The sequence below is a fragment of the Oncorhynchus masou genome, chromosome 9 (genome assembly GCF_036934945.1).
Source record: "Oncorhynchus masou masou isolate Uvic2021 chromosome 9, UVic_Omas_1.1, whole genome shotgun sequence".
NCBI classification, from domain to species: Eukaryota; Metazoa; Chordata; class Actinopteri; order Salmoniformes; family Salmonidae; genus Oncorhynchus; species Oncorhynchus masou.
Window position 1 is genome coordinate 17051266 of NC_088220.1, and position 72089 is coordinate 17123354.

The 72089-nt window shown below is 43.1% G+C and overlaps 4 protein-coding genes across 8 annotated transcripts in view; 2 read left to right on the top strand and 2 right to left on the bottom strand.

Annotated features, from left to right (window-relative positions):
• Positions 1-3149: 3149 nt before the first annotated feature.
• ctsf (cathepsin F) lies at positions 3150-22206 on the top strand. Of its 4 annotated transcripts, none has more exons than XM_064973317.1 (13): positions 3150-3559; positions 6500-6610; positions 7393-7474; positions 7597-7685; positions 7772-7853; positions 7966-8079; positions 8835-8983; positions 10838-10934; positions 11044-11244; positions 12095-12159; positions 12291-12381; positions 12484-12542; positions 20760-22206. In XM_064973317.1, the coding sequence occupies exons 1-13, from the start codon at positions 3326-3328 to the stop codon at positions 20832-20834; spliced, it is 1449 nt and encodes a 482-aa protein (XP_064829389.1). In that variant the 5' UTR covers positions 3150-3325; the 3' UTR covers positions 20835-22206. The 4 variants fall into 4 exon arrangements, with proteins under 4 accessions (XP_064829389.1, XP_064829390.1, XP_064829392.1 ...); XM_064973318.1 differs by having other exon boundaries at positions 7775-7853; XM_064973320.1 differs by having other exon boundaries at positions 7597-7661; positions 7775-7853.
• Positions 22207-22567: 361 nt separating this feature from the next.
• LOC135544965 (uncharacterized) lies at positions 22568-27027 on the top strand. The gene is made up of 4 exons (XM_064972649.1): positions 22568-22576; positions 25024-26165; positions 26271-26594; positions 26646-27027. The coding sequence occupies exons 1-4, from the start codon at positions 22568-22570 to the stop codon at positions 27025-27027; spliced, it is 1857 nt and encodes a 618-aa protein (XP_064828721.1).
• Positions 27028-36588: 9561 nt separating this feature from the next.
• On the bottom strand, positions 36589-44581 carry LOC135545170 (N-acetyllactosaminide beta-1,3-N-acetylglucosaminyltransferase 2-like). The gene is made up of 3 exons (XM_064972802.1): positions 44362-44581; positions 38964-39040; positions 36589-38150 (listed from the first exon to the last, which is right to left on the bottom strand). Exon 3 carries the CDS (start codon positions 38144-38146, stop codon positions 36656-36658), a length of 1491 nt encoding a protein of 496 aa, XP_064828874.1. The 5' UTR covers positions 38147-38150; positions 38964-39040; positions 44362-44581; the 3' UTR covers positions 36589-36655.
• A 22143-nt stretch (positions 44582-66724) lies between these two features.
• nrg2b (neuregulin 2b) overlaps positions 66725-72089 on the bottom strand; it is a 49590-nt gene continuing 44225 nt past the window's right edge. For both annotated transcript variants that reach the window (XM_064973322.1, XM_064973321.1), the window contains 3 exons: positions 71843-72061; positions 71505-71688; positions 66725-69907 (listed from right to left, as the gene is read on the bottom strand). In XM_064973322.1, the coding sequence (XP_064829394.1) occupies positions 69434-69907; positions 71505-71688; positions 71843-72061 (877 nt within the window). In that variant the 3' untranslated portion in view covers positions 66725-69433. The remainder of the gene's footprint in view (positions 69908-71504; positions 71689-71842; positions 72062-72089) is intronic.

Below are 72089 nucleotides of genomic sequence, written 5' to 3' on the forward strand. Positions count from 1 at the left end.
AGGTGTGCTTACTCACAGGCCTTAACCAACAGTGTGATTTTTAAGTAAAAATAGGTATTAGGTGAACAATAGATAAGTTAAGAAATAGATACAACAGTAAAAAGACATTGAAAAATAACAGTAGTGAGGCTATATATGGTAGTGAGGCTATATACAGTAGAGAGGCTATATATGGTAGTGAGGCTATATATGGTAGCGAGACTATATACAGTAGAGAGGCTATATATGGTAGCGAGGCTATATACAGTAGAGAGGCTATATATGGTAGTGAGGCTATATACAGTAGAAAGGCTATATATGGTAGCGAGGCTATATACAGTAGAGAGGCGATATACAGTAGAGAGGCTATATACAGTAGAGAGGCTATATATGGTAGCGAGGCTATATACAGTAGAGAGGCTATATATGGTAGCGAGGCTATATACAGTAGAGAGGCTATATATGGTAGCGAGGCTATATACAGTAGAGAGGCTATATATGGTAACGAGGCTATATACAGTAGAGAGGCTATATATGGTAGCGAGGCTATATACAGTAGAGAGGCTATATACAGTAGAGAGGCTATATACGGTAGAGAGGCTATATACGGTAGCGAGGCTATATACGGTAGAGAGGCTATATACGGTAGCGAGACTATATACAGTAGAGAGGCTATATACAGTAGAGAGGCTATATACAGTAGAGAGGCTATATATGGTAGCGAGGCTAAATACAGTAGAGAGGCTATATACGGTAGCGAGGCTATATACAGGCACTGGTTAGTCGGGCTAATTGAGGTAGTATGTACATATGGTTAAAGTGACTATGCATATATGATGAACAGAGAGTAGCAGTAGCATAAAAGAGGGGTTGGCGGGTGGTGGGACACAATGCAGATAGTCCGGGTAGCCAATGTGCATGGTGGAAATGCCATTTCATATAAAACAACTGATGAAAAATACCATTAAACATTTTAATGGTGGCCGTTGTACGTTTAATCACATTTAAGATCGAGAACACAACATTCAAAACCTCAAGAAAGAATGATACATGCCTCAAGAACTTAAAGCACCTTTTAGAACAATTTTGGGATTCAAAGCATTAGGCAGAAAGGTTGGAAACACTGCTTGACATTAAACAAATGATTGTTCACTGGCTGTAGCCTATTGATTCAGACTCATGAGACAGGTGTATACTCACTCAAGATTAGGTTTTGCCCTTAATAATGCTCTATATTGCATAATGAGAGAGCAAATTTCCTCCCAGACTGCGCCATCAAGCATCATATGCCGTTTTGTCACTGGATGAGGCTCAGGGACAAGCCCAAGCACATTTTCTGGTTGGTACCATACAATGTCCTTTGTCATTGGCCATTTTTGATTGGCTCCCATACTACTCATCGTCTTGACTAGAGCACAGCTTTCTGCATCTTGTATAATACCAGGGTAAGGGTCTTCCTCATATTTCACAACACACCACTTTCCAATCAGTCCCTCATGTACGTCTGCAATGGGCTGTATTGTGCAAGGAGATGGCTGTGGTGCTGTGCAGGTTGAAGTGTAAGGTTGTGCTTTGTCTGCCTCTGTCTGTTGAATTATCATGGTATGTGGGCCAAAACAATCACATATCATTCTGTAGCTGGAAGACTTTAGGTGAGTGTGGTGGTGTGTTCCTTGACAGGTATCACTTCATAACCACTATTGTCTGGATAGTTGATCTTCCGTTTCTTTGGTTTATTTTCCATTGCCTCCTTTTTATTCTTTTGGGAAAGTTGTGAGATGGGTTTCAGTTCACCACTTTCTTTTCACTTATTTGCTGAATAAGACCATTACATGTTGTATAATGTTAGGATGACTGGGTGATTTTGATGTCTATTCATGTGATTTACTATGGTTGTTGCTGACTTTAATGATTTATTTTCATTTTCTATAAGACGCCCCCTGAATAAACCAAAGGAGAGGACAAGGACATACAGTGGGGCAAAAAAGTTCTCCCACTTAAAAAGATGAGAGAGGCCTGTAATTTTCATCATAGGTACACTTCAACTATGACAGACAAAATTAGAAGAAAAAAAATCCAGAAAATCACATTGTAGGATTTTTAATGAAGTTATTTGCATATGTAAAAAATAAAAATTAAAGCATATGTATATATATATAAACATCTTTACTTAAATGGATGTGAAATTTAAAAGAAATCTAAATTAATATTTTATCTTCAAAATCTAAGGCCTGTATTTGCAAAATAACCCATAATTAAACAAGAATAAACAAGAATACAGGCAGTTAACTGGCAAAACAGAACAGTAAACTGATATCAGTATCACCCATACCAGCACAAGTTATTTCTCCTTTATCTGCATAAGGAATAGTTCATCACAGACTTCAGAGGTGTTGAGTAATATTTTGGATGTTGAAATATTTCAAAATTTGGCACCAAGTCTGAGCCAGTCTCTTCACAATAGGATATTACACCATTTCTTGTCTCTGGAATGGATATTATTATTAAAATATTATATGTATTAATATCTTATTATTATTTTTCTTTTTTTAACCCTTAGTTTACCAGGTAAGTTGACTGAGAACACGTTCTCATTTACAGCAACGACCTGGGGAATAGTTACAGGGGAGAGGGGGGGGATGAATGAGCCAATTGCAAACTGGGGATGATTAGGTGGCCGTGATGGTTTGAGGGCCAGCATGAGAATTTAGCCAGGACACCAGGGTTAACAGGCCTACTCTTACAATAAATGCCATGGAATATTTAGTGACCCCAGAGAGTCAGGACACCCGTTTAACGTCCCATCCGAAAGACTGCAATCTGCACTGCCCTGGGGCACTGGGATTTTTTTTTAGACCAGAGGAAAGGGTGCTTCCTCCTGGCTCTCCACCACTACTTCCAGCAGCATCTGGTCTCCCATCCAGGGACTATTTAGCTTCCTATTTAGCTTCAGAAGGAAGGCAGCAGTAGGATGCATAGGGTGGTATATGCATATTTCCAGTCCCTGTAACTCCGCGCACCATTGTTCCGTCGTTGTTTCAGACAACAATGGCCGTGTTTCAGAGCATCAAAACGATTGCAGGCTACTGCCGACTGACTGATCTACAAATCACCCGTCAATGACTACTAACTATTGTAGATCGGTGAGTCAGTCAGAATTTACCCATGATACATTGCGGGGTTGATCCTCTCGAACACGGCCATTGTAACCATTGTGTAACCATTTCTATTTGGGGCGATCTTCTGATTTGTTGTGGCTTTGATAGATAACTAGGAAAACAAAAATCCCATTTTATAATCTCACCCTCCGTTGGAGTTTTACTGCTCTACAAACAGACGGGTCAACATGGACGTCGGATTTCGCCACCCTGTTCTTCTTTGCCTAATCCTAGCGGTTTTGGGCTCGGTTCTGGCCGATTTGGATGGCCCTTTGATGGGGGCACCAGGGTCTGCCGTCCGTTTGTCGGAAAATGACCCAGGTCTAAAGAAGGCACTGAAGTTTGCAGAAGAGCGCTATAACATGGGGTCCAATGCGATGCACGTTCGCAGAGTTAGCAAGATCCTCTCTGCCAGTAAACAGGTAGACTACAGTCTTGTGAAAATGAATATTTGTTTATTGTAATCTCATAACTTGTGCTATGTAAATAATTACATGTTATTAGCCTACAATTAAGTTTATGTCCATTGTGATTGTAGGCCATAATATGTGGCGAATAGGCATTCACAGATTTCAGTTCGTTAGATAATACCGCCGCCTACGTCAGAGCGCACCAACCTGTGCTAGTGCATCTGAACTGCATGACATGTAACTCAGCTTAATTTGTTCTACTGCAGCCCAACCAAGCACTCTTAATATTTAACAATGCTTTCAGTGAAGTTTTCCACATGGTTAGCTAAGCCTATTCATACTGCCTAATGACCAGTGGCGACCCGTCATTCATGGCAGGTGGGGCCGAGCCCCACATTTTTTTGTGGCTTTGTTGGCATGCATTCCACCCACCCACCAATATTTACATGCTAAAATCACCACTGCTACTGACTATAGCCTGTAAGGCCTCTCTATATCCACATGACATTTTATGTCCACAGGAATAATGCCAGTGTCCTATGACTCCTATCCACTGGCAATTTTAGCATGTAAATCTTGGCATGGCAAAAATAAATAAATGTGGGATGCATGCCAGCAAAGCCACAACACTAAACAATACATTCATTGTACTATAATGGTGACAAACAGTGCCCACAAACAGGCTCTCAGCTCAGTCTTGTCTGGCAGCGAAACAATTCATTCAGCCTCTTTTACTGACTTAAAAAAAACATGGTTGACTTGCTTAAACAAATGTGCTTTCTACAGATAATTGAGATGTACAAACTATGGCATAAGGGGATAACAAGCAGATAAGAGGCAATTCGTAATTTCAATTAAGTCATTAATGAGCGAGCTAGTACGGACGTAGTCAATATAAATATTTGATCAGCACTTTTGAAATGTACAGCAACAGAATTCAGAACATGGGCCGTTCTTAGTGTTCTCCCTGTACACCAAGTCAGAACCGTAGGATAAATAAAGGGGGCATATAAGCAGACAATAAAAGGTCTTACAATATTCGATGATTACATTTCTCTAAAACAGGTTATAGGCTACATGTGCACCACCAAGTCAGAACAGTACATGGAATTAAGAGGAAAAAATAGACCAAATTATTAGGGTGAGGCACATGGGCTACTAGCAGCTTAATACACAACATACACTTAGTATTACTTTCTTAGCTACAGTATACATATCTCTCTGGCATATTACATAATTTATGCAGCAGCATACAAGACATTTTTGGACTCCCCTAGTGGCGTGTTGGTCCTTTTGTGGGCAAATTTAGTCTGGCATTCTCTGCATTCTCTGGGGGGGTTGATTCATGATGATGTCAGTGATCTTCAGGTCCTAGCTCTAGAAAGAGGCCAGAGTTCCCGATTTTACAATTCAGAGTTGGATGAAAGTTCAAAACGTATTTTCCCAGTCGTACTCGTTTTTCCCAATTCCCAGTTGTCTTGAACTCACTAAAGTCAGATTTTGCAGTTCCGAGTTAAGTTGTTTTGAGCTCGGCATGGTTCATTGACAGCATGGCCAATGTCGAATGTTTATCATTTTAAACTAAGAAAAGACACCCTTAATCTTAGACTTGGGACAACACAGCTACTCCACTGAACAGCAGGCTAATGATTGCTTTGCAATGCTTGCAGTTAGCCAGTGATTCCTTCCAAACCACTCATTGTTGATTTCAAACTTGTTGTGTAATATTTATGGCCGATGAGCACCGATACGTTTTATCTATAATTTCTCTTTATTATTTATCTTCATATGACAAGGATTAAAAAGGATTTGCCAGTAGATTGTCGACTTGATCCATGATGATGACTGCTAGCTAAGATTTTGAAAGCATGATGTTGACATGATCAGTCCAATCAAAGCTACTGTAGCTATAACGTGATTTTATTTTATCTGTGACCAATGACCTTGAGCCTTCTTGGATGGGCACTTCTAATGTATGACAGCATCCAAGGTGCTTGAATTTCCGACCTCTACCCTTAGACTTGGCGGTGACGTAGAGTCCCCATGAGTGACTGAACACTGAGCCAATCACGGCGCAACGTTCCGTATTTTCTGCTGGCTTGCGCCACCGCCACAGAAAGCACAGAGCTAGGCTGAAACACCTGTATTTTGGAGCTCCATTACTCAAGAAAACAAAAAAGATTCCATATTTGTATGCGGCTTTATTAACTCAATTATATATTTTTTTACATTGTTTGCAAAATGATATGTGACACGTATTAATGCCAAAAAGCATTTTTATTTTATTTATTTTTTAAACGTGGGGCTCAACTAATCAAACTACATTTTGCAGTAGTCTGGTGGTAGTTAAGGTAGTGCTTTCAAGTAGTTAACTACTTTTTTGCAATGTAGCTAACTACTTGAACTACACACTACTCTTTTTGCAAAAATAAAATATGGGTGAAGTAGGCAAGAATTTTCTTGCTTTTTCAGCATCCGATCTGCCAAATGATCACTTGAAACAGTTTGTGTTTAATAGGCTGTTACACATTCTGTTAACATGTGATCTGTTCTTGCAATTTGCAGATTTACATATGATAATTTATCACAAAGTCCTTTTCCAGGGTAATTTTAGTTCAGTAAACTATGTTTCTTTAGGGTACCTTTTTAGTTTAGCTTAACGTCTTTCAGTGTGAAGTAATTGGTAGCGTGATAAACTATCTTTTCAGAGTAACTTCCCCAACACTGGTTTCAACAAAAATATTGTCTCAGCCAGACAAGCTAACTAAGATACCTGTAATTTCCAGCATAATCAGCCCGTTTAGCTAGGCCTATAAATGCCATAATTACTGGATTAGGTCTTGAAAGTGACGTCAGAGCTAAATGGTATGCTAGATGGCAAAACAAAAACCGCAGAGTTGATGTTTCTTTTTTCAAAGAGGCCACCTTCACTGTGTATTTCCTGCCTTGTAGCAGGTGAAGGGTATCCGATACAGCATCACGGTGGAACTAAGTAACACCCAGTGTAAGAAGGCTGCCAGACTGAGGATCTGTGACTTCTACCCAGAGGAACACAACCTGAAGGTGAGGCCAGTATGTGTGTCTGTTTGTTTTTCTGTTTCAGGATGATAACGGTGTGGGTTGTTGGAGAGAGAGACAGTTCCAGGGAAAGTACAGCTAAACTAATATCAGAGGCCTCCTCATCAACTCAAATAAAACCCCAATGTTTTGCAATAGTGAACATTGGCAATACCTAAACCACTCATTCAAAATAAACTGGCAACACTGAAGAGTGCCCAGTATCAAGGCCATTGTGTGTGTATCAGGGTCTATTGTAGGTTATTATAAACGTCTGTTCAGCTCTCCCTTCCACTAGTCATGTGACCAAGATAAATAACTTCTCATGACTTGGAATTGACACAGTGTTACTGCAGCTATGTGCACAAGCAGACCACTACCGTTCCCTCTTTGTTCCGCCTGCTGTATTTGTTTTCATGACTTAGCAGAAACTTAATCAGAAATGTCTCCAAGGTCAAGGGAACGAAGTGTTTGTGTTGTTCACTCCTGTGCTTCACTTCTGTATAGGTTCAGAAAGGGACTGTTGTTGACAGAGGAAATTAGTTATTATTAACATTACACTACATATCCTTTGTATGTGGCCTATGTGCTGTACCATTCCCCTGTTTTTAAACATCTCATTTCATTTGACGTGAATAATTTACACAGGCATTTCCCTAAAGTGCACATAACAATACATTAGGTTTTAATATACGGTCTATAAAGAAGTCATGAACACAGTAGCCCAATAAAATAAACACAGGTTATCTCACTAACCATGTTCTCTCCGCTGATGTGTTCTCTGTCAGACAGAGGTATGTGTGTTTGAGGTCTGGGACATTCCCTGGGAGAGCAAGTCCACCCTTCTCAAACAGAAGTGCCAGCCAGCAGGTTAGTGTCATTGGTTCAACTGTGGAACTAAAGTTACCTTTGTGCATTTATTTGTTTCGGGATTGTTTGTATAAATACTCATAGCTACATCCTAATTGTTTTTCATGATCATTGGTTTCCAGTTGATCCCAAACCAGTTGAGACCAACAAAGTTGAATTTCTGCCCCTCTCCACCAAACTAGTTGAGGTAATAGAAAACATAGCGTTTATGGTATGTGTGTTTTTGAGTTTCTCTTTTATTCTGTATGCGTATATATTTAATTTACTTGTGAATAATCAACTTGTCTTTTGTGACAGGAGTCAGTGGATTCTGTGGAGCTTCTGGGTCAGTTCAAAGACTTCATGGTCAGATACAATAGGACTTACAGCAGCCAAGAGGGTGAGGGATAAATGTCAATCCATCATTTTACACAATAACATCCATCCACCTCCACAGATGAGACGGTAAAACATCTAAACATAACATTTTTGTCTGACCTTTGCTGCTACAGAGGCTGACCGGCGGCTGCGTGTCTTCCATGAGAACTTGAAGACTGCCGAGAAGCTCCAGTCTCTGGACCAGGGCACAGCCGAGTACGGGGTCACCAAGTTCAGTGACCTCACAGGTGTGTGTGCACGCGCATGTGTGAGAATGCAGATTAACAAGCCTGAAGCAATACCAGAACAACCACTGAGTGTGCTGGAGAGCTCACCGTCTGCCCTCTGGTGCAACAGCACTTCCTGTGTGTAATTCTGTGACAGTTTAAAACATGTTCCCTTGCAAAGAGAGCTAATCTGTTGAGTAATTTCTCTTCTACGTAGTTGAGTTAGAGCCCTGCATAGGAATGGATTTGAATCCCGAGCCCTACCCATGCCTGTGAGGCTCAGGCCCCACCCTACCAATGGCCCGATTACTTCTGACAAATTTAAGCCCCGGCTCAAAACCCCAAATCAGAAATAACCTCCTCCGTTAGCTGCTCCTCTCTGTCTGTCACTCACTCCCTGCATGCAGCTTGTTCTGAATGCACTCTGAGTGTCTCCTGACTTGTATTTGACGAGGTTGAAACACCTCTGACACCATGTTTGATCTTAGTCGGATATGACTACTGCAGCAGAGCATGAGCAAATGGCTCAGCTTCAAAATGTTAGTGATCAATTTAATGACGCCCGAGTCCTGACCGTACCCTAGTTATTGATGAAAAAACAGACCCTACCTGGCCCTAACCCAATGTATAATGTCGGGGCCCATCGGGCTCTGGTCGGGTAGCAGAGCTCTAAGCTAGTTCCACAAAGCTACAGTACAACTCCTCAGCTGTACACTGTGAATAATACTTATCTCTTCTTCCTCTCCTCCCTCTACCCTCTTTTTCTCTCCCTCCAGAGGAGGAGTTTAGGACTCTGTACCTGAACCCCCTACTGAGCCAGCAGAACCTTCAGCAGTCCATGAAGCCTGCAGTAATGCCCCGCGGCCCCGCCCCGCCCAACTGGGACTGGAGAGAGCATGGAGCGGTCAGCCCCGTCAAGAACCAGGTAGGACCGGGTTTAGAGATGGTCTTACAGACTGGAGATGACTACAGGTACGACTGTAAATGTTTACAGTGGGGCAAAAAAGTATTTAGTCAGCCACCAATTGTGCAAGTTCACCCACTTAAAAAGATGAGGCATGTAATTTTCATCATAGGTACACTTCAACTATGGACAGACAAAATGAGAAAAAAAAATCCAGAAAATCACATTGTAGGATTTTTAATGAATTTATTTGCAAATTATGGTGGAAAATAAGTATTTGGTCAATAACAAAAGTTGATCTCAATACTTTGTTATATACCCTTTGTTGGCAATGACAGAGGTCAAACGTTTTCTGTAAGTCTTCACAAGGTTTTCACACACTGTTGCTGGTATTTTGGCCCATTCCTCCATGCAGATCTCCTCTGGAGCAGTGATGTTTTGGGGCAGTTGCTGGGCAACACAGACTTTCAACTCCCTCCAAAGATTTTCTATGGGGTTGAGATCTGGAGACTGGCTAGGCCACTCCAGGACCTTGAAATGCTTCTTACGAAGCCACTCCTTCGTTGCCCGGGCGGTGTGTTTGGGATCATTGTCCTGCTGAAAGACCCAGCCACGTTTCATCTTCAATGTCCTTGCTGTTGGAAGGAGGTTTTCACTCAAAATCTCACAATACATGGCCCCATTCATTCTTTCCTTTACACGGATCAGTCGTCCTGGTCCCTTTGCAGAAAAACAGCCCCAAAGCATGATGTTTCCACCCCCATGCTTCACAGTAGGTATGGTGTTCTTTGGATGTAACTCAGCATTCTTTGTCCTCCAAACACGACGAGTTGAGTTTTTACCAAAAAGTTCTATTTTGGTTTCATCTGACCATATGACATTCTCCCAATCTTCTTCTGGATCATCCAAATGCTCTCTAGCAAACTTCAGACGGGTCTGGACATGTACTGGCTTAAGCAGGGGGACACGTTTGGAACTGCAGGATATGAGTCCCTGGCGGCGTAGTGTGTTACTGATGGTAGGCTTTGTTACTTTGGTCCCAGCTCTCTGCAGGTTATTCACTAGGTCCCCCCGTGTGGTTCTGGGATTTTTGCTCACCGTTCTTGTGATCATTTTGACCCCACGGGGTGAGATCTTGCGTGGAGCCCCAGATCGAGGGAGATTATCAGTGGTCTTGTATGTCTTCCATTTTCTAATAATTGCTCCCACAGTTGATTTCTTCAAACCAAACTGTTTACCTATTGCAGATTCAGTCTTCCCAGCCTGCTGCAGGTCTACAATTTTGTTTCTGGTGTCCTTTGACAGCTCTTTGGTCTTGGCCATAGTGAAGTTTGGAGTGTGACTGTTTGAGGTTGTGGACAGGTGTCTTTTATACTGATAACAAGTTCAAACAGGTGCCATTAATACAAGTAACGAGTGGAGGACAGAGAAGCCTCTTAAAGAAGAAGTTACAGGTCTGTGATAATTCAGAAATCTTGCTTGTTGTAGGTGACCAAATACTTATTTTCCACCATAATTTGCAAATAAATTAATGTTTAAAAAAATTCTAATTTTGTCTGTCATAGTTGAAGTGTACCTATGATGAAAATTACAGGCCTCTCATCTTTTTAAATGGGAGAACTTGCACAATTGGTGGCTGACTAAGTACTTTTTTGCCCCACTGTATGTATGATTTGTATTTCTGATCGGGCAAATAACTTAAGGCTTTATATAGCATTCATAAAGTATTCATGATTCTGCTTTGATGTTCACTAAACAGTTATAGGTACGCAAAAGTCATACTTTCATTCATACTGTAGATATGACACAATTCATGGAAAATGTGGAGGTAGGTAAGGCCTGTGTGTATGACTGATTGTGTGGTTTGGATTGCAGGGCATGTGTGGTTCTTGCTGGGCATTCTCGGTGACAGGCAACATTGAGGGCCAGTGGTTTGTGAAAACTGGCAAACTAGTGTCTCTCTCTGAGCAAGGTAAGCACAAGCATTTGTAGGTATCATACACTTACCTGTACAACAGTACTGTTTCCCCTTTCTCCATAAGAGCCTTGAATTGATTGGTTCAATGTCCTGTCACCCACAGAGCTGGTGGACTGTGATACTGTGGACCAGGCCTGTGGGGGTGGGCTTCCATCAAATGCATATGAAGCTATCGAGAAGCTGGGTGGTCTGGAGACAGAGACTGACTACAGCTACACCGGCAAGAAGCAGAGCTGTGACTTCACCACAGACAAAGTCACTGCCTACATCAACAGCTCCGTGGAGCTGTCCAAGGACGAGAGCGGTGAGTGGGAGGACAACAACACTTTGAAAAAGGTAGCGTGAGAGAGAGCCGAGTGGGTAGGGTACACAGAGAGAAAGACACAGATGATAGGTGGAAGGTTTGGATGAAGACTGAACACTGTGGTACAGATGATAAGTTGAAGGTTTGGATGAAGATTGAACAATGTGGTACAGATGATAGGTTGAAGGTTTGGATGAAGACTGAACAATGTGGTACAGATGATAGGTTGAAGGTTTGGATGAAGACTGAACAATGTGGTACAGATGATAGGTTGAACAATGTGGTACAGATGATAGGTTGAACAATGTGGTACAGATGATAGGTTGAAGGTTTGGATGAAGACTGAACAATGTGGTACAGACGATAGATTGAACAATGTGGTACAGACGATAGGTTGAACAATGTGGTACAGACGATAGGTTGAACAATGTGGTACAGACGATAGGTTGAACAATGTGGTACAGATGATAGGTTGAACAATGTGGTATAGATGATAGGTTGAAGGTTTGGATGAAGATTGAACAATGTGGTACAGATGATAGGTTGAACAATGTGGTACAGATGATAGGTTGAAGGTTTGGATGAAGACTGAACAATGTGGTACAGATGATAGGTTGAAGGTTTGGATGAAGACTGAACAATGTGGTACAGACGATAGGTTGAAGGTTTAGATGAAGATTGAACAATGTGGTACAGATGATAGGTTGAACAATGTGGTACAGATGATAGGTTGAAGGTTTGGATGAAGACTGAACAATGTGGTACAGATGATAGGTTGAACAATGTGGTACAGATGGAGGAGGGTTGCCTTCATGTGTTAATCTTGGTTTCCTTCCCTTTTTATGTTTAGAAATCGCTGCTTGGCTGGCTGAGAACGGACCAGTATCTGTGGCCCTGAACGCATTCGCAATGCAGGTAACAGGCCTCACTGCTGTATGCTCCTTATTGATACTTAAATTAGCATCACTAAAACACAACTGAACAATGAAGTGACTAGTATCTATCTATCTAATCCCACCTGCTTTTCTCTCCTTGTTTCTCCTCAGTTCTACAGGAAGGGCGTGTCCCACCCTCTGAAGATCTTCTGCAACCCCTGGATGATTGACCATGCAGTGCTGCTCGTGGGCTACGGAGAACGTGAGACTGACTACTTATTTACCGTACATTAGCCTAGCGTAATAACAACACTGATGAGTCAGAATGTGTGAGTCATGTGTGTCTGCTTGTTTCTGTGTACAGGTCAAGGCAAGCCTTTCTGGGCCATCAAGAACAGCTGGGGAGAGGACTATGGAGAACAGGTAAGAGGAAGCTGTCACAGTGAATCTCTATGACAAGGAGTTATGTGGGGATTTGCAAACAGTGTATTTGTTTACAATGCATGCATAAAACCTACTCTTAGAAAAAGGTTCTATCAAGAACCAAAAAGGGTTCTTCGGCTGTCCCCATAGGAGAACCCATTGGTTCTAGGTAAACCCCCTTTTGTTTCCAGGTAGAATCCTTTTGGTTCCAAATAGAACCATTTTGGGTTCCATTTCAAATCAAATGTTATTTGTCACATGCGCCGAAAACAACAGGCAGTGAAATGCCTACTGTAATTGTTGGACTATTAAGTGCACCTGAATATAAACCGCACACACTGAATTATTTAAAAATATGTATTTTGTACATAAATAAGCCGCACATGTCTATAAGTCGCAGGTGCCTACCGGTACATTGAAACAAATTAACTTTACACAGCCTTTAAATGATACACGGCTTTTAACAAAAATAAATAGGCTTTAAAGAAACATGGATTGTAACAAAAATAAATAGGCTTTAACGAAACACGGCTTGTAACAAAAATTAAACAGTTGCCTACCAAGAAAGTCATTGGTCACTATCTTCCTCCTCCTGTGCACTGAAACCACTGAAGTCATCTCCTTCGGTGTCGGAGTTGAATAGCCTCAGAATTGCTTCATCTGATGTTGGATCGCTGCCCTCTTCAACACGCAGCAGTCCAGCCTTTCGAAACCCGTTGATGATAGTGGATTTTTTGACAATGCTCCACGCTGTCAGCAGCTCTATTTCCTTTTCCAACAGCCAGATCGATCGCCTTCAACTTGAAAGCTGCATCATATTCATTTCTCCGTGTCCTTGCCATGATGAGTGTGACAAAATGACTACCGTAATCAGAATGATGGGACGTTTGAGCGCACTCGATTTACGTCACATTATGTGACGGTGCTCAGTTTTTTGGCGGCATGAATCTTGTGAAAGCGGGAAAAATCCATAAATTAGCCGCGTCATTGTATAAACTGCGAGGTTCAAAGCGTGGGAATAAAGTAGCGGCTTATAGTCCGGAAATTACGGTACTCACAAGCCCTTAACCAACATTGCAGTTAAGAAAAATAAGTGTAACAAATAATTAAAGAGCAGCAGTAAAATAACAATACAGGTGGTACCGGTACAGAGTCAATGTGCTGGGGCACCGGTGAGTTGAGGTAATATGTACATGTAGGTAGAGTTAAAGTGACTATGCAAAGATAATAAACAGAGAGTAGCAGCAGCGTAAAAGGGGGGGGCAATACAAATAGTCTGGGTAGCCATTTGAAAAGCTGTTTAGGAGTCTTATGGCTTGGGGGTAGAAGATGTCTTTTGGACCTAGACTTGGCGCTCAGGTACCGCTTGCCGTGCGGTAGCAAAGAGAACAATCTATGACTAGGGTGGCTGAAGTCTTTTTGACAATTTGTAGGGCTTCTGACACCGCCTGGTATAGAGGTCCTGGATGGCAGCATGGCTCAAGTGATGTACTGGACCATATACACTACCCTCTGTAGTGCCTTGCGGTCGGAGACTGAGCAGTTTCCATACCAGGGATTGATGCAACAAGTCAGGATGCTTCGATGGTGCAGCTGTAGAACTTTTTGAGGATCTCAGGACCCATACCAAATCTTTTCAGTATCCTGAGGAGGAATAGGCTTTGTCGTGGTGCCCTCTTTACAACACTCTTGGTGTGTTTGGACTAGAGGTTTACCGATTATGATTTTAATGCCGATACCGATTATTGGAGGACCAAAAAGCCGGTACCGATTAATCTGCCGATTTTAGATTTTAAAAAAACAATTTAAAACAAATATTTGTAATAATGACAATTACAACAATGCTGAAAAAAACCCCACTTATTTTAACTTAATATAATACATCAATAAAATCAATTTAGCCTCAAGTTGATAATGAAACGTGTCCAATTTGGTTTAAATAATGCAAAAACAATGTTGGAGAAGAAAGTAAAAGTGCAATATGTGCTAACGTTTCAGTTCCTTGCTCAGAACATGAGAACATATGAAAGCTGGTGGTTCCTTTTAACATGAGTCTTCAATATTCCCAGGTAAGAAGTTTTAGGTTGTAGTTATTATAGGACTCTTTCCCTCTATACCATTTGTATTTCATTAACCTTTGACTATTGGATGTTCTTATAGGCACTTTAATATTGCCAGTGTAACAGTATAGCTTCCGTCCCTCTCCTCGCTCCTCCCTGGGCTAGAACCAGCAACACAACAACCACAGCCACCACATCGAAGCAGCGTTACCCATGCAGAGCAAGGGAAACAACCAACCCAAGGCTCAGAGCGAGTGAAGTTTGAAACGCTATTAGCGCGCGCTAACGAGCCAGCCTCATCTCGGGAGTTGATAGGTTTGAAGTCATAAACAGCGCAATGCTTGACGCACAACGAAGAGCTGCTGACAAAACGCACTAAAGTGTTGTTTGAATGAATGTTTACGCGCCTGCTTCTGCCTACCTCCGCTCAGTCAGATACTTAGATACTTGTATGCTTGTATGCTCAGTCAGATTATATGCAAAACAGGACACGCTAGATAATATCTAGTAATATCATCAACCATGTGTAGTTAACTAGTGATTATGATTGATTGATTTTTTATAAGATAAGTTTAATGCTAGCTAGCAACTTACCTTGGCTTACTGCATTTGCGTAACAGGCAGTCTCCTTGTGGAGTGCAACGAGAGAGAAGCAGGTCGTTATTGCGTTGGACTAGTTAACTGTTTGTCACAGGTTGCAAAATTGGATCCCCCGAGCTGACAAGGTGAACATCTGTCTTTCTGCCCCTGAACGAGGCAGTTAACCCAACGTTCCTATGCCGTCATTGAAAATAAGAATGTGTTCTTAACTGACTTGCCTAGTTAAATAAAGGATAAATAAAGGTGTAAAAAAAAATTGCCGCCCAAAAATACCGATTTACGATTGTTATGAAAACTTGAAATCAGCCCTAAATAATCGTCCATTCCGATTAATCGGTCGACCTCTAGTTTGGACCATGTTAGTTTGCTGATGTGTACACCAAGGAATTTGAAGCTCTCAACCTGCTTCACTACAGCCCTGTCAATGAAAATGGGGGCATGCTCGGTCCTCCTCTTTCTGTAGTCCACAATCATCTCCTTTGTCTTGATCACATTGAGGGAGAGGTTGTTGTCCTGGAACCACACGGCCAGGTCTCTGATCTCCTCCCTATAGGCTCTCTCATCATTGGCGGTGATCAGGCCTACCATTGTTGTCTTTGGCAAACTTAATGATGGTGTTGGAGTCATGCTTGGCCATGCAGTCCTGAGTGAAAAGGGAGTACAGGAGGGGACTACAGGAGGTGGCCCGTCAGGAAGTCCAGGATCCAGTTGCAGAGGGGGGTGTTTAGTCCCAGGTTCCTTAGCTTAGTGATGAGCTTTGAGGGCACTATGGTGTTAAACGCTGAGCTGTAGTCAATGAATAGCATAACATAGGTGCTCCTTTTGTCCAGGTGGGAAAGGGCAATTTGAGTTTTTTTTCTCTTGCTCACAGCTTAAACTGAAGAAATGCAAAATTTACATTACTAATAACTGCAAAAAAACTATTTTAAAATGCATAACGCATAATACATGACATGATGGAAATTTTAAATATTAAAATGGTTTTAAAAATATACTTTTTGGGAGAACCATTTATTATACAGTCTGATAGCAGTGGGTAGAGTGGTGGTTCGTACAGGCAGTAATACAGGACAGTTCTTGGCTGTTTCTCAGGAGCCTGGTGGTGCAGTTACCTATTTTTGGATGGAGCAGGTCATTCAGTGGATGGTCGAGTGTGCATGTCCTTCACCAGATGTACTGCAGCCTGCTCTGCAATATCGCAATAGAGATTGCATCATCTGTTGATCTGTTGGGGCGGTATGCAAATTGGAGTGGGTCTAGGGTTTCTGGGATAATGGTATTGATGTGAGCCATGACCAGCCTTTCAAAGCTACAGACATGACGTCTATGGGTTGGTAGTCATTTAGGCAGGTTACCTTAGTGTTCTTGGGCACAGTGACTATGGTGGTCTGCTTGAAACATGTTGGTATTAAAGACTCCGTCAGGGATAGGTTGAAAATGTCAGTGAAGACACTTGCCAGTTGGTCAGCGTATGCTCTGAGTACACGTCCTGGTAATCCGTCTGGCCCTGCGACCTTGTGAATGTTGACCCGTTTAAAGATCTTACTTACATCGGCTACGGAGAGCGTGATCACACAGTTGTCCGGAACAACTGATGCTCTCATGCATGTTTCAGTGTTACTTGCCTCAAAGTGAGCATAGAAGTAATTTAGCTTGTCTGGTAGGCTTGTTTCACTGGGCAGCTCGTGGCTGTGCTTCTCTTTGTAGTCTGTAGTAGTTTGCAAGCCCTGCCACATCCGACGAGCGTCGGCGCCAGTGTAGTACGACTCAATCTTAGTCCTGTATTGGGACTTTGCCTGTTTGATGGTTCGTCGGAGGGTATAGCTGAATTTCTTATAAGCTTCCATGTTAGAGTCCCGCTCCTTGAAAGCAGCTCAGTGGGGATGTTGCCTCTAATCCTTGGCTCCTGGCTGGGGTATGTACGTACAGTCACTGTGGGGACGACGTCATAGATGCACTTAATGATGAAACCAGTGACTGATGTGGTGTCCTCCTGAATGCCATCGGAAGAATCCTGGAACCTATTCCAGTCGGTGCTAGCAAAACAGTCCTGTAGTTTAGCATCTGCTTCATCTGTCCACTTTATTTATTTATTTACTGAGTTATTGGTGCTTCCTGCTTTAGTTTTTGCTTGTAAGCAGGAATCGGGAGGATGGAATTATGGTCTGATTTGCCAAATGGAGGGTGAGGGAGAGCTTTGTGTGTGTGTGTATGTGTGTGTGTGGAGTAAAGGTGGTCTAGAGTTTTAGAAATTGCTTGTAGAAATTGCTTGTAGAAATGAGGTAAAACAGATTTAAGTTTCCCTGCATTAAAGTCCCCGGCCACTAGGTGCGCCGCCTCTGGATGAGCGTTTTCCTGTTTGTTTATTGCCATATACAGCTCATTGAGTGCGGTCTTAGTGCCAGCATCGGTTTGTGGTGGTAAATAGACAGATACGAAGAATATAGATGAAAACTCTCTTGGTAAATGATGTAGTCTATAGCTTATCATGACATACTCTGCCTCAGGTGAGCAGAACCTTGAGACTTCCTTAGATTTCGTGCACCAGTTGTTGTTCACAAATATACATAGACCGCCACCCCTTGTCTTACCAGAGGCTGCTGTTCTATCCTGCCGAAGAAGCGTTAAACCTGCCAGCGGTATGTTATTATTGGCCAAGACCAAAGAGCTCTCCAAGGATGTCAGGGACAAGATTTTAGACCTACACAAGGCTGGAATGGGCTACAAGACCATCGCCAAGCAGCTTGGTGAGAAGGTGACAACAGTTGGTGCGATTATTCGCAAATGGAAGAAACACAAAAGAACTGTCAATCTCCCTCGGCCTGGGTCTCCATGTAAGATCTCAGCTCGTGGAGTTGCAATGATCATGAGAATGGTGAGGAATCAGCCCAGAACTACACAGGAGGATCTTGTCAATGATCTAAAGGCAGCTGGGACCATAGTCACCAAGAAAACAATTGGTAACACACTACGCCGTGAAAGGACTGAAATCCTGCAGCGCACGCAAGGTCCCCCTGCTCAAGAAAGCACATATACATGCCCGTCTGAAGTTTGCCAATGAACATCTGAATGATTCAGAGGACAACTGGGTGAGTGTTGTGATCAGATGAGACCAAAATGGAGCTATTTGGCATCAACCCAACTCGCCGTGTTTGGAGGAGGAGGAATGCTGCCTATGACCCCAAGAACACCATCCCTACCGTCAAACATGGAGGTGGAAATATTATGTTTTGAGGGTGTTTTTCTGCTAAGGGGACAGGACAACTTCACCGCATCAAAGGGACGAAGGACGGGGCCATGTACCGTCAAATCTTGGGTGATAACCTCCTTCCCTCAGCCAGGGCATTGAAAATGGGTCATGGATGGGTATTCCAGCATGACAATGACCCAAAACACACAGCCAAGGCAACAAAGGAGTGGCTCAAGAAGAAGCACATTAAGGTCCTGGAGTGGCCTAGCCAGTCTCCAGACCTTAATCCCATAGAAAATCTGTGGAGGGAGCTGAAGGTTCAAGTTGCCAAACGTCAGCCTCGAAACCTTAATGACTTGGAGAAGATCTGCAAAGAGGAGTGGGACAAAATCCCTCCTGAGATGTGGGCAAACCTGGTGACCAACTGCAAGAAACGTCTGACCTCGGTGATTGCCAACAAGGGTTTTTCCACCAAGTACTAAGTCATGTTTTGCAGAGGAGTCAAATACTTATTTTCCTCATTAAAATGCAAATCAATTTATACAATTTTTGACATGCGTTTTTGTAGATTTTTTTGTTGTTATTCTGTCTCTCACTGTTCAAATAAACCTACCATTAAAATTATAGACGGATCATTTCTTTGTCAGTGGGCATACGTACAACTCAGCAGGGGATCAAATACTTTTTTCCCTCACTGTACATGCTTGTAGCGCATCTATTTTGTTATCCAATGATTTTATGTTGGCTAATAAGACTGATGTTAGGGGCAAAATACGCACTCGTCGTCGGTTCCTTACAAGGCGCCCAGACCTACGTCCCTGATATCTCCGTCTCCTTTTCATGCCAATGACAGGGATTAGGGCCTTGTCTGAAGTAAATCCTTTGCGTCTGACTCGTACCTCTTGATACTCCCCATCCCGGATCCGGGATCGTGAATAAAGCCTCAGGCTCATTAGCATAACGCAACGTTAACGATTTCTGAAAATCTCAAATAAAATGAAAATAATGTGCCTGCTCTCAAGCTTAGCCTTTTCTTAACAACACTGTCATCTCAGATTTTCAAAATATTTTCCACCAAGGCACCTGCAAGTTCCCGCAACATTTTCACAAAAAACAGATAACCAAATAAATAAAATAATTTACCTTTGAAGAGCTTCGGATGTTTTCAATGAGGAGACTCAGTTACATAGCAAATGTTCAGTTTTTCCTGAAAGAATCTTTGTGTAGGAGAAATCGCTCCGTTTTGTACATCACATTTGGCTACCGAAACGAACCGAAAATTCAGTCACCAAAACGTCAAACTTTTTCCGAATTAACTCCGTAATATCGACCGAAACATGGCAAATGTTGTTTAGAATCAATCCTCAAGGTGTTTTTTCACATATCTCTTTGTTGATATGCAGTTCGTGGAAGCCTGCTTTCCCCTCAGAATCGCATGGAAAAATACCAGCAGCTGAAAATGACGCACCAATTTCGACGGAGGACACCGGGCGGACACCTGGAAAATGTAGTCTCTTATGGTCAATCTTCCAATGATATGCCTACAAATACGTCACAATGCTGCAGACACCTTGGGGAAACAACAGAAAGGGCAGGCTCATTCCTCTCGCATTCACAGCCATATAAGGAGACAATGGAAAACGGAGCCTCCTGCTGATTTCCTGGTTGCCGTTTCATCTTGGTTTTGCCTGTAGCTCCCGTTCTAGGGCACCCACAGAGAATATCTTTGCAGTTCTGGAAAATTCAGAGTGTTTTCTTTCCAAAGCTGTCAATTATATGCATAGTCGAGCATCTTTTTGTGACAAAATATCTTGTTTAAAACGGGAACGTTTTTCATCCAAAAATGAAATTGCGCCCCCAGAGTTTCAAGAGGTTAAAGCAAAAATCTTCTTGTACGGGGTGAGTCATCACTGTCCTGATAATATCCAGAAGCTCTTTTCGGTCATAGGAGACGGTGGCAGAAACATTATGTACAAAATAAGTTACAAATAACGCGAAAAAACAGACAATAGCACAATTGGTTAGGGGACTATAAAACGGCAGCCATCTCTTCCGGCGCCATTACCTGCTCCTTTCCACTGAGGGTTCTACGTGGAACCCCAAATAATTTAACTTGGATCTAAAATTGCTTCTATGGGGACAGCCGCCAAACCCTTTTACCTGCTCCTTTCCACAGAGGGTTCTACGTGGAACCCCAAATAATTTAACTTGGATCTAAAATTGCTTCTATGGGGACAGCCACCGAACCCTTCTGGAACCCTTTTTTCTGAGTGAAGTCAAGCCTGAACTCTTGGATCATATGGTGCAAATAGAAGTTTTGACGTGTATTTATATGTTCATGTCTTGTTGCCTGTTCCTTCCTTCTAGGGTTACTACTACCTGTACAGGGGATCCAGGCTCTGTGGGATCAACAAGATGTGCTCGTCTGCCATTGTGAATTAGGCGAGAACACACACACACACATTTATTTCAACATATATATATACACACACATACACACACACACACTCACATGACCAGAATAATAGTTGATGCCAATCTTTTCCTGGCACAAAAAACAAACCCAACACCCTCCTCCAAACATGTACACACACACACACACCTACAAACTGACCAAACTGCAATGCTACTCACCCTGCACCCATAATTGTGTAGTCAGAACACTGCACAGTGCACTGGAAGACCTGTTGACACCTTGAAATAGAAGAGGCAGTATTCATTCATACCTCACCTCATTCTTCTTTACCAAAACAAACCAGCTCCGATTAAGTTATAGTTTCAAGGTAGTACTGATCTTTTGTTGTGATTTTTACTATAGGTTTTTACATTTTTAGCTAGACTGAACAAAAATATAAACAAAACATGCAACAATTAACGATTTTACTGAGTTACAGTTTATGTAAGGAAATCATTCTATTGAAATAAATAAATTAGGCCCTAATCTATGGATTTCACATGACTGGGCATGGGCACACCCACTTGGGAATAGGTGGTCCTATGACCAAGTGGGAGGGCATAGGCACACCCACTTGGGAGCCAGGCGCACCCACTGGGTAGTAGTCAGCATGCCAATTGCACACTTGCTCAACACTTTAGACATCTGCAGCATTGTGTTGTGTGACAAAACAACACATTTTTTTGTGGGTGTTTATTGTCCCCAGCACAAGGTGCACCTGTGTAATGGTCATTCTGTTTAATCAGCTTCTTGATATGCCACACCTGTCAGGTGGCTGGATTATCATGGCAGAGAGAAATGCTCACTAACAGGCATGTAAACAAATGTGTGCACTCAATTAGAGAAATAAGCTTTTTGTACGTATGGAACATATCTGGGATCTTGTATTTCAGCTCATGAAAGATGGGACCAACACTACATGTTGCTTTTATTTTTGTTCAGTATAGTAGTCTTTTAGAATATTTTATTTAATTGTTGTGTTTTAGGCAGAGGTCAATTCTGGCATCTATCTCTTTACAATAACAGAGTCTAAATGAGTTCAGTAATGCTTTTTGGTGTCCGTTATGTTCCCCTGAATGTGACCACTCTGCTGATGCTGTAGAATTAATGCTTGTGCATTTTTGCTAGTTTCCCCTCTGTTGTAACTTGTTCAGTGCAATACCATGTAATGTCAATCTCTCCCTTGTTTACCATTTACAACTTCACTGTACAAGTATTTAGAATGAGTGGGTTCGCATGGTTTCTGAGATTTTCAAAGGATCATACATTGGCTGATGTGTAGCATATTAACTGTGTTACATATTGCTGTGCTGTGTAACTAGACAAACTAAGGTTGAATAAAACATATTTTAGCCTTTATCTTTTGTGAGCTGTCATTTCTGACGTCAATATCTATGTTGTCTGGCTCATTGGAGAAACACATACTATCTATTCACAGCAGCATTCGGTTCTTGAATGCTTCCCAGACAAGGAAAATAATACAACTACAGACAGAAGGGTTAGTTATATATATATTTGCTAGCTTTAACTCTTTGCTATAAGTCCCGTAGTGAAACTGGGGTAAGAGCTGCTGGAAAGGAAAGAAAGCGCATATGTTTTTTCCGTTTCTTAGCCGCTATAAACACATTCGAGAAATAAAATATTTTTTTCGTAGTTCACATGCCATTCGACAACCCAGAATCTTTGACCTACAGTGAAGATACACATTTTTGCAGTTCAGATGTACAAGGTATGTAGCAAGTGGCTAATTTCAAGTATGTGGGTGATTAATTTAATTTAGCTAGATTTACCAAGGAATATCTAGAAATACATCGTTATATAATATCATAATCTTAATCTTCTATAATTTCATAACATAAGAGCTAGAATAATTCTGACCATTAGCTAGCTGTTTGTGTATGATACGGGCTTTTTTTGTTTACTGAGCCAACCAGCCAGCCAGCTGGTGTGGACAGCTTGCCACTTGGCCCAAAACAAAACGTGTTCATTTTATGGCATCACGTTGCGCTGGCTGACATTTTTATTTATTTATTACTAGTTAGCCTGTTGTTGGATATGTATGCCACCTACAATGTTATGCTCATATTTTTGCTATCTGTTAACTCGGAGTACCACAACACGAGTCATAGTACCCAGTGGTGATTTTTGCATGTAAATCTTGGTGGGGCAAACTCAAAAAATTTTTTAGATGCATGCTGGCAAAGCCACAACGCAACACTTAACCGTACGTTAATTGCACTATAACATGCTGACCAAACCGGACGCGAGCAAGTTGATTTTGTTCACCAACAGTAGAAGCGATCAGGACACACAGGTTGAAATATCAGAACATACTCCGAACCAATTAAATTAATTTGTGGGCAGGTCGAAAATTATTAAATATGTCTGGCAATTTAGCTAGCTAGCTTGCTGCTGTTAGCTAATTTATCCTGGGATATAAACACAGGGTTATTTTACTTGAAATGCACAAGGTCCTCTACACAGACAATATATCCACAGATAAAACTGTAAACTAAATTTGTTTCTCATCTCTCCTCCTTCCTACGGGCTTTTTCTTCTTTGGACTTAATATGGAGGTAGGCAACAAACTTTACGGTGCATTACTACCGACTGGAGTGTGGTCAGACACTTGAGCATGTGGTCAGCATGATTCCAAACACCACCCTCTTTTTGAAGCTTCCAGTCTGTTATTCAAACTCAATCAGCATGACAGAGTGATCTCCAGCCTTGTCCTCGTCAACACTCACAAATGTGTTAACGAGAGAATCACTGACATGATGTCAGCTGGTCCTTTTGTGGCAGGACTGAAATGTAGTGGAAATGTTTTTTGGGGGATTCAGTTAATTTGCATGGCAAATAGGAACATTGCAATTAATTGCAATTCATCTGATCACTCTTCATAACATTCTGGAGTGTATGCAAATTGCCATCACACAAACTGAGGCAGCAGACTTTGAAAAGTAATATTTGTGTCATTCTCAAACATTTTGGCCATGACTTTACATTTCTGTGGATATGTATTCTGGTTAAAGCAGGGTTTAGATTGAGGGGGTATGTGAGGATATAGGCCTAACCCTTGTTAAAGCGACAAGCAAAAAGCATATGCTACCACTTGTTTGCTTAGCCATAGGAAAAACAATGGTTCAGATTATATAAAGTGATCTAGGCTATAACAATGATTAACTCCATGATTATTTCTGCATTGTCTACTAGCCTATCGAAGGTCTTGCTCAGCCTCAACATCACAGGAGAATGTGGTTGGTTTATTAAATGCTCTGCAATTTAGAGCTATGCCTAGCGTGTAAAATACCAAAAAGTTAGAATCGCTATGGGTCTATGCATAGACCAAACATCTTAACAGATAAAAAACATTTATTATTCAGGAGAATCCCATTGAATCAGGCTATTCATTTCAGTGCAGTTGCCTGCTTACGCATCACCTTAGACTAAATGGAACCGAAAACACCCCAGCCTGTTTTGATCACAGATTTCAGCTGTTTGTCATTGATTTAGCCCACAGTAGCCTACAGATTTGATCCACATGAAGACCTAAACTCTCACTGTCAATTGCATTTATTTTCAGCAAACTTAACATGTAAGTTTAAATATATGTATGAACATAACAAGATTCATCAACTGAAACATAAACTGAACAAGTTCCACAGACATGTGACTAACAGAAAGGGAATAATGTGTCCCTGAACAAAGGGTGGGGTCAAAATCAAAATTAACAGTCAGTATCTAGTGTGGCCACCAGCTGCATTAAGTATTGCAGTGCATCTTCTCCTCATGGACTGCAACAGATTTGTCAGTTCTTGCTGTGAGATATTTCCCCATTCTTCCACCAAGGCACCTGCAAGTTCCCTGACATTTGTTGGGGGAATGGCCCTAGCCCTCACCCTGCGATCCAACAGGTCCCAGATGTGCTCAATGGGATTGAGATCCGGGCTCTTCGCTGGCCATGGCAGAACACTGACATTCCTGTCTTGCAGGAAATCACGCACAGAACGAGCAGTATGGCTGGTGGCAATGTCATGCTGGAGGGTCATGTCAGGATGAGCCTGCAGGAAGGGTACCACATGAGGGAGGAGGATGTCTTCCCTGTAACGCACAGCATTGAGATTGCCTGCAATAACAACAAGCTCAGTCCAATGACGCTGTGACACACCGCCCCAGACCGTGACAGACCCTCCACCGCCCCAGACCGTGACAGACCCTCCACCGCCCCAGACCGTGACAGACCCTCCACTGCCCCAGACCGTGACAGACCCTCCACCGCCCCAGACCGTGACAGACCCTCCACCGCCCCAGACCGTGACAGACCCTACCGCCCCAGACCGTGACAGACCCTCCACCACCCCAGACCCTCCACCGCTCCAGACCGCTCCAGACCCTCCACCGCTCCAATCCGTGACAGACCCTCCACCGCTCCAGACCGTGACAGACCCTCCACCGCCCCAGACCGCTCCAGACCTTCCACCGCCCCAGACCGTGACAGACCCTCCACCGCCCCAGACCGTGACAGACCCTCCACCGCCCCAGACCGTGACAGACCCTCCACCGCTCCAGACCGTGACAGACCCTCCACCGCTCCAATCCGTGACAGACCCTCCACCGCCCCAGACCACTCCAGACCCTCCACCGCCCCAGACCGTGACAGACCCTCCACCGCCCCAGACCATGACAGACCCTCCACCGCCCCAGACCGTGACAGACCCTCCACCGCCCCAGACCGTGACAGACCCTCCACCGCTCCAGACCGTGACAGACCCTCCACCGCTCCAGACCGTGACAGACCCTCCACCGCCCCAGACCGTGACAGACCCTCCACCGCCCCAGACCGTGACAGACCCTCCACCGCCCCAGACCGTGACAGACCCTCCACCGCTCCAGACCGTGACAGACCCTCCACTGCTCCAGACCGTGACAGACCCTCCACCGCCCCAGACCGTGACAGACCCTCCACCGCCCCAGGCCGTGACAGACCCTCCACCGCTCCAGACCGTGACAGACCCTCCACCGCCCCAGACCGTGACAGACCCTCCACCACCCCAGACCGTGACAGACCCTCCACCGCCCCAGACCGTGACAGACTCTCCACCTCCCCAGACCGTGACAGACCCTCCACTGCCCCAGACCGTGACAGACCCTCCACTGCCCCAGACCGTGACAGACCCTCCACTGCCCCAGACCGTGACAGACCCTCCACTGCCCCAGACCGTGACAGACCCTCCACTTCCCCAGACCGTGATAGACCCTCCACTACCCCAGACCGTGACAGACCCTCCACCGCCCCAGACCCTCCACCGCCCCAGACCGTGACAGACCCTCCACTGCCCCAGACCGTGACAGACCCTCCACCGCCCCAGACCGTGACAGACCCTCCACCGCCCCAGACCGTGACAGACCCTCCACCGCCCCAGACACTCCACCGCCCCAGACCGTGACAGACCCTCCACTGCCCCAGACCGTGACAGACCCTCCACCGCCCCAGACACTCCACCGCCCCAGACCGTGACAGACCCTCCACTGCCCCAGACCGTGACAGACCCTCCACCGCCCCAGACCGTGACAGACCCTCCACCGCCCCAGACCGTGACAGACCCTCCACCGCCCCAGACCGTGACAGACCCTCCACCGCCCCAGACCGTGACAGACCCTCCACCGCCCCAGACCGTGACAGACCCTCCACCGCCCCAGACCGTGACAGACCCTCCACCGCCCCAGACCCTCCACCGCCCCAGACCGTGACAGACCCTCCACCGCCCCAGACCGTGACAGACCCTCCACCGCCCCAGACCCTCCACCGCCCCAGACCGTGACAGACCCTCCACCGCCCCAGACCGTGACAGACCCTCCACCGCCCCAGACCGTGACAGACCCTCCACCGCCCCAGACCGTGACAGACCCTCCACCGCTCCAGACCGTGACAGACCCTCCACCGCCCCAGACCGTGACAGACCCTCCACCGCCCCAGACCGTGACAGACCCTCCACCGCCCCAGACCGTGACAGACCCTCCACCGCCCCAGACCGTGACAGACCCTCCACCGCCCCAGACCGTGACAGACCCTCCACCGCCCCAGACCGTAACAGACCCTCCACCGCTCCAGAGTACCAGCCTCGTTGTAACTCTCATTCCTTCGACGATAAACACGAGTCCGACCATCACTCCTGGTGAGACAAAACGGAGAACTTTTTGCCAGTCCTGTCTGGTCTAGCGACGGTGGGTTTGTGCCCATAGGTGACGTTGTTGCCGGTGATGTCTGGTGAGGACCTGCCTTACAACAGGCCTACAAGCCCTCAGTCCAGCCTCTCTCAGCCTATTGCGGACAGTCTGAGCACTGATGGAGGGATTGTGTGTTCCTGATGTAACTTGGGCAGTTGTTGTTGCCATCCTGTACCTGTCCCGCAGGTGTGATGTTCGGATGTACCGATCCTGTGCAGGTGTTGTTACACGTGGCCTGCCACTGTGAGGACAATCAGCTGTCCATCCTGTCTACCTGTAGCGCTGTATCAGGTGTCTCACAGTACGGACATTGCAATTTATTGCCCTGGCCAGATCTGCAGTTCTCATGCCTCCTTGCAGCATGCCTAAGGCACCTTGCACGCAGATGAGCAGGGACCCTGGGCATCCTTCTTTTGGTGTTTTTCAGAGTCAGTAGAAAGGCCTTTTTAGTGTCCTAAGTGTTCATAACTGTGACCTTAATTGCCTACCGTCTGTAAACTGTTAGTGTCTTAACGACCGTTCCACAGGTGCATGCTCATTAATTGTTTATGGTTCATTGAACAAGCATGGGAAACAGTGTTTAAACCCTTTATAATGAAGATCTGTGAAGTTATTTGGATTTATACAAATTATCTTTGAAAGAGGGTCCTGAAAAAAGGATGTTTCTTTTTTTGCTGAGTTTATTTTTAATCTGGATTTGACAAAAAAAGCCTGACTTTTCCCCACGTCATATTTATTATCATTTAGGCTAAATGTATTCCTATTCATTTGCATAGGCTAACCATTGTGATTAATGTTATTTACCATCTTCTGCTTTTCATGAATAAACAGGCATCAGGGTAAAAATATAATTTTAAATCCCCCCCACACATTAATGTTATTTATTTAAAAAAATATTTAACCTTTATTTAACTAGGCAAGTTTATTTAACTAGGCAAGAACAAATTGTTATTTACATCGACGGCCTACCAAAAGGCAAAAGGCCTCCTGTGGGGGCTGGGATTAAAATACAAATAAATTAAATACAATTTTTACTTACCTTACAGATCACAAAGTCAGCTAATTTCCACTCCATTCGTATGCAAATACCTTTGATTCATACACTGCATTGTCTGTCTGGCATGTTTTCATTTTAAACAGGCCTTCCTTTATCTACACTGAAATAGTATTATTTCAGTAGTCCTCTATTATGATTTATTTTTATCATAGCTCATTAGTAGACCCTTGTGGTTAAATATATCTATTTCATGTCTTATGATACAACCATTAATAATGTTGAACTAACAAACACCGTCAAGGGATGCGTTACAATTCACAATAATGAACCATTTATGAAACAGCTGTGAAAACCAATCTGGCAATATTTTGGATTTAAATACATAAACGTTGATATTTCTGTGGTACATGTGTGTCAATTTACTTTCAGATATGTTTGTACACTCACATGGCAATCATAGACTGAAATACTGAATTCTGGTGTGTGGAACATAGAGGAGGTGGGTGCTGTGTGGATGGGATGTTCTGCCTGCCACTTGTTTTCACAAGGTATTCAGTCCGGAAGGTGGACTCGAAGAGGGACACTGCAAAGTCCAGGCACTTTTGTTCTCTTTGTTCTGAATGTTTGCAGGGCTCGTGTTTTTAGCTAATCTGTGCCTCTCACATTATGCGCCCAGTATGATAGTTTTCTTGCTCTTTCTTAGCGGATAATGACAACATGACAATAACAGTAGCTGATGTAATGAAGAGTTGGAGGGTGGTTGGTAATGGAGAACATCAGGTGGATCCATGTCTGGGTGTTGGGCAGAACCGCTAGGTCCTGGAGAACAGGAGCAGAGTAAAGGGAACAGGGTAGGAGACAGACATAAACGAGCAAACACACAGGTTAAAAGATTATCAGGTATGTAAAAATACAGTTATTGAATGATTTCATTTACATGTTTGATTAGACATGCAATAATGTTAATGGCAGACAGAAAAGAAAGGATACCTGCCTAATTTTTTATGTCAGTGGAGTTGATAAGGGAGGTAAGGAATGGTCCCTGGAAAAGATAGAGATAAGTTGTGAGAAAAACTCCTGTGCCCTGTCCATGTTCAGTCTCACCTTGATTGATAATAGAAATACATGCAATTATATTTAATATTATTACAAATACATTTCTTATTCATCACTTGGAAGGCCAGAAAATAAATGAACAGTGGACAGTAATTTTTCTCAGTCCGTGCCTGAAGGTGGTCCTTGTTCAGATCTGGTTCGACAACTTCCACCACATCAGGTGCTACAGTGCCTTGCGAAAGTATTCGGCCCCATTGAACTTTGCGACCTTTTGCCACATTTCAGGCTTCAAACATAAAGATATAAAACAATTTTTTTGTGAAGAATCAACAACAAGTGGGACACAATCATGAAGTGGAACGACATTTATTGGATATTTCAAACTTTTTTAACAAATCAAAAACGGAAAAATTGGGCGTGCAAAATTATTCAGCCCCCTTAAGTTAATACTTTGTAGTGCCACCTTTTGCTGCGATTACAGCTGTAAATCGCTTGGGGTATGTCTCTATCAGTTTTGCACATCGAGAGACTGACATTTTTTCCCATTCCTCCTTGCAAAACAGCTCAAGCTCAGTGAGGTTGGATGGAGAGCATTTGTGAACAGCAGTTTTCAGTTCTTTCCACAGATTCTCGATTGGATTCAGGTCTGGACTTGGACTTGGCCATTCTAACACCTGGATATGTTTATTTTTGAACCATTCCATTGTAGATTTTGCTTTATGTTTTGGATCATTGTCTTGTTGGAAGACAAGTCTTCGTCCCAGTCTCAGGTCTTTTGCAGACTCCATCAGGTTTTCTTCCAGAATGGTCCTGTATTTGGCTCCATCCATCTTCCCATCAATTTTAACCATCTTCCCTGTCCCTGCTGAAGGAAAGCAGGCCCAAACCATGATGCTGCCACCACCATGTTTGACAGTGGGTATGGTGTGTTCAGGGTGATGAGCTGTGTTGCTTTTACACCAAACATAACGTTTTGCATTGTTGCCAAAAAGTTCAATTTTGGTTTCATCTGACCAGAGCACCTTCTTCCACACGTTTGGTGTCTCTCCCAGGTGGCTTTTGCAAACTTTAAACGACACTTTTTATGGATATCTTTAAGAAATGGCTTTCTTCTTGCCACTCTTCCATAAAGGCCAGATTTGTGCAATATACGACTGATTGTTGTCCTATGGACAGAGTCTCCCACCTCAGCTGTAGATCTCTGCAGTTCATCCAGAGTGATCATGGGCCTCTTGGCTGCATCTCTGATCAGTCTTCTCCTTGTATGAGCTGAAAGTTTAGAGGGACGGCCAGGTCTTGGTAGATTTGCAGTGGTCTGATACTCCTTCTATTTCAATATTATCGCTTGCACAGTGCTCCTTGGGATGTTTAAAGCTTGGGAAATCTTTTTGTATCCAAATCCGGCTTTAAACTTCTTCACAACAGTATCTCGGACCTGCCTGGTGTGTTCCTTGTTCTTCATGATGCTCTCTGCGCTTTTAACGGACCTCTGAGACAATCACAGTGCAGGTGCATTTATACGGAGACTTGATTACACACAGGTGGATTGTATTTATCATCATTAGTCATTTAGGTCAACATTGGATCATTCAGAGATCCTCACTGAACTTCTGGAGAGAGTTTGCTGCACTGAAAGTAAAGGGGCTGAATAATTTTGCACGCCCAATTTTTCAGTTTTTGATTTGTTAAAAAAGTTTGAAATATCCAATAAATGTTGTTCCACTTCATGATTGTGTCCCACTTGTTGTTGATTCTTCACAAAAAAATACAGTTTTATATCTTTATGTTTGAAGCCTGAAATGTGGCAAAAGGTCGCAACGTTCAAGGGGGCCGAATACTTTCGCAAGGCACTGTATATAATGTGATGGGCACAGAGGCAAATTAATGGAACAGGAGAAGAGGATGTGGTTGCTTGTGGAGGGAGAGCAGTGTGGGTTATGGGTAGAACACCTACAGTGATGCTGATTGGTTGCTGTGGCTCATCAATTCTTGACTAAAAGAAAGAAATTTAGAAATTAGTTTGACCTTGCCATAGTTCAACAGAAGAAAAACCCTTCATTAACATATTCCCAGAGATATTCACTGAATGAAGTTACCTACCCATCCCCATTTACAATTTATTTCATCAATTAAATAAATGATTCTATAGCACATTCAATGACATTATTATTGTGGACTATAGGCTCCTCCTGTATCTACCTTGTACAATACCGTAATCATTGAATGAAGTAGAGTACCCATCCACATGTCCAATTTCATTGATCAATTAGATAAATAATACTAGCACATACAGTTACATTATTGTAGAACAGGGTAGTCCTGTATCCACACTATATTAGGATACCGCTTCTGATTTAATGGGTCTGGTCAGGCATGATTTTAGGTCTTTGATCGAAGTTGTATGTTGGACCTCGTTTCCCTTCTTCAGTGAAAAGTAGTTCTGCATTCTCCATTTAATTCAGTTTGAGTGTGAATGTGTAGGCCTAGTGACAGTGGAAAAATAAACCTATAGCTCCAGCACACAATGGCATGTAGGAGTAGTGTATTACTATGTAGAATATGTATATATCCTATAGTACAATGGCATGTAGGGGTAGTGTATTACAATGTAGAATATGTATATATCTTATAGCACCATGTCTGTAGATTTTCATTTACAATTTAATTCATCCATGAAATAAATTATACTAGCAGATCAAATTACGTTATTGTACACTAGCCTACTCTTCTATCAACACAGTACACAATATTGTCTATGTGCTTTCGACAATACGTTATCAACTCGTTATCAACTCGTTATCAACAAAAATGTATTATTCTCAAATAAACCTAAATATTTCCTACTGATATCACAACTTAAATATAGCCTACGTACTCCTCAATTGGAGCAAGGACATCTTGGGAATTTTTTTCAGCGTCTCTAAGGAAACTATCTGGGGAAGAAACTCCAGAATCACTTCTACCGCTTGTAAAAAAACAAACAAATGAATGTCTGTGTCGCCACTGAGCTCCCAAATACTGTGCCCGTCTCTCACTCTATGAACAGTCACTGCTATCCGGATTCCTTGGGATATCCTTACTCTGAACCTTAAACTAAGACTAAACTTCACCATTTTACATGTATACTTGATAGAGGTAGGGACATCCTAAGGATCCAAAATAGATCTAAAATGTCAGTTAAAAAAATAAACACCATACTTGTTAGCAAAGGTGTCAGCTAGAGATGACGTCCTTCCCCAAAATGTTGCCACAAAGTTGAAGCACAGAATAATCTAGAATGTCATTGTATGCTGTAGTGTTAAGATTGTCCTTCACTGGAACTAAGGGGCCTAGCCCAAACCATGAAAAACACCTCCAGACCAATATTCCTCCTCCACCAAACTTTACAGTTTGCACTATTCATTCAGGCAGGTAGCGTTCTCCTGGCATTCGCCAAACCCAGATTCGTCCGTTGGACTGCCAGATGGTGAAATGTGATTCATCACTCCAGAGAACATGTTTCCACTGCTCCAGAGTCCAATGACGGCGAACTTTACACCACTCCAGCCGTGGACGGCAAGCTTTACACCACACCAGCCGACGCTTTGCATTACGCATGATGATCTTAGGCTTGTGTGCAGCTGCTTGGCCATTTTTACGCACTTCAGCACTCGGAAGTCCCGTTCTGTGAGTTTGTGTGCCCTACCTCTTCGCGGCTGAGCTGTTGTTGCTCCTAGACATTTTCACTTCACAATAACAGCACTTACAGTTGACTGGGCAGCTCTAGCAGGACAGAAATTTGACCAACTGACTTGTTGGAAAGGTGGCATTCTATGACGGTGCTACGTTGAAAGTCACTGAGCTCTTCAGTAAGGCCATTCTACTGCCAACGTTTGTCTATGGAGATTGCATGGCTGTGTGCTCTATTTTATACACCTATCAGCAACGGGTGTGGCTGAAATAGCCGAATCCACTAATTTGAAGGGGTGTCTACATACTTTAGTACATATAGTGTAGCTTCACCTATAGAAGTAACATACCAGTAAACCACATTTTGGCAGCACTTGCATTTCCATGGTAACTGCAAGGCCACCACACTTGATAAACTATTGTTTGTCCTGCTGTTGTTCAAATATAAAAACAATTGTTTCAAATAATCCTAATAATCCTGGATTTAGCATCCCATGGACATAATGCAGGTTAGGTATATCATACAGTACTTATACCACCTGTCCTAGAGAGGAACATGAGCATGCTTTGCTAAGCTATGTTGAAAAAGAGGTGAATGGTGGAAATATTGAACTGGTCCATGACACCCTGACTGAGGTTGTGTCATAATATATGTACATAATGGTTGTGTAATAAAATCTTTATTGTGGTCTTTCATCAGAAAAATACTTACAATTTAATTAACCCAATTAGTCCCATTGCAACGCTGGACTTCTAACCCCTTCTAAACATGGTGTTTGTGAGCTACATTCTGGGTTGTATTGTTGGATTCGTCTATTTCTTTTGTATCCATAGATACCAACTGTGTAAATTATGGGGGCTGACCTAGAGCGGTGTTTGTCAGACAAGGGTGGATCCCGAATGGTTTGAGGTACAAAAGGTATCTATGAAAAGCTGAGAATCTCACTCTGATGTCCACAAGCCATACAAGTCGGTAGAAGGTAGGGGGTTCTTCTACATAGACGATCAGAGGAAATCCCAGGACATAGTGTCTATAATACTGTAATAAACTCACATACTTGCGGTCACAACTCCAAACTCCACATAGTTATCACTGACTAGCTGGATATTAATTTCTCACTGAGCAAACCATTTCTATACTTACAACATTCATATAAATTCATTTTTAGAAGGTTTTTGCTTTGACAGACTTTTTTTATTGACAGTTGTCAATAAAACTCATGTTTGTCAAATTGTTTTGTGTTATTTTTGTAACCCTGGTTATCCTGAAAAGAAAATGGTAAAACATATCACTATGAGGTTAAATATAAGGGCTGGACATGCAGATAAATGTGTGTCAGATAAATTAAAAGCAGAGGGGGGGAGGCAGTTGAGCAATGTATGCAATATATGGCCTTCACAGTTGACTGTGTACCAAGTAGGTCATTCTGTTTAATACTTCATCAAATACTTACATGCCGTCACAAACAAACATTTCTTCAACATCAGTAAAAACAAACGACATCCAGTATTTCTGTCAAACGTAGGTTCACATTTATCACACTGTGGGGCCTTATTACAGGGCAGTTCTCAGCTGGAAGGATACCTTTCTCCATCACCATCTATCATTTGAGTCAGTTTTAAAACAACCAGTCTAGTATTTCCTCAGGTTCCTCACATCGTTGTGTTTACAGTAATAATAGGTTTACAGTAATAATGGGTTTACAGTAATAATGGGTTTACATGAATAAATCAGTACTGTTCCCCATTCTCATGCTCCTCTCCATTGTCAAGTGGCAGCACACCTTCTCTATAGACAATCACCATCATGTCAGTTTTACATAATAGGATAGCCAGTCAGTGAATAGCTCCCTATGAAGGCCTTGCCTCCTCCCCATTGTCAAGTGGCAGCAGAGCCACGGGGTGCTAAGACTGCTGCAGCACCTCCTGATAAATCATAATTAAAAAATTATTACTATAAACATTTCCTCAGAATATCCAGCATGCTTTCAATGACGATGACAGTTCTACTGTTTATTCAGAAAGTATTCAGACCCCTTGAATTTTTCCACATTTTGTTACGTTACAGCCTTATTCTAAAATGGATTAAATCGTATTTTCCCCCTCATCAATCTACACACAATAACCCCATAATGACAAAGCAAAAACAAAAATGATATTACATGTACAGGTTTCTCCCATTCTTCTCTGCAGATCCTCTCAAGCTCTGTCAGGTTGGATGGGGAGTGTTGTTGCACAGCTATTTTCAGGTCTCTCCAGAGCTGTTCGATCGGGTTCAAGTCCGGGCTCTGGTTGGGCTACTCAAGGATATTCGGAGACTTGTCCCGATGCCACTCCAGCACTGTCTTGGCTGTGTGCCAAGGTCATTGTCCCGTCGGAAGGTGAACCTTCGCGCCTGTCTGAGGTCCTTTGCGCTCTGGAGCAGGTTTTCATCAAGGATCTCCCTGTACTTTACTCAGCTCATCTTACCCTCGATCCAGACTAGTCTCCCAGTCCCTGCCACTGAAAAACATCCCCACAGCATGATGCTGCCACCACCATGCTTCACCGCAGGGATGGTGCCAGGTTTCCTCCAGATGTGATGCTTGGAAATCAGGCCAGAGTTCAATCTTGGTTTCATCAGACCAGAGAATCTTTTTTCTCATGGTCTGAGAGTCCTTTTGGCAAACTCCAAGTGGGCTGTTATGTGCCTTTTACTGAGGAGTGGCTTCCGTCTGGCCACTCTACCATAAAGGCCTGATTGGTGGAGTGCTGCAGAGATGGTTGTCCTTCTGGAAGGTTCTCCCTCAAAAAATCTCATCTTTAAAAAAATATATATGTATTTCACCAGGTAGGCCAGTTGAGAAGTTCTCATTTACAACTGCGACCTGGCCAAGATAAAGCAAAGAAGTGCGACAACAACACAGAGTTACACATGGAATAAACAAACATACAGTCAAAAACACAATAGAATTTTTTTTTTAATTATTATTATTATTGGTTACATATTTCGCAGATGTTATTGCGGGTGTAGCAAAATGCTTGTGTTCCTAGCTCCAACAGTGCAGTAGTATCTAACAATTCACAACAATACACACAATCTAAAAGTAAAAGAATGGAATTAAGAAATATATAAATATTATGATGAGCAATGTCTGAATCGCATTGACTAAAATACAGCAGAATACAGTATATACATATGAAATGAGTAAAGAGGTATGTAAACATTATTAAAGTGACTAGTGTTTTATTAAAGGGACCAGTGATTCCATGTCTATGGATATAAGGTGCAGGGCTGAGTAACCGGGTGGTAGCCAGTTACTCGGAAGCTGTTTTTCAGTCTCTCGGTCCCAGCCAGGGAACCTCACATCTCCACAGACGAACTCTGTCAGAGTGACCATGAGGTTCTTGGACACCTCCCTGACTTAGACCCTTCTCCCGCCGAGCCAGCTCTAGGGAGAGTCTTGGTGGTTCCAAACTTCTTCCATTTAAAGAATGATGGAGGCCACTGTGTTCTTGGGGACCTTCAATGCTGCAGAGATTTTTTGGTACCCTTCCCCAGATCTGTGCATCGACACCATCCTGTCTCGTAGCTCTACGGACAATTCCTTCGACCTCATGGCTTGGTTTTTGCTCTGACATGCACTGTCAACTGTGGGACCTTATATAGACAGGTGTGTGCCTTTCCAAATCATGTCCAATCAATTGAATTTACCATAGGTGGACTCTAATCAAGTTGTAGAAACATCTCAAGGATGATCATTGGAAACAGAATGCACCTGAGCTGGTATAGCTAACATTTGTGAATTTGGTCGGGTCAATCACAAAGTTGCATATTGCAGCTTTAAGTCAGTTTCATACCAGTCAGTGATTACCTCACTATAGAGCTGAATTTTCAGAACTACCCCATGGATCCGTCAGAAGTTCCTGTCCCTTGTTGTCTATCACACTAAATGGATCTATCAGAAATGTATTCTTGTTCTCCTTCTCAGTTCTCAGGATGGTGCTGTTGCACTCTGTCTGGTTCCTCATTATCTCCGACCACAGCTTCATCACCTGAGCAGGGCTGCGTTTGTGTACCAGTAAGATAGTGTGGTACGCACACCGCTCTTCCCCCTCTTTCTTGGGGAAGTCGAAGGTGAGGAAGGCGGGGTGGTGGATGGGGTGGACCCTGAGCCTGTGGAGGCACATGCCCACGTAGACATCATCAATGGGGTACAGGTGAACTCTCCGGGAAATACGGTTGAGCCTCAGGGCCAGCTCCCCTGAGTACACCACCCCTCCCCCACCCCCGTACGGAGGGTATAGACCATTATAGAAACTAGCAGGAATAAAGTACTTGGCAGTGTTGACTCTGTTGGGGCTGGCTGCTCCTATCACATCCCCTACCATGAATCCTTTCATAAACTCTGACCCAGGCCCCCCTGACTGGATCGTCTGCTCCCGGAGGTAGTCTAAGAGAGCAGGGGTCCGCAACAGGACGTCGTCGTCCCCTTTAAAGACGAAGCGTGCCATGGAGCAGCGGGTGGAGAGCCAGTCCCACAGCAGCACGTCCTTCAGGGTGAGGTTAAAGAAGGAGTCGTGGAAGTCCCACTGAAGGATGTCCCTGTACTGGCGGCTCTCCAGCTGCAGCAGCTCGCTGACGTCTACTCGGGGCTCTACGTGGTTCTTCCCCAGGAGGAAGACCCTCCGCACCACACCGCCGTTCCCTGTCGCCCCTGCCACCCATCCCGCCCGGCCCCATGTCTGCCGGATGGCTTGACGGTTCTCAAAGTTCAGATCCTTGGTCTTAATGGCCAGCACTAGGAGAGGCCCCTGTCCCTTCCTTGGCCCACGCCCACACAGTTCAGCAGGCTCAATGAGGACAGGGTAGTCCCTGAAGTGCATGGAGCGCACAAACATCTGCATCTGCAGGGGCAGCTCCGGGAAATCCTCCATTTGAGACATCAAGTTCCCAATCTCAGAGAACCCTGCACTCAAGGTGGGGAAGGAAAACCGCAAATAGTTTTTATTATTGTTATTATTGGTATCAAGATGGTAATTGTACTCTCTGCTGGGCATCAGGATGGGATTGTATTGGCGGTCAATGTGTAACTGGAGCAGGTTCCAGAGGGCTCCTCCGTGGGGCTTGGGGTCCCAGAAGGAGCTGGTGGGATGGGGGGCCACGGTGCCATTACTGGTTAACCCCAGTGCAATGAAGCGTTCTGGTGCAGTTTGTGGGATAGGGGCAGCAACGCCTGGGCCTGTGGTGGTGGTAGTACCATAGAACACAGCCAGGGTGACGTACACACAGAGAGATCCCACCAGGACACCTGGAGTACAGCACAGGCATAGGAGAACACGCCGCCACCGCCAATGGTAGCACGCCATTCAACTACAGAAAGAGAAGGAGCAAGGGAGAGAGAGCAGGCAGTGGAGAGGTGGCGGGATACATTTGGAGAAGAGTGGGGAAGAAATGAGGAAGAGATGTAAGGCGAGAGAGGGAGGAATGATAAGGTGTGAGAGAGGAGGGGAGGAGAGAGGTGGGAAATTTTATTATTACAATCTTTTGTCACTTAAATCAATACAGCTACATGACTAACTAGGGAATTTTTACCTATAATGACTAATTATGTATACATTTCAATCAGGACTGACTAATCAGAATACTAGTGTGTTACTGTATATGTACTAATCAGAATACTATATATGTATGAGTTTTCTTTCTTGATCCCAGTACTGAAGATAATGTGTGTGTGAATGTGGTCAAGAGTTGAGAACAATGACGGTCTGTTCCTTGGTACAAATGAATGAACTATATCTCCAGACTGACTCGAATGCTTATCTCCACTGACTGACCTTGGCTCTAGGCGAGGAGGGAAGGCTTGAGAGCTATAGAGCCTTTCTACCAGTGTCAAGAAGAGACGGAACATTTAGAAAACGCTGACGTCATTTTCAGTTTATAACCTGTGGTAAAATGTGTGTGTACTCAGTACTCTCTTGAATAAAGGCTGTTACTTGCCTTTAAGACCGGGCTCTGTCCATTCCTATAAAATAAGGATCTTACAAATTCTTATGAATTGACAGAGTGTTTAATTTTAATTGGGAATTAAAACAGAGGAATTTAATTCAACACTTCAACACTAACTAAGAATAATGACTAGGGCGCTGTGTTTTGGACAATCATGTGACATGCCTGGACGTTTACCTTTATTTAAAGCTTTTTCATCAACAGTCCTCATTTGTTTTTATGTCAGATGGTCCAGCACCGTCCTCAGACAATTGCTTTAATGTAAAATACCGGAAAAGATTTAATTTCAAATACCGGATAAGAATACATCTTATTTTAAGTAATTTATTAGTGCTTGACTTGGGCAGGTCACCGAACAGGTGTTGTGCCGAAAATCTCCCCCCTGAAGAAAATCTCCCCCTTGCCAGAACCCCCCCCCCTCTAATTTCCTTAATTTTGTGACTAGAGTCAAATACTTTCTGTGACACACATCAGAGTCAAATACTTTCTATAGAACAAACTTCACGTCAGGATAGGCAACCAAAATTAATAATTAATGTACAGATGAAGTTGGAGGTTTACATACACTTAGGTTGGAGTCATTAAAACTTGTTTTTCAACCACTCCACAAATGTCTTGTTAACAAACTATAGTTTTGGCAAGTCGGTTAGGACATCTACTTTGTGCATGACACAAGTCATTTTACAGACAGATTATTTCTCACTGTATCACAATTCCAGTGGGTCAGAAGTTAACATACACTAAGTTGACTGTGCCTTTATACAGTTTGGAAAATGTCAGAAAATTATGTCATGGCTTTAGAAGCTTCTGATAGTCTAATTGACATAATTTGAGTCAATTGGAGGTGTACTTGTTCAATGCTGAATTGTTTCATTGAGCACTTTGTATCATCTGGTAGGCTGTTTGATTCAGTGTCCTCTGTCTCTGTACAACCCTGTGTGGGTGAACCAGTGAGAGCTGGTCAAACTTTTAGCTTTTTGCCATTCTCAGTGCAGGTGGTACATAAAGCCCTGAAATCCTGAGATCAGAGAAAGCCTGCAGGTCCTGATCTTTTGGAACCCTGCTTTTTAAATCTGGTAGCTGATTTCATAGCTGAACCATGTACATCTCTGTTCAATCTAACCCTGGAATGTAATGAAATTCCAAAGATCTGGAAATCAGCATTTGTCCTACCACTTTTAAAAGGGGGAGATCCAACTCTTTTAAATAATTATAGGCCAATCTCAAAGCTGTCACCCCTGGTGAAAATACTTGAAACCCTTGTAAGTGAACAGCTAAAAGAGTTTTTATTTACTAACTTTTATCAATGTACCAATCGGGCATCAGGAAGAAGTATAGCACATTTACAGCAGCCATGAAGGTTTTAAATAATACCACTGAAACCATTGACAAAAAACAGCACTGTCTCACTTTTTAGTGATCTCTCTAAGGCGTTTGATACAGTTGATCATGCTATACTAAGGCAGAGATTGTTGAGTGTAGGTCTTTCGGAGCATGCAGTTGCATGGTTTGCTAACTATCTGTCTGATAGAACTCAGTGCACTCAATTTGATGGGCTTATGTCTGTTAAATTGTCTGTCTTGAATGGTGTGCCTGGCTCTGTACTTGGTCCTCTATTATTCACTATTTATATAAATGATTTAGACAAAAATGTCCAAAATGCACAACTTCATTTTTATGCTGATGATTCTGTTATTTACTGTTGTGCCTCGTCTCTTACAAAAGCTTTCCAGAACATGCAAACTGCTTTTTATACTGTTCAACATACCTTGTGTCAATTGAAGCTTATCCTCAATACTGACTAAACTAAACTAATGGTGTTTTCTAATGCAAGAAATAGACATCTGAACCTTTCACCTATTACTACCTGTCAGGGCAAGGAGATTGAGGTTGTAATCTCATATAAATATCTTGGAATTTTAATTTTGCATATTCAAAAACGTACAAAAAAATTGAAGCTGAAATTGGGATTTTATTTTAGGAATAAGGCCTGTTTTTCTTTTGAAGCCAGAAGGAGGCAAGTATCAGCTACATTTATGCCTTTACTAGACTATGGGGATATTTTATATATGAATGCTTCCTTCCACTCAGTGTTTGAGATCAATGGACACTCTTTACCATGGCACTTTGAGATTTATTTTAACTGCACTTTGTATACCAGGATTGGCTGGCCTTCTCTAGTCACTCATAGGCTCAGTCACTGGTATGCTTTTATTTACAAAGCCATTTTGGGTTTACTACCTTTTTATTTGTGATTTTTATTGTTCAGAAATGTGGTGGGCACTCTCTTCGTTTGCTGGACTTTATCCTGCTAACTGTTCCAAATATCCGAACTGAATTTGGTAAAAGGGCTTTTATGTACTCTGCGCCATCATCTTGGAACACCTTACAAAATACTTTTAAATTGTAAGAGCTTGTCCCGATTGGTGTTTTAAATCACTGATGAAGGATTTTGAGGCTGATTGCCTGACCTATCAATGTTTTTAATTTATACTCTTGTGAATTCAATGGTTTTTACTAGATTACTTGTAGTTTTTCATGTTGTCTGTCTGTAATTTTTTTGTAATGGTGCTGCCTATCTTGGCCACGGTGCTCTTGAAAAATAGATGTTAATCTCAATGAGCCCTTCCTGGTTAAATAAAGGTTAAATTAAATTAAAACTTGTGCATGTATTTCAAGGCCTACCTTCAAACTCAGTGCCTCTTTGCTTGACATCATGGGAAAATCAAAAGAAATCGGCCAAGACCTCAGAAAAAAAATATGGAGACCTTCACAGGTCTGGTTCATCCATGGGAGCATTTTCCAAACACCTGAAAGTACCATGTTCATCTGTACAAACAATAGTATGCAAGTATAAACACCATGGGACCACGCAGCCGTCATACCGCTCAGGAAGGAGACGCGTTCTGTCTCCTAGACTTTGGTGCGAAAAGTGCAAATCAATCCCAGAACAACAGCAAAGGACCCTGTGAAGATTCTGAAGGAAACAGGTACAAAAGTAAAATGAGTCCTATAATCGACAGAACCTGAAAGGCCGCTCAGCAAGGAAGAAGCCACTGCTCCAAACATCCATAATAAAGCCAGACTACGGTTTGCAACTGCACATGGGGACAACAATCATACTTTTTGGAGAAATGTCCTTTGGTCTGATGAAACAAAAATAGAACTGTTTGGCCATAATGACCATCATTATGTTGGAGGAAAAAGGGGGAAGCTTGCAAGCCGAAGAACACCATCCCAACCGTGAAGCACAGGGGTGGCAGAATCATGTTGTGGGGGTGCTTTGCTGCAGGAGGGACTGATGCACTTCACAAAATAGATGGCGTCATGAGGATGGAAAATGATGTGGATATATTGAAGCAACATCTCAAGACATCAGTCATGAAGTTAAAGCTTGGTCGCAAATGGGTCTTCCAAATGGACAATGACCTCAAGCATACTTCCAAAGTTGTGTCAAAATGGCTTAAGGACAACAAAGTCAAGGTATTGGAGTGGCCACCACAAGGCCCTGACCTCAATCCTATTGAACATTTGTGGGCATAACTGAAAAGCGTGTGCGAGCAAGGAGGCCTACAAACCTGACTCAGTTACACCAGCTCTGTCAGGAGGAATGGGCCAAAATTCACCCAGCGTATTGTGGGAAGCTTGTGGAAGGCTACCCGAAACATTTGACCCGAGATAAACAATTTAAAATCAATGCTACCAAATACTAATTGAGTGTATGTAAACTTCTGTGATGAAAGACATAAAAGCTGAAATAAATAATTATCTGCATTTCATTATTTTTTTTTATGTCAGTTTGATCGCGGAGAGGCACTAATGTCTTCAGTTTTCGGTTTGGCTATTTGTTTCAAGTGTATTAGTCTATGAATAAATATCCTTGCCAAAATTCGTCATCCCTCCCATGTCTTATTGGACTAGTAGTTGTTCTGAAATGTATATTGCTTGCCTACATTTTTACTCTCTCCTTTATGTTTAATATAACACGCATACATTATTATTCATTTCGGTTGCCTATCCTGATGTGAAGTTTGTTCTGTAGAAAATACTTGACTGATGTGTGCCACAGAAAGTATTTGACTCTAGCCACAAAATTAAGGAAATTAGAAGTGGTGAGGATTCCGGCAAGGCTATTTTCTTGCCGAAATGAATAATTAATGTAATACATCCTCCCCCCTTCTAATTTCCCGAATTTTGGCAAAGAGATTTATTTATCGACTAATACACTTGAAAGAAATAGCCAAACCGAAAACTGCAGACATTACTAGTGCCTCTCACACGATCAAACCGACATAAAAAAAATTATGAAATGCAGGCCAGAAATTCCAACAAGCAAGCAAGTCTCAGCAATGAAGAATTGAGTGCGTGCGAGTTCACGCGAGACGGGGGGGATTCTGGCAAGGGGCAGCTTTTCTGCACAACACCGGAACCGGGTGCTGAGGGGGGGCGCCATACAAGCTGGAACCGCCACATACACTTGAAACAAATAGCCAAACCGAAAACTGCAGATAAATTGCTTTCTGCTACTAAGATCAGTGAAATATAGGCTAAACTGACAACGGAGTGAAGAGCAGAAATATCAACTAGCAAGCATGTCACAGCAATGAAGGACGTGAAGGGGCGGAGAATTCTGACGGGGGAGACTTTTGGCACAACACCGGCTCTAAACATTTTGGGGGAAATTGCGTACTGACTCCTCTATAAAACAAAGTAGTTTATCGCCGGCCCAAATTCACAAAGTTGATCAAAGCGGAATGAAGGTGGGATCTGCATTGATCTGAAATGGAGAGTGGGCATTCATTTCCTGATTCCGTTTTGTTCAAGTTTATTTGCCGCTAGTCTGTAACATTGCATATCAAGGGTGGCAACCATCCTCCAGGATAGCTACTGGGTGTGCAGGCTTTTGTTCAAGCACTGGTGTCATCACATTGTAGCCTAAACATCAGCTGCCAACATGACCTTGATAAGCAGACTTGGGTGTTTCAGGGCTGGATCAAAAGCTAAGCACAAACAGGCTCTCTCCAGGTGTAAGGTTGACCACATCTTGATAACGTATGACTAAGAGTACAGTTCTACTTTCTGGGGGTTTAAGTTCCTTGATAAAGGGCACACAATGGCAGGAGATGGTAGGCCTACATGGGATCAGACACAGCTGCATTTCAGTGTCAATAATGGGTACTTTTTCATGTAGGCTATAATAATAGTCATTAAAATTTGGTTAAGTCATGGAAAATGTGTATGTACCCATCAGAGGTTTCTATAGCATAATGTCATTTGTGAATTTTGGTGAACAGTCTAATGGACCGACTTGGAAAAAGACCCTGCTCTTAAAAGAAAAAAAATACCCCCTGCACTTATTTAATCCCAAGTCAAGCACTGCCATTTCTGAGTATGTAACACACATGGCACAAAAGAGTGTGATGTGTATTGGGATATACAGTGGAAAATAAAGTAGGGCTATAGATTCCTTATCAATAATGAAATATCTAAAAAATTACATGATATTCAAAATTCATTGATCGTCCATTAGGCATATCTGATTACTTCAAAATTAGTAAATTTGACCACATCCTACCTTGATTTTCCCCTTTGAAACGAATGTTTTTCCATATGACTATTATAGGCGTTGACTTTGATTTGTATCCATCGTGTGTGCTAATTGATGTAAAAATTAGCTTGCCAAAATGTAAATCATATAATCACATAATAGCATATAAATCAAAGGTATGATCTTTTCTTTGGTCTTCTCAGACGATCTGGAGACCAAATGATCCCCTGAAGTGTTCTCCACCGAAACAAACTACTGTGAAACAGCATAGCGGCAGAGCAAGAATTTACCTACAGTTTACAGCAAAACCAGTTGCAGGTATATACATGAAGGACACTCCCCTCTATTGTCAGAAACGAGAACAGAGATACCTTACCTGATTGATCACTCAGTTTCAATCAATCAGCACCATACACGTTACTGTTGTTTATTTACTTTTAAGTCCCACTCCATTTTTGCACATTTCCTGTTGAAAAATGATAATTCAAGTATACATACAGTAAAGTACAGTAAGCAACACCGTGTATTTCACAATTGCGAAAGTCAAGTGTTTGGCTTTATTGAGTCAAGGTTTGGCTTTATTGAGTCAAGGTTTGGCTTTATTGAGTCATAATACCCATAAAACCTAGCAATGACTAAATGCAGCTAAACAAACGCCCTTCTTCATGAAAACCTTTTTAAATTGAAAACCAGCCCAGCCAACATTTCCATGTGGGGCCCATAAGGGTTAATAAAGGGCTGTTCCATGGGCCACATTAGGTAAACCCAAAAGGGACCTACAAAGTTTTGTCCTCAGTATCCAAGCTGACCCCAAGTGTGGTTGCCATGTTGGGGTTATTAAGGGACCCTAGTGGGCAACTGTGTGATAACCCACATGGGCTCCAGGTGTTATCCCCGGTGAGTTAAAGAATGGTTACCACTTGGACCCCCATCTAGGATAACCAGAAGGTTCTCATAAAGTTGTCCTCAGTATCCATGTTGGCCCCACATGTGGTTGCCATGTTGGACTTTATGTGGGTACATACCTTTTGAAGTCCAAGATGGCAACATGGCAACCACACCCATGTCGACAGTGAAGATGAGCAATGCAGCAGCAGCATCAGTTTCTACTTCTATTAGTTCATCCTTTTCCAGATATGAAAGTAGACATCCCTCAGTTACACAAGATGGTTGTTATATCTGCTGTTGCTTTTGGTTTTCAATCAAAAGTGAGAGTTATGTTTGTGCTAATTTTGTTGTATGGGTGAGATTGTGTCATTTTCTGCACCTTGTCATCATGACAAATAAAAAACATTGCCCCTTAAACCATATAATATATAAAATGTATTGTCATTTGCTCTGCCTAGCCCCATTGAATAAAAAGTATTGTGTCATCTCTGCTCTGCCTATTGAATTTTGATCTCTGCTCTGCCTAGCCCCATTGAATAAAAAGTATTGTGTCATCTGTACTTTGAATAATAATGTTGTTGAATAAAAGGTGTGTCATCTCTGTTCTGAAATAAAAGGTATTTGTGTCATCTCTGTTCTCTGCCCCATTGAATAAAAGCCCCATTGAATAAAAAGTATTGTGTCATCTCTGCTCTGCCTAGCCCCATTGAATAAAAAGTATTGTGTCATCTCTGCTCTGCCTAGCCTCATTGAATAAAAGGTATTGTGTCATCTCTGTTCTGCCTAGCCCCATTGAATAAAAAGTATTTCTTATAGTCTAACTTTTCTTTCTTTACAATTTAAACATTTAGCATAGACAATGTAATTGTTGTGGGAGTCTTAGGCAAACCATCTTCATTATCCAAGTGCTACTCAGACATTGGAGAAAAGTATCTGTCATTGAACTTGGTGGTAGTAGTTGTGTGTTTTCAGATAAGGATCCCCATCATCTTCTGATTCCACCTAGATTACAAGTTGGATTTGCTAATAATTTCATGTCAGTACAAGGCAGGTACAAAATTGAGTATAATGATTAGCCTTATATGCATTGTCTACTGGTATCATTTTTAAATTGAGAACATATAGCTGAACAGTATGTAAACAATGTGTGAGTTAAACTATTCTCTGCTTCAGATGCACAGTGTCAAGGAGTGCATTGCAAATGCCCATAAGGCTAATGCCATCATACTACAGGCCAGTGGTTCCCAACTCCGGTCCTCGAATATACCCCCAAAGGTACAGTGTTATTGTAGCTCTGGACAATCACACCTGATTCAACTTGTCAACTAATCATCAGGCCCTAAATAAGTTGAATCAGGTATGTTTGTCTGGGGCTACAACAAAAATGTGTGATGTTGTGGGTACTGAAGGACTGGAGTTGGGAACCACTGATGTCGGTCTCCGTCTGCTGTATCAGCTGCAAAATGGGCTCACATGGCTGTTATCCTGAAGAAAATAGTGACAATCAAATAAGACAACACAGAAATAGACTAGAGAGACAGATTCCCTTCCCCTCTTTATTGAAAGATTGTGATCTGGGATTAATCAACATCAACACTAGTTCATCCTGAATAAAAGTTAAGTTAATAAATAAAACAGGTTTTAACACTTAACTTCAAATAATAAACACTTTCATATTTCAAAATGTACAAGTAATCTAACTCATTTGTAAAGGTTAGACATTTCAGTAAAAACAAGGACACGGCCAACCCCACCCACTGAGACCTGATCTACTGGTTGAGCAGAGTTCTGTCCAGCCCAGCAATAGTCCACGTAATTATAAACTAATTAGGTTTGATACATTGAATCAGGTGTGTTGGTACTTGGTTGGAACAGAAGCGTGCACACCAGTGGAGGTTGCTGATGGGAGCACAGCTCATAATAATAACAGCTCATATTTAATAACGTTCCACCAATTCCCAAGAGGCCCCCCCTCCCAAATTAAAGTGCCCGTGGTGCACAACCAGCAGGGTTGGGCTGCTCCAGTTGTAATAAGTTTATTACTTTTAAGCACTTTTTGTTTACAACATTTGCTAACATAGCTAGGTATACATAATCCATGGTATACCGGGATGCACTCGTATTCTCTTGGGACATTAATTTGGACCTCTTCATCTGCAGACAGGGTTTCACGACAGAAAACATCCCAAAGAAACAGGCTACAATATACTCAAATTAGACAGCACTGAAAATTATGTTGCTATCTTCTCGCTAGGGACTGGAACTGGATAATTTTTTCATAATGTTCTTCCACCAATGTACCTGCCTTATCCAGAGTAGCCTACTCTCCCTTCTCTGACAGCTGGCAGTGCTAGCTGACGTTCATCTTTTCACCCTCTTCCGTTACAAATGCATTTGGAATTAACGGTACAACGATAAATACATCAAGATAACTAACTAGCTAATATGAAGTTAGCAAGCAGGTGATATAAAATTAACTTAGTTAACTATACAGTATGTAAATGTAGCTAGCTAACTAGCGAACATTGTTAGCTTGCACGCTAAGTTTCTGTAGCAATTTCATCAGCTAAGAACACATTCTTATTTTACAATGAAGGCCTACCCCGGACGACGCTGGGTCAATTGTGCGCCGCCCTATGGGACTCCCAATCACGGCCGGATGTAATGCATCGTTTTTGATAATTTTCGAAATATATTACTTACGTTATCCCAATGCCTCCCTTTTCTCGGTCTTTAGAAACCTAAATATTGGGTAATCTTCCTGACGTTTCCGGTGGTAGCAATACGCAACCAGTCATGTGGCCGATTGGAGGACTTTTACCAGACTGACTGGTCTTCCAACACCGCGGTTGATAGGTGATTTGTGATGCAACTGCAAGCCCTCTATTTTGCACGTTCCGTGCCCAGGATTCGAGACAAGCAGTTGGACGTCGTAAACGTGGTGCGCCGCCTGGGAAAGCGAAGGGATGACAGATTTCCGCGGACAACCATCATGTGGTTCACAATGAGAATCAAGAAGCCAAGGAGTCCATGTTTCTCGTGGAGAATAAACTACGAATCAAATATTCTCTCACTCCAGAAGATGCTGCTGCAAACTTTAACCGGTGGCAAAAGAGGCTAGAGAAGAAGGGAGACATCCCTCAGTTAACTACAGTGGCAGAGATGAAGGGAGACATCCCTCAGTTAACTACAGCGGTAGAGATGAAGGGAGACATCCCTCAGTTAACTACAGCGGCAGAGATGAAGGGAGACATCCCTCAGTTAACTACAGCGGCAGAGATGAAGGGAGACATCCCTCAGTTAACTACAGCGGTAGAGATGAAGGGAGACATCCCTCAGTTAACTACAGCGGCAGAGATGAAGGGAGACATCCCTCAGTTAACTACAGCGGCAGAGATGAAGGGAGACATCCCTCAGTTAACTACAGCGGTAGAGATGAAGGGAGACATCCCTCAGTTAACTACAGCGGTAGAGATGAAGGAAGACATCCCTCAGTTAACTACAGCGGCAGAGACGAAGGGAGACATCCCTCAGTTAACTACAGCGGTAGAGACGAAGGGAAACATCCCTCAGTTAACTACAGCGGCAGAGATGAAGGGAGACATCCCTCAGTTAACTACAGCGGCAGAGATGAAGGGAGACATCCCTCAGTTAACTACAGCGGCAGAGATGAAGGGAGACATCCCTCAGTTAACTACAGCAGCCCTTTTGCATTTATCGATGGAAAGAACATCGATTGCCAGGACGTCATGAATGTACTGAATGTTTTGAAAACACTGTGCTCAGGTATATAGCTACATTGCTCTTTGGAGTCCACATCAGCAACAAACTAACATGGTCCAAGCACCCCAAGACAGTCGTGAAGAGGGCACAACAAAACCTATTCACCCTCAGGAGACTGAAAATATTTGACATGAAGGGTTGCATCACTGCCTGGTATGGCAACTGCTCGGACTCTGACTGCAAGGCACTACAGAGGGTAGTGAGTACGGCCCAGTACATCACCGGGGCCAAGCTTCCTGACATCCAGGACCTCCATACCAGGCGGTGTCAGAGGAAGGCCCTAAAAATTGTCAAAGACTCCAGCCACCCTAGTCATAGACTTTTCTCTCTGCTACTGCACAGCAAACAATATCAGAGCGCCAAGTCTACGTCCAGGAGGCTTCTAAACAGCTTCTACCCCCAAGCCATAAGACTCCTGAACAGCTAATCAAATGGTTACCCAGACTATTTGCACCCCCCCCCCTCTTCTACACTGCTGCCTCTCTCTGTTATTATTTTTCTAATGATCAATTAGCCTTTTAAAATTATAAACTTGGAAACTTGGATTAGCTAACACAACGTGCCATTGGAGCACAGGGGTGATGATTGCTGATATTGGGCCTCTGTACGCCTATGTAGATATTCCATCAAATAAATCTGCAGTTTCCAGCTACAATAGTCATTTACAACATTAACGATGTCTACACTGTATTTCTGATCAATTTGATGTTATTTTAATGGACAAAACATTTGCTTTTCTTTCAAAAACAAGGACATTTCTAAGTGACCCCAAACTTTCGAACGGTAGTGTACATGTAGTGATGTGTTTTTTTGTTACTGTATTGTAAGTATAAATGTTATAAAAAATAAATATAATAAAAACATTCCATGACATACATTAAGGAATTGTTGTTAGATTAATAGATAAACCCTCTCAAAGTATAGGGAAAGATAGCCTACCTTTTTATGGTTGTTTGATCAATAGGACTGTACAGTTCCCAAATGTAAGAGGACTCCTGTGGGATTTACATATTTGTAGAAATCCATTCAGCTGTATTATGTGGCTTTTGCCAAATGCGTTCTAATGATCTAAAGTCGCACTGTTACAACTGCCTGTAAAAACCCAGTCCAGTTCAAAAGTAAATGATGGCAGACCCTTGTGGCAAATTGCTTGTTTGCATAAAGGCTTGTTGTCTTTGGCGCACTGGTCTGCGTAGGCTCCAGTTCCGGAGGAGACAGATTTTATTAGGTTCTATTTACTGTAATGTCTATTAATTGTCCAAACACATGAGCACTTTCCCACTCTATATTGCTATAGAATTGTCACAAATGCCTTCGTATACTTAACTCACAAACATTCTAAGAATTAATGAAAACATGAAAATGACCATATCCATATCTCGCTTGTCAGAAGAAATCAAATAAACAGTGGGATATTCTTCATTTTGTTAAAATGCTTTCAGTTCCACTTTAAAGGGCTGTAGTTGACATACAGTAACCTTACTTTCATCTGGATGACTAATCTTAATATTTTTGACCATTCAGAATCAACTCAAGACTTTTCTGGTCAGTCTGTTCTAACAGATTGATTTAGCTCAATTGTTTTGGGTTTGTTTCATTTTATTTTTAAGAAAGTAACAACAATTCTAAAAAAATATATACAAAATCCCCCCCAAAAAGACTGAGATCCTTAAAAATAGTAAATTCCCAACATATTACAGCACGTGAATTGCAAATAATTTCCAAAGCAATTCCTGAACAACTCATCAGCATTCTGGCCAAAATGGCCATCAATTTGCTTCATTGTATTTGCTTGGTAGCTACGAACACGGCTTGAAACTTGGACCAAGTAGGCAAACAACCCATAAATACAGCAAGGGCTGTATACAATGGCTTACAGAAGTATTCACCCCCCTCTGCATTTTTCCTATTTTGTTGCCTTACAACCTGGAAATAAAATTGATTTTGGGGGCGGAAAAATAATTTGATTTATTTAGACAACATGCCTACCACTTTGAAGATGCAAATTAGAGCATGCATAACTATTCACCCCCCCAAAGTCAATACTTTGTAGAGCCACCTTTTGCAGCAATTACAGCTGAAAGTCTCTTGGGGTATGTCTCTATAAGCTTGGCACATCTAGCCACTGGGATTTTTGCTCATTCTTCAAGGAAAAACTGCTCCATCTCCTTCAAGTTGGATGGGTTCTGCTGGTGTACAGCAATCTTTATGTCATACCATGGATTCTCAATTGGATTGAGGTCTGGGCTTTGACGAAGCCATACCAAAACATTTAGATGTTTCCCCTTAAACCACTCAAGTGTTACTTTAGCAGTATCCTTAGGGTCATTGTCCTGCTGGGTTGTGAACCTCCATCCCAGTCTCAAATCTCTGGAAGACTGAAACAGGTTTCCCTCAAGAATTTCCTTGTATTTAGCGCCATCCATCATTCCTTCAATTCTGACCAGTTTCCCAGTTCCTGCTGATGAAAAACATCCCCACAGCATGATGCTGCCACCATCATGCTTCACTGTGGGGATGAGAGGTGCATTTTCCTTGATGGTCAAAAACCTAAATTTTAGTTTCATCTGACCAGAGTACCTTCTTCCATATGTTTGGGGAGTCTCCCAAATGCCTTTTGCCGAACACCAAACGTGTTTGCTTATTTTATTCTTTAAGCAATGGATTTTTTCTGGCCACTCTTCAGTAAAGCCCAGCTTTGTGGAGTGTACGGCTTATAGTGGTCCTATGGACAGATACTCCAAACGCCACTGTGGAGTTTTGCAGCTCCTTCAGGGTTATCTTTGGTCTCTTTGTTGCCTCTCTGATTAATTCCCTCCTTGCCTGGTTTGTGAGTTTTGGTGGGCGGCCCTGTCTTGGCAGGTTTGTTGTGGTGCCATATTCTTTCAAATTTTTAATAATGGATTTAATTGTGCTCCGTGGGATGCTCAAAGTTTTTAATATTTTTTTTGTAACCCAACCTTGATCTGTACTTCTCCACATCTTTGTCCCTGACCTGTTTGGAGAGCTCCTTGATCTTCATGGTGCCACTAGCTTGGTGGTGCCCCTTGCTTAGTGGTGTTGCAGACTCTGGGGCTTTTCAGAACAGGTGTATATATACTGAGATCATGTGACAGATCATGTAACACTTAGATTCCACACAGATGGACTTTATTTAACTAATTGCGTGACTTCTGAAGGTAATTGGTTGCACCAGATCTAATTTAGGGGCTTCATAGCAAAGGGGGTGAATACATATGCACGCACCACTTTTCTGTGTTTTTTGTCAAATTATTTAAAATAAGTTATTTTTTTCATTTGACCACCAATTTGTACTATTTTGTGTATGTCCATTACATGAAATCCAAATAAAAATCTATTTAAATTACAGGTTGTGATGCAGCAAAATAGGAAAAACGCCTTGGGGGATAAATACTTTTGCAAGACACTGTAATTAATTAGCTACTGAGAAATGTACACTTACAAAGAACTACATAGTCAACTCAGTGTTTCAAGCATGAATGTTTTCTTTACTAATAATGCAAGCTTGTTCAGCAAGCATACTATTTTGCTAAAGTTAGCTCCCATGCAAAACAAGCTAGCTAACATTAGCTAGCCAACATTAAATAGCTTAACAAGGCCGACTATAGTTTGTGCGAACTGACGCGGCTAGCTCACTCGACAACACACATCCTATCGCGCAACAATAAGCCAAGGCTAGTTTGTTAGTGACATGACTAGCTAGCTAATTTGTAGCTAAGTAGCAAGCGAGCCATGAAATGTTGCGAATTTAACAGGAAGTTTACCCACAGTATCAGGGCATTGGAGTAAAATAATTAAGCCCCCCAATTTTCTGGAAAATAAAATGTTGTATTATGTTCCAAAGACTATAAGGGTATTTGAGATACCTCTTAAGCCAGTTCACTTTTGTAGTCTGATTAAACAGCGGAAAATCTAAAACATTAGGACCACCTTAACAGATCTTGTTGGTAATGACATCAGTCCTGATCTTGTGTGGTAAATATTTCCAAATGAATTGAAATAATTTGTGGAGAGTGGTACACGTAGACTTGGGAATCTCTAAAGATGTAAAAAGATAAAAGCCTCTGCCTTTGACAGGACAATACTACCCTGAAGAGATAAAGCTCTTGCCAACCATAAATTACATTTATTTTTTATAGATTCAATTAAGGGACTGACAGTCATTTATTTCAATTTGGTAATATTGACAGCTAAGTAGGTTACAACATATTTGACAGAAATGTCACATATTCTAGGACTCACTGTATCTTTAAGTGCAAAACTTTCACATTTTGCAATATTCTGTCACACCCTGATCTGTTTCACCTGTCCTTGTGATTGTCTCCACCCCGCTCCAGGTGTCATCCATCTTCCCCATTAGCCCCTGCGTATTTATACCTGTGTTCTCTGTCTTTCTGTGTCAGTTAGTCTTGTTTGTTCAAGCCAAACAGTGGTTTGTGGCTCAGCACCTGCGTTTCACAGTTTCTCTTTTCGCACCCTCCCGGTTTTGACTCTGAGCCTGCCTGCCTGTCTGTCTCTGAGCCTGCCTGCCTGTCTGTCTCTGAGCCCGCCTGCCTGTCTGTCTCTGAGCCCGCCTGCCTGTCTGTCTCTGAGCCTGCCTGCCTGTCTGTCTCTGAGCCTGCCTGCCTGTCTGTCTCTGAGCCTGCCTGCCTGTCTGTCTCTGAGCCTGCCTGCCTGTCTCTGAGCCTGCCTGTCTCTGAGCCTGCCTGCCTGTCTCTGAGCCTGCCTGCCTGTCTTTGAGCCTGCCTGCCTCTGAGCCTGCCTGCCTTTGAGCCTGCCTGCCTGCCTTTGAGCCTGCCTGTCTCTGAGCCTGCCTGCCTGTCTCTGAGCCTGCCTGCCTGTCTCTGAGCCTGCCTGTCTCTGAGCCTGCCTGTCTCTGAGCCTGCCTGCCTGTCTTTGAGCCTGCCTGCCTCTCTGAGCCTGCCTGCTTTGAGCCTTTGAGCCTGCCTGCCTGCCTTTGAGCCTGCCTGTCTCTGAGCCTGCCTGCCTGTCTCTGCCTGCCTGTCTGCCTGAGCCTGCCTGCCTGTCTCTGAGCCTGCCTGTCTCTGAGCCTGCCTGTCTCTGAGACTGCCTGTCTCTGAGACTGCCTGTCTGCCTGTCTTTGAGCCTGCCTGTCTTTGAGCCTGCCTGTCTCTGAGCCTGCCTGCCTGTCTCTGAGCCTGCCTGTCTTTGTGCCTGCCTGCCTGTCTATGAGCCTGCCTGTCTTTGAGCCTGCCTGTCTCTGAGCCTGCCTGCCTGTCTCTGAGCCTGCCTGCCTGTCTTTGAGCCTGCCTGCCTCCCTTTGAGCCTGCCTGTCTCTGAGCCTGCCTGCCTGTCTCTGAGCCTGCCTGCCTGTCTCTGAGCCTGCCTGCCTGTCTGCCTTACCCTGAATCTACCTGCTGTCCGGTACCATTGCCCCACCTCTGGTTTTCTAACTCCTGCCTGCCTTCACCTGTCTATTGTCTGCCCCTGTTTGGAACATTTAAACTATTGTTTATTTGACTTGGTCTGCATCTGGGTTTTCCGTTCATACCTGATATATTCAATGTTAAACTTGAGAGAATTGCTCTACTTTATGTAGGGCTGCTGGAACCTGATTTTTAATTTCTCAAAAACAGGGTTGTATCGTCAGCTAACTGGGAAATCTTCACCTCTTTATCATGTACCACAATTCCTTCAAATGGACTCTTGGTGACCATTGAACACATTATTTGTGATACTAACAGGAATATAAATGGTGATGCTACAGAGCCCATGACAAAGCAAAAAACAGGTTTTTATACATTTTTACAAATGTATTTAAAATAAACATTATTTACATAAGGAAAATGGGGATACCTAGTCAGTTGTGCAACTAAATGCATTCAACTGAAATGTGTCTTCTGCATTTAACCCAACCCCTTTGAATCGGATTATTCAGACTCTTTGCTATCAGACTCAATTGAGCTCAGGTGCATCATGTTTCCATTGAGCTGTTTCTAAAACTTGATTGGAGTCCACCTGTGGTAAGTTCAATTGATTGGCCATGTTTTGAAAAGGCGTGCGCACACACGCCTGTCTATTAAAGATCCCACAGTTGATGGTGCATGTCAGAGCAAAAACAAAGCCATGAGGTCGAAGGAGTTGTCTCTAGACAAGGACAGGACAGGACTGTAGGACAGGACTGTGTCGGGGCATAAAAGAATGTCCGCAGCGTTGAAGGTCCCCAAGAACACGGTGACCTCCATCATTCTTAAATGGAAGAAGTTTGTAACAACCAAGACATTTCCTAGCCCCGGACAAACACACCTGTTTTAACATATTTAGGGCCTGATGATTAGTTGACAAGTTGAATCAGGTATGTTGGTCTGGGGCTACAATAAAACTGTACCTTTGGGGGTATTCGAGGACCGCAGTTGGGAACCACTGGCCTACAGTATGATTGCATTATCCTTATGGGCATTTGCAATGCACAACTTGACACTGTGCATCTGAAGCAGAGAATAGTTTAACTCACACATTGTTTACATACTGTTCAGCTATATGTTCTCAATTTAAAAATGATACCAGTAGACAATGTATATGAGGCTAAACATTATACTAGGTTTGTACATTCATTTTCTTGGTGCAAATCCAACCCTTCTAGGTGGTGAAATGTCTGGAAGCAGGAGATAATCCAAATCAAATCAAATGTATTTAGAAAACCCTTCTTACATCAGCTGATGTCACACAGTCCTGTACAGAAACCCAGCCTAAAACCCCAAAACAGCAAGCAATGCAGATGTAGAAGCTCGGTGGCTAGGAAAAACTCCCTAGAAAGGCCAGAACCTAGGAAGAAACCGAGAGAGGAACCAGGCTATGAGGGATGGCCAGTCCTCTTCTGGCTTTGCCGGGTGAAGATTATAACTGAACATGGCCAAGATGTTCAAATGTTCATAGATGACCAGCAGTGTCAAATAATAATAATCACAGTGGTTGTAGAGGGTGCAACAGGTCAGCATCTCAGGAGTAAATGTCAGTTGGCTTTTCATAGCCAATTATTCAGAGTATCTCTACCGCTCCTGCTGTCTCTAGAGTGTTGAAAACAGCATGACTGGGACAAGGTAGCACGTCCGGTGAACAGGTCAGGGTTCCATAGCCGCAGGCAGAACAGTTGAAACTGGAGCAGCAGCACGACCAGGGGGACTGGGGACAGCAAGGAGTCATCAGGCCAGGTAGTCCTGAGGCAAGGTACTAGGGCTCAGGTCCTCCGAGAGAGAGAAAGAAAGAAAGAAAGAGAGAAAGAGAATTAGAGATAACGTACTTAAATTCACACAGGACACCGGATAAGACAGAAGAAATACTCCAGATATAACAGACTGACCCTAGCCCCCCGACACAAACTCTTTCAGCATAAATACTGGAGGCTGAGACAGGAGGGGTCGGGCTGTGGCCCCGTCCGACGATACCCCTGGACAAGGCCAAACAGGCAGGATATAACCCCATCCACATTGCCAAAGCACAGCCCCCACACCACTAGAGAGATATCTTCAACCAACAACTTACTAACTTGAGACAAGGCCGAGTATAGCCCACGAAGATCTCCCCCACGGCACGAACCCAAGGGTTGGTCGCCAACCCAGACAGGAAAACCACGCCAGTGACTCAACCCACTCAAATGATGCACCCCTCCTAGGCACAGCATGGAAGAGCACCAGTAAGCCAGTGACTCAGCCCCTGTAATAGGATTTGAGGCAGAGAATCCCAGTGGAGAGACGGGAACCGGCCAGGCAGAGACATCAAGGGCAGTTCGTTGCTCCAGTGCCTTTCCGTTCACCTTCACACTCCTGGGCCAGACTACACTCAATCATAGGACCTACTGACGAGATAAGTCTTCAATAAAGACTTAAAGGTCGAGACCGAGTCTGCGTCTCTTACATGGGTAGGCAGACCATTCCATAGAAAGCCCTGCCTCCAGTTGTTTGCTTAGAAATTCTAGGGACAGTAAGGAGGCCTGCGTCTTGTTGCCATAGCTTACGTATAGATATGTACTGCAGGACCAAATCAGAAAGATAGGTAGGAGCAAGCCCATGTAATGCTTTATAGGTTAACAGTAAAACCTTGAAATCAGCCCTAGCCTTAACAGGAAGCCATTGTGGAGAGGCTAGCACTGGAGTAATATGATCACATTATTTGGTTCTAGTCAAGATTCTAGCAGCCATGTTTATCTCTAACGGAAGTTTATTTCGTGCTTTATCTGGGTAGCCGAAAAGTAGAGCATTGCAGTCGTCTAACCTAGAAGTGACAAACGCATGGATACATTTTTCTGCATAGTTTTTGGACAGAAAGCTTCTAATTTTTGCAACGTTATGTTGATGGAAAAAAGCTGTCCTTGAAACAGTCGTGAAATGTTAATCAAAAGAGAGATCAGGGTCCAGAGTAACGCAGAGGTCCTTCACAGTTTTCTTTGAGACGACTGTAAAACCATTAAGATTAATTGTCAGATTCAACAGAAGATCTCTTTGTTTCTTGGGACCTAGAACTAGCATCTCTGTTTTGTCCGAGTTTGAAAGTATAACATTTGCCGCCATCCACTTCCTTATGTCTGAAACACGGGCTTTAAGGGAGGGCAATTTTGGGGCTTCACCATGTGTCATCGAAATGTACAGCTGTGTGTCATCCGCATAGCCGTGAAAATGAACATTATGTTTCCGAATGACATCACCAAGAGGATAAATTTATAGAGATGATGGGATCCTTATCTGAAAACACACAACTACTACCACCAAGTTCAATACCAGATACTTTTCTCCAAGGTCTGAGTGGCACCTGGAGGTGCCACTGTGATAATGAAGACGGTTTGCCTAAGACTCCCACAACAATTACATTGTCTATGCTAAATGTTTAAATTGTAAAGAAAGAAAAGTTGGGCTATAAGAAATAGTTTTTTATTCAATGGGGCTAGGCAGAGCAGAGATGACACAATACTTTTTATTCAATGGGGCTAGGCAGAACAGAGATGACACAATACCTTTTATTCAATGGGGCTAGGCAGAACAGAGATGACACAATACTTTTTATTCAATGGGGCTAGGCAGAGCAGAGATGACACAATACTTTTTATTCAATGGGGCTAGGCAGAGCAGAGATGACACAATACTTTTTATTCAATGAGGCTAGGCAGAGCAGAGATGACACAATACTTTTTATTCAATGAGGCTAGGCAGAGCAGAGATGACACAATACTTTTTATTCAATGGGGCTAGGCAGAGCAGAGATGACACAATACTTTTTATTCAATGGGGCTAGGTAGAGCAGAGATGACACAATACCTTTTATTCAATGGGGCTAGGCAGAGCAGAGATGACACAATACTTTTTATTCAATGGGGCTAGGCAGAACAGAGATGACACAATACTTTTTATTCAATGGGGCTAGGCAGAGCAGAGATGACACAATACTTTTCATTTCACCCATACAACAACATTAAAGTACAGTATGTTTATAGTATCATAAACAAGTCTTTTACACGTTCCAAAGGACATTTTATAATTTCATACGGTTTAAGGGGGCACTTTTGTCATGACTCAAATGGCACAACAGAACTCTCAGATTGACCAAAGCACAGCATGTAACAATCAACTTGTGTAACTGAGGGATGTCTACTTTCATATCTGGAAAAGGATGAACTAATAGACGTAGAAACTGATGCTGCATTGCTCATCAAAGTGGGAATCCAGTCCAGTCTTGATAGAGGTCAGCTGGCGAATTGTGTTTAATTCATTCAGGTTTCTTCCTTTTACCCTTTTCTGATATCCAATGGATAGTTACAGTCTGTCCTACCGCTGAAACTCCCGTACGGACTCAGGAGAGGCGAAGGTCGAGAGCCACGCGCCCTTCGGAGCCTGACCCTGCCAAGCCGCACCGCTTCTTGACATACTGCTCCTTAACCCGGAAGCCAGCTGCACCAATGTGTCTGGAGGAAACTCAGTACAACTGGTGATCGTGTCAGCGTGCATGCGCCCGGCCTGCCACAGGAGTCGCTAGAGCGCGATGGGACAAGGACATCCCGGCCAGCCCAGGATCGAACCCGGATCTGTAGTGACGTTTCAAGCACTGCGTTGCCTTAGACTGCTGCACCACTCGGGAGGCCCTCATTCAGGTGATTTAGTGTCATATAATGTTTCTATTGCTGGGCTTGAACAACCAATAGTCAACACAGCAGGTTGTCTTATCCCATTGAGGCCTTTGTCCTATGCTGTAACATCCATACATTTTCCCTCTTATGAATAAAGTTCTCAACAAATTACCATTAGGTTATCATATGAATATATGAATATGATAACCACTGAATTTTTGGGGGGATGTAAGGTGTGCGTAACTGGTGGCAGTGAAGTCAGACGCAGGAGAGCAGAACTGGGTAATAGCCGGAGCAGTTTAATTTCAAAACCAACGGCATAAAGAAATAACCAACATGGGTCCAAAACCCGACGCGCACCAGAAAACATGTGCACAAGCACTTACAACAAACAATTCCACACAAAGACATGGCGGGAACAGAGGGTTAAATACACAGCAATTCATGAGGGAAATTAAAACCTGGTGTGTAGGAAAACAAGACCAAACAAATGGAAAATGAAAAGTGGACCGCCGAACGCCGCCCGAACAAGGAGAGGAACCGACTTCGGTGGAAGTTGTGACGGGACAATAATCTCCTCCAGCCTATATGGACGTCATGTTGTACAATTTGCCTCTCCCCGTTTCCTAGCAGATTATGTTCATTTAGGCAGCATTAGGTTAAGGTTAGGGAAAGGGTTAGGGTTAGCTAAAATGCAAAACAATCTACTTTTGACAATTTAACAAAAGCTGAATCCCTTTTAGCCAGGACCCCTTTTTCATAGGCATAGATTACATGGTTGCATTCAAGGCAAGGTCATTTTTATTTTATTGATCTGTTGTCAGTGTCAGTAGAGTAGGTCTAGGCTACCATCGTATTAGAAAAGATTCTACTCATTTCCCCAGTCATATGAAGTGTAGTAGAATTGCCTGAAATGTTTATCAAAAGCCACATTTTCCCTTTCAAATTAAACGTCTCTGATATAGCCTATGGCACTACACGCTTATTAATAGCCTAAATTATCACTATCCAATCCACTCATCACAATAGGAATAGTAGGCTTCCATTTGTCTGCAAATGCAATGATAGAGGCATGCAATCCTTTTGTTATAAAGATACATTTTTATGGTAATAAATAGCTTCCCTCAAAAACGATACTCTCGCGACACATGCTAATTGCTAAACTACAAGATATCTAGCTAGCAAATTTTGTCTAACATAGTGTTGTTGTTAACAACTGATTAGCATAACAGCTAAACTAAACTCGAAATCAATCAGACTTGATTTAGCAGTGATGAAATGATCGTATCAGACCCGTTACTGACAGCTGTCTGTGTGCAGGTGTTGATGGGCTAAAAGGTTTCTTTGCTTTTCTGACAGTTCTTGAGTCTTATCTTGGTGTCACTAATTGTGTTTCATGATTGCGGGGAAATCTGTAAACATCTTTTTTTACTGTTGTCTTTCCTGCCAAATACTGTACAGAAAATGACCATGGTGATGAATCAACTAGTTTTAGCCATTTTAGGGTAGCCACTCGGCTCTTGTTGTCAGAAGAATTCATGCGGTGGTCTTCCAACATGGCCACCAGGAGGCGTCGTACGTCATCTGCAAGCTCTCTATAAAGCATGGTATAATTCAATGGCTTTGAGGTTAATTCTTACATATTCTGTGTTTGAGCTGCTTTTGAAAGCAAAAGTCAAATTAAAAACATTATTGGCATTGTTGAATTCGAATTTCATTATAGCAAGCTACTGTAGGAGAACTGATGGATGGGTTAGCTATGTTAGGAATGCTGTTAGGTTGTTTAACAAGGCAACTACTGTCACGATTGGCCTCATGGGCCTGAAGGACACCTGTATGTTTGACAGAGCTTGAAGAACTTTTGAAAGAATAATGGTCAAATGTTGCACAATCCCGGTGTGGAAAGCTTTGGAGACTTACCCAGAAAGATTCATCGATATAATCGCTGCCAAAGGTGCTTCTACAAAGTATTGACTCAGGGGTGCTAATTTCCTGTCACTGTGAAGTGTGTGCATGTGTGAGACCAACACCATGTCTCCTAATTATGCCCTTCGTTGATCTATTTGATGCTTGTCATAAAATGAAGATTAGCGTCTTAGTGTTGGCGCTTTGCCCAGTAGAATGGCAGATCAGATTAATCATGCCAGCATAATGTCAGGCAATAAAAATCCTACCTATTCGAAATGTTGTCCCATTTCCAAACCACAAAAAGGAAGGAAATAATTTAGGGGGAAAATCTGTTAGATCTATAAAAAGTAAATCAAATCAAATTTTATTTGTCACATGCCCCTGAATACAACAGGTGTAAACCTTATTGTGAAATGTTTACTTATAAGCCCTTAACCAACAATGCAGTTCAAGAAATAGAGTTAAGAAAATAAACAAAAGTACAACATTTTATAAAAAGTAACAATAAAATAACAATAACGAGGCTATATACGGGGGTACCGGTACAGAGTCAGTGTGGAGGCTATATACGGGCGTGCCGGTACAGAGTCAGTGTGGAGGCTATATACGGGGGTACCGGTACCGAGTCAATGTGGAGGATATATATGGGGGTACCGGTACCGAGTCAATGTGGAGGATATATACGGGGGTACCGGTACCGAGTCAATGTGGGGGCTATATACGGGGTACCGGTACCGAGTCAATGTGGAGGCTATATACGGGGGTACCGGTACCGAGTCAATGTGGAGGCTATATACGGGGGTACCGGTACCGAGTCAATGTGGAGGATATATACGGGGGTACCGGTACCGAGTCAATGTGGAGGCTATATACGGGGGTACCGGTACCGAGTCAATGTGGAGGCTATATACGGGGTACCGGTACCGAGTCAATGTGGAGGCTATATACGGGGTACCGGTACCGAGTCAATGTGGAGGCTATATACGGGGTACCGGTACCGAGTCAATGTGGAGGATATATACGGGGGTACCGGTACCGAGTCAATGTGGAGGCTATATACGGGGGTACCGGTACCGAGTCAATGTGGAGGCTATATACGGGGGTACTGGTACCGAGTCAATGTGGAGGCTATATACGGGGATACCGGTACCGAGTCAATGTGGAGGCTATATACGGGGGTACCGGTACCGAGTCAATGTGGAGGCTATATACGGGGTACCGGTACCGAGTCAATGTGGAGGCTATATACGGGGGTACCGGTACCGAGTCAATGTGGAGGCTATATACGGGGGGTACCGGTACCGAGTCAGTGTGGAGGATATATACGGGGGTACCGGTACCGAGTCAATGTGGGGGCTATATACGGGGGTACCGGTACCGAGTCAGTGTGGAGGATATATACGGGGGTACCGGTACTGAGTCAGTGTGGAGGATATATACGGGGGTACCGGTACCGAGTCAATGTGGGGGCTATATACGGGGGTGCCGGTACCGAGTCAATGTGGAGGCTATATACGGGGGTACCGGTACCGAGTCAATGTGGAGGATATATACGGGGGTACCGGTACCGAGTCAATGTGGAGGATATATACAGGGGTGCCGGTACCGAGTCAATGAGGAGGATATATACAGGGGGTACCGGTACCGAGTCAATGTGGAGGATATATACGGGGGTACCGGTACCGAGTCAATGTGGAGGATATATACAGGGGGTACCGGTACCGAGTCAATGTGGAGGATATATACAGGGGGTACCGGTACCGAGTCAGTGTGGAGGCTATATACGGGGTGCCGGTACCGAGTCAGTGTGGAGGCTATATACGGGGGTACCGGTACCGAGTCAATGTGCAGGGGTACAGGTTAGTCGAGGTCATTTGTACATGTAGGTAGGGGTGAAGTGTCTATGCATAGATAATAGACAGCGAGTAGCAGCAGTGTAAAGACAAGGGGGGGGGGTCAATGTAAATAGTCCGGGTGGCCATTTGATTAATTGTCCAGCAGTCTTATTGTCAAGCCCTGACCTTAGAGAGCCATTTATGTCTCTATTTGGTTTGGTCAGGGTGTGATTTGGGTGGGCATTCTATGCTTTGTATTTCTTTGCGTTTGGCCGAGTGTGGTTCCCAATCAGAGGCGGCTGTCTATCGTTGTCTCTGATTGGGAATCGTAGCCTTTTTTCCCACCTATGTTGTGGGATCTTGTCCTTGTATTGTTGCTGTTGAACCCTACAAGGCTGTACGTTTCATTGGTTCTCTCTTTCTTGTTTTGCGGGTTATCATTAAAGAGTATGATTAACCTACCCCACGCTGCATCTTGGTCTAATTTCACCAACGACGATCGTTACACTTATGGCTTGGGGCTCTTTGACAATTTTTGGGGCTTTCGTCTGACACTGCCTGGTATATGGGGAGGCAGGGTAGCCTAGTGGTTAGAGAAGTGGACTAGTAACCGGAAGGTTGCAAGTTCAAACCCCCGAGCTGACAAGGTACAAATCTGTCGTTCTGCCCCTGAACAGGCAGTTAACCCACTGTTCCTAGGCCGTCATTGAAAATAAGAATTTGTTCTTAACTGACTTGCCTAGTTAAATAAAGGTAATAAAAACTATATACATATGTCTTGGATGGCAGGAAGCTTGGCTGTACTCACTACCCTTTGTAGTGCCTATTGGTCGGGTACCAAGCAGTTGCCATACCAGGCAGTTATGCAACTGGTCAGGATGCTCTCGATTGTGCAGCTGTAGAACTTTTTGAGGATCTGGGGACCCAAATCTTTTCAGTTTCCTAAGGGGGAAAAGGTGTTGTCGTGCCCTCTTCACAACTGTCTCGGTGTGTTTGGACCATGTTAGTTTGTTGATGATGTGGACACCACCGGGCCCTCCTTTTCCTGTAGTCCATGATCAGCTCCTTTGTCTTGCTCACATTGAGGGAGAGTTTGTTGTCCTGGCACCACACTGCCAGGTTTCTGACCTTCTTCCTATAAGCTGTCTCATCGTTGTCGGTAATCAGGCCTACCACTGTTGTGTCGTCAGCAAACATAATGATTGTGTTGGAGTCATGCTTTGCCATGCAGTTGTGGGTGAACAGGGAGTATACAAGGGGACTAACCATGCACCCCTTGTTGAGGATCAGCGTGGCAGATGTGTTGTTGCCTACCCTTACCACCTGGGGAGGGCCCATCCAGAAATCCAGGATCCAGTTGCAGAGGGAGGTGTTTACTCCCAGGGTCCTTAGCTTAGTGATGTAATTTGTGGGCACTCTTGTATTGAATGTTGAGCTGTAGTCAATGAACAGCATTCTCAAATAGGTGGTCCTTTTGTCCAGGTGGGAAAGGGCAGTGTGGAGTGTGAATGAGATTGTATTATCTGTGGATCTGTTGGGGCGGTATGTGAATTGGAGTGGGTCTAGGGTTTCCGGGATGATGGTGTTGATGTCGGTCATGACCAGCTTTCAAAACACTTCATGGCTACCGACGTGAGTGCTATGGGGCGGTAATCATTTAGGTAGGTTGCCTTCACTTTCTTGGGCACAGGGACTATGGTGATCTGCTTGAAACATGTAGGTATTATAGACTCGAAAACGACGATGAGGTACTTGCCAGTTGGTCCTAGTATGCTCTGAGAACACGTCCTGGTAATCTGTCTGGCCTTGTAAATGTTGCCCTGTTTAAAGGTCTTGCTGACATCGGCTATGGATAGTGTGATTACACAGTCGTCTGGAAAAGCTGGTGCTCTCATGCATGCTTCAGTATAAAAGGCATTTAGCTCATCTGGTAGGCTCGCATCACTGGGAAGCTCGTGGCTGGGTTTCCCTTTGTTGTCTATAATAGTTTGCAAGCCCTGCCACATTCGACGAGCGACAGAGCCGGTGTAGTAGGATTCAATCTTAGTCCTGCATTGACGCTTTGTCTGTTTTATGGTTCATCTGAGGGCATAGCGGGATATCGTTTAAGCATCCGGATTAGCGTCCCGCTCCTTGAAAGCAGTAGCTCTCGCCTTTAGCTCGGTGCGAAATGTTGCCTGTAAACCATGGCTTCTGTTTGGGATATGTACGTACGGACATCGTGGGGATGAAATTGTCAATGCACTTGTTAAATGAAACCGGTGACTGAGGGGATATACTCCTCAATGTCATTGGATGAATCCTGGAACATATTCCAGTCTGTATTAGCAAAACAGACCTGTAGCGTAGGATCCGCATCATGTGACCACTTCCGTATTGAGCAACTCACTGGTTCTTCCTGCTTTAGTGTTAGCTTGTATGTAAACAGGAATCAGAAGGATAGAATTATGGTCAGATTTGCCAAATGGAGGGTGAGGGAGAGCTTTGAATGCGCCTCTGTGTGTGGAGTAAAGGTGGTCTATAGTTTTTTCCCCCTCTGGTTGCACATGTGACATGCTGGTAGAAATGAGGTAAACAAATTTAAGTTTTCCTGAATTAAAGTCCCCGGCCACTAGGAGCACCGCTACTGGATAAGCATTTTCTTGTTTGCATATGGCCTTATACATCTCCTTGAGTGCGGTCTTAGTGCCAGAATTTGTTTGTGGTTTTGAATAGACGCATACGTAAAATATAGATGAAAACTCTCTTGGTAGATAGTGTGGTTTAAAGCTTATCATGAGGTACTCTATCTCAGGCGAGCAATACCTCGAGACTTCCTTAATATTGCGCACCAGCTGTTATTGACAAATAGACACCCCCACCCCTCGTCTTACCAGACGTAGCAGAGATCATCCAGTTTATTCTCCAGAAGATTGCACATTGAACGATTGATAGAGGTGGGTTACCCACTCGCTGACGAATTCCCACAAGGCACCCCGATCTCTTTCCCCTATATTTCCGTCTTTTCTTCATGAAAATGAAGGGGATTTGGGCCTGGTCTTGGAAAAGCAGTATATCCTTCGCGTCGGACTCATTAATTAAAAATCTTTGTCCAGTTCGATGAGTAATTGCTGTTCTGATATCCAGAAGCTCTTTTCAATCATAAGAGATGGTAGCAGAAACATTATGTACAAAATAAGTTACAAACAATGCGAAAAAACACACAAAATAGCACCGTTGGTTAGGAACCTGTAAAACGGCAGCCATCCCCTCTGTTATCAATCACTGGTTACGTGTGAAGACACAGCATACTTTGGTGGAGTAGAAATTATGAGTCTAAAAAGGATGTGATGGTAAAAGTGAGGCATTCTGAACTGAAGGTTTTCAGATGAGGTCATGAAGTAAGAATTGGGGAATTCAGCAGCTAACACGATTGCCTCATTCTCATTCTACATATTCCTTAGGGAATCTTCTGCATTCCTTTTGTAGGGTCACTAAGGCCTTATGTAGGAAGGCAGATGTACTAATAACGGGTAGAATGGGAATATCCTGCGCTTGTTGTCACTTGTCTTTTTAGATGCATGTGCTTTTTTACCCCAACAAAGTCAGTTGTCGTTAGATGTGATGTTCATCAATGATAAAGTATGTGTTATATTGTTGGAACAGATAAGACAGGAAAATATTGCCACCCAGTGGCCAGAAGTTTTCAAAGCCTGTTTCGCTTGTACAGTACAGTAGTATAAGGCAGAATAATTATTATCGGTTTGATAGACAGTCATCAATAGGCAGGTGAAAACAGCTTCTGACGTAAGCTTGAGAATCACCCTTACACCTTGAGGCTCATGAAGGAGAAGGCCTCTTCTTTGTGACAGAGAATGACAACACTTTCAAAATGGTAGGAATAAAGATTTATTTTCATATGAAGAGGTGGTTTGGATTTTTCTTTTTCTTTTTTTACAAGTATGTTTTGATAAAACTTGCAAAATACTTCTAGCATATCCCAAGAATGGAGACATGAGAAAAGGGGATTTATTGCTGAATGTTAAAATGAAGACACTTCACTCAGTGGAAAATGATTTCCTTGCTGCTTTTTCCATGCACCCGACTACCTGGACCGCTAGGACATGCAGGGGGGTGGGGTGAGAGGATTGGGGGAGGAGTGGGAGGGAGGGGGCGTCAAGGAGACGAGGACAACTGCTGGACAAACACAAACAATGGTTGTGTGTGTGTGTGTGTGTGTGTGTGTGTGTGTGTGTGTGTGTGTGTGTGTGTGTGTGTGTGTGTGTGTGTGTGTGTGTGTGTGTGTGTGTGTGTGTGTGTGAGAGAGAGAGAGAGAGAGAGAGAGAGAGAGTGAGTGAGTAAATATGGAAGGTAGGAAAGATTGGTTGCAAGGGAAGGAGGTAAGGGGGATTTTACATTTCAACTACCACTAGAAGCACACTACCCTCACTGGCAGTATCCCACATTGCAAATCTCAGATTGAATACAGTGTTACTAAAACAAACTAGCCAGAACTTTGGGCCATGAAAAAAAAACATGAATTTCTCTGTGATAAGTGATATTCCACAATGATCCTCTGAATTCATCTAAGGAGTTGGTTGTCTTTTTTTTAAAGGTAATTATGTGTCTTTTATTGTGATGCATGCATCTCCTGTGAGACTCGACTGGTAAAGGGGCACATTTCTGTTTTCATTTAAGACCAACTCCTTTTTCCATTAGTTAGAGGAGCAGGACACTCTCAGGACTCTCAGCCCATTCAATCTCATAATATGTCTGAGGTGAACCCTTTCTGAGGAATGCCTGTAGCCCACAGCGGAGTGGACAAGCTGTTGCCCCGTGTAGGTGTAACATGTCCCATGATAATAGGTTATGTTATACTCTATGATGTCATCGTCAAGATGGGGGGGGGGGGGTCGGACAGAGACAGACACATATCAGATCATTCAGTCAATGTGGCCAAGCAAGGTATATGTATGCTAATAATAAAGGTATAGGAATGCAACGAAGGATGCAATAATCGATAATAACAAACAGTCTGTTGGCTATGATGAAACAAAGACAAACCGAACAGACTCAAACACACTGCAGTCCGTCAGTCAACATAGGAGAGACTTCGCAAGAATTAACCTTTGTGACTTGCCACAGCACTCAGCAATCCAGTGCCATCATCACTACGAGCCAATGCCGTCGTCAACGACATCACAGAATAAACCCGTGTCATTACACTGTCATAGAACAATCATCTAAGAGACTCAACATCAACTACATATCAGCATCTTTCATTTTTAAAACTCCACTTTTTTTTCAAGTTTCAAGAGTTTCCAAAACTCCCTACTACATCACACGTGAAAACAGACAAGGACAAGGGACATAATGGATCTGGCCTATGGACCATGGTGGTTCTTGGTAAATTGAGTTTTTTTCTTCATGGGTTGTGAAAGTCCTGAGACACAGTGCGGCTTTAGTTAAGCTGCTGGCATAGGAACGGGGGTGGGTAGTCCATGTAGGCCAGAATCAGGCTGGATTGACAGGATTGGTTGGATTGGCAGCTCCCTGGCCAATGATTGCTCATGGAAGGAGGTTTTACAGTGCAATGGAGCTTCTGGCAGCATGAGGATTGGCCGGTTAAGTATGTCAGTTTAACAGTGAACACACCCTCATAGCTGAATGGACACATTCAGGGCTCCCCTGCTGTGCCTGTGATCAGACAACAACTCATCATGGAGCATGCACATGCCTCCGTCCACACACACACACACACACACACACACACACACACACACACACACACACACACACACACACACACACACACACACACACACACACACACACACACACACACACACACACACACACACACACACACACCACACATTAACACACTCACGCCCATTTAAAAACCCTGAACACCTGTGAAGGTACCTTGGATCACCTGCATTCCTCTAAAACAATACACAGACAATGACAGGCGGCGGATGATGACATGAATGACCGATGTAAGTTAGTTGGAGCGACTCATCAAAAACTAGCGCATCACTTCCTGTACCAGGACAGGACACCATATCCAGTTGCATCTGTGATAAATGTCCCCCGTGAAAAAAACAACTGTATGTGGATCATTCTCATGTAAACATAAACCTTTACACAGGGGTGACTCATATTGCATGATGCCAGAATCATATCACAGTTCAAACAGGGAGATCCTAAATCAGAGGAAGTCAAAGTAAAGAGGTCTATAAAATGAGGAGTCTGTATTAGAAAGGCTACAAAAACTCAACTGGACCTCTGGCTTCAGCACACAGCAAAAGGCACCACAATATTATTCTATTGACTAACTCGTGAAAAAATTGGCACGGAATAATTTTTTCTCTCTCTCATAATGCTGTAAATCAAAAACTTTACATATAAATATTTTTTCCCCTATAAAAAAAGTATTTGCTGTTAGCTAGTAGACAATTTTTGCTAAAATGAAAATAAATATTTCATTTGTTTAGAATATCTGTCTGTTATACAAAATAAAAATATGTCTCTACTCCACTGTTGTCTTTAGGTGGGTCAAAGGTTTTGGGGTCAGGGGTTAGAGGTCAGTGGTCAAGGTGGACAGGTCTTAAAGGGGTGTGTTGCCATGTGTCAAGGAGCGCGACTGGGGGAATTTACTGTGTCCGTTGCTGCGGGTGCTTGGTCGCCCCTGTGCCCGGTGAGTCCGTATGTCAGTGGTGGTGCCAGGGGCAGTAGATGATCGGCACCCACGTTCGCACGGCTCCATGTTCATGTTCTGCATACTGAGGAAGGGCGTGCTCTCCCCATGCCCTTCCTCTTCCTCCTCCTCCTCTTCTGATTGGCTGAAGCTCTGAGAGCTGTAGTCCCGTAGGCCCATTGCACGCTGGGAGAAGTGTCCGTTGAGGCGATTCCGACGCGGGCGCCGGCGGCTCCTGATTGGTTCACGGGAGGAGGCGTACTCCTGCGTGGTCTCGTAGGCCTCGTCGTCAGGGAGACGGTAGGGGCTGGACGGAAGGCTGCCCGTGCTCTCCGTTAGGTAGGGTTGGCGTGGGCGGCGGGGCTGTCGGTACAACAGTCCATCCTGCAGGGACATAAAGAGATGAGACGTCACACACGAGATACTGCAGTCTCCAACTAATAACATCGTACACTACCCAATCAAATCTATAACTAACATTATACACTACCCACTTTAATCTACAAATAACATTATACACTACCCACTCAAATCTATAACTAACATTATACACTACCCACTCAAATCTACAAATAACATTGTCCACTACCCACACTAATCTACAACTAACATTATACACTACCCACTCTAATCTACAAATAACATTGTCCACTACCCACTCTAATCTACAACTAACATTATACACTACCCAATCATTATACACTACCCAAATAACATACAAATCAAATCTATAACTAACATTATACACTACCCACTACTAATCTACAACTATCATCATACACTAATCTACAAATAACATTATACACTACCCACTCAAATCTACAAATAACATTATACACTACCCAATCAAATCTATAACTAACATTATACACTACCCACTTTAATCTACAACTAACATTATACACTACCCTTTAATCAAATCTTTAACTAACATTATACACTACCTCACTACAAATAATTGTCTACAACTAATCTATAACATTATACACTACCCACTCTAATCTACAACTAATCATCATACAATACCAAATAACATTGTCTTTCTAAACTAACATTATACACTAACTAATCATTATACACTACCAACAATCAAATCTTTAATCTAAACAACATTATACACTACCCACTCTAATAACATACAACCCACTAATCATCATCACAATACCCACTTTAATCTACAACTAACATTATACACTTATACAACTAACATACCCACTCTAATCTACAACTAACATTATACACTACCCAAATCTAAATAACATACAACTAATCATCATACACTACCCACTTTAATCTACAACTAACATTATACACTACCCACTCTAATCTACAACTAACATTATACACTACCCACTCTAATCTACAACTATCATTATACACTACCCACTTTAATCTACAACTAACATTATACACTACCCACTTTAATATACAACTAACATTATACACTACCCACTCTAATCTACAACTATCATTATACACTACCCACTCAAATCTACAACTATCATTATACACTACCCACTTTAATATACAACTAACATTTTAATCTACAACTAACATTATACACTACCCACTCAAATCTACAAATAACATCGTCCACTACCCACACTAATCTACAACTAACATTATACACTACCCACTCTAATCTACAACTAAGATCGTACACTACCCACTTTAATCTACAACTAACAACATTGTACACTACCCACTCTAATCTACAACTAACAACATTGTACACTACCCACTCTAATCTACAACTAACAACATTGTACACTACCCACTTTAATCTACAACTAACAACATTGTACACTACCCACTCTAATCTACAACTAACAACATTGTACACTATCTCTTCTAGTTTACCACAACCCGATAAAGGAAGTGGAAAATATGACTCATGAATCCCAGTTGTAATATGGTCTGCTTTCTGCCATTTGTGCAGTCACGTAGTCATGAGTGGGTGTAGCGGCAGGGTCATGATCACCTGGGGGAATCTCAGCAGGGGCTGGTCATCCTCCCGGTGGTAGGCTGCTGCGGCAGGCGGCAGGGCGAGGGCGTGGCACGTGTTGGGAGAGGTGATGTGGAAGGTGGGCACCTGGGGGGACAGCGGGGGGTAGTGGAACTCAACGGGTGACAGACGGGCTGGCGTGGTCAACGCTGACACATACCTGTGGGGAGGAAGGGGTGAAACAAAGACACAAACAAACAAAACATTGTATTAAATCTGGTTCAGAGGCCCAAAACTGAGACCATAGACAACAACTAATATTGTGGTTTTTACATCTACAAATCTTTGGCGAAGATTCAATCTAGTTGTCTCACCTGTCGCTGTGAGGTGAATCTCTCAGAGAGTCGTAGGAGTCTCCATACTGCAGGCTGGCTCCCTCAGAACAGCCCCAGTAGGCGGCCCTCTGTGCCCGTGCCTCCATGCAGGTCGGGCTGCTGCATTTACTGGTGCCCACTGACGAGGAGAGCGCCCCTGACTGGCAGTCTGAGTTCATACTGTCTGTCCTCTCTATACTCCACGTCCGCTCCTCATGTCTATAGGGAGAGGGCAGTAAGTAAGGAG

Bases quoted from the DNA above. Each gene is read 5' to 3' on its own strand.
- ctsf (XM_064973317.1), top strand. From the start codon at position 3,326: ATGGACGTCGGATTTCGCCACCCTGTTCTTCTTTGCCTAATCCTAGCG. The intron at 12,160-12,290 runs GTAACAGGCCTC...GTTTCTCCTCAG, and splicing joins TGAACGCATTCGCAATGCAG to TTCTACAGGAAGGGCGTGTC. The intron at 12,543-20,759 runs GTAAGAGGAAGC...CCTTCCTTCTAG, and splicing joins GAGAGGACTATGGAGAACAG to GGTTACTACTACCTGTACAG.
- LOC135544965 (XM_064972649.1), top strand. The intron at 26,166-26,270 runs GTGACAGACCCT...CCACCGCCCCAG, and splicing joins ACCCTCCACCGCCCCAGACC to ACACTCCACCGCCCCAGACC. The intron at 26,595-26,645 runs GTGACAGACCCT...CCACCGCCCCAG, and splicing joins ACCCTCCACCGCCCCAGACC to ACCCTCCACCGCCCCAGACC.
- LOC135545170 (XM_064972802.1), bottom strand. From the start codon at position 38,146: ATGGCGTGCTACCATTGGCGGTGGCGGCGTGTTCTCCTATGCCTGTGC.